This window comes from Diplotaxodon limnothrissa, linkage group LG12 (assembly GCF_057381915.1).
Source record: "Diplotaxodon limnothrissa isolate DT_005_m linkage group LG12, D_limnothrissa_male_GT1.1, whole genome shotgun sequence".
Lineage (NCBI taxonomy): Eukaryota > Metazoa > Chordata > Actinopteri > Cichliformes > Cichlidae > Diplotaxodon > Diplotaxodon limnothrissa.
This window is the reverse complement of record NC_140607.1, coordinates 19247507-19318523: the sequence shown is the minus strand read 5'-3', so window position 1 is coordinate 19318523 and position 71017 is coordinate 19247507. Positions and strand designations below refer to the sequence as shown.

Below are 71017 nucleotides of genomic sequence, written 5' to 3'. Positions count from 1 at the left end.
AGAAATGAGATGTCACCATGGACTTTGCAGGGATCAGTGGGCAGACAGCCTGTCATCTAAAGACGATGCATCTAAAATAAAAGAGGACAACTCCATGGCTTTACTTCTCAGAAATTAGCAGGGACAAGTGAGAAAGAGACAGAGGAGAAATGAGGGCAAGGTAGTGAGGAAGCAAAGAAAAATAATGTGTTTTTGCATGTGGGTGCAGGAGCGAGAGAGGGATAGAGAGAGAGTGTCTGAAGCAGTTCCGAAGCCTGGTCGTCACGCATGCTTAACCTTGCGCTAGTGCCTGTGCGATGCAGCTTGCATATCAATGATGGACGAATATCAGCAGAGAGGCCTCCAACCAACCTCCACTATACTCAGCAGGCTGAGGTTGGGGGGGGCAGGCAGAGCAGCATCTGCAGCTACACTACGGTGCTTACTACAGCAATGCGAGTTATATCGGGTAAGGGAAGAGTTTTTGTAAATGTAAGTGTGATATTTTAAATACACGCTGATTTAAAAAGAAATTAAAGAGTGCAATATGAAAATACTGCTTTAAACTGACAAACAAAAACACGCTTTAGATCATCTAAAAGCACTCTTGGCCCGAGTCTGTGTGTGTTTCCATTAATGGAGTTTACTTTTGCCTGGAGCTCTCCAGTCACAGAAATGCTTTCAGGGAGAGCATCCCTGACTGTGCTGTGGTTTGGAGCAAAGCTGTGCATGTTTGGTGTCACCAGAAAGAAACTTCCTGACATAAACCATGAGAGCTACGGCCGATATCACCTAACAAAGCCAGACAGTGCAGATTGTGGATCCCATTCAAGGTCATCAAGGTGGACTATGAAATCCCCAGCCTCCCTCATTTCTCTTTTGTGTCTCATCATACCTAGAGGTGGAAGATCTGGCCAAAACATGTTTTTTAAGTTAGTCTGGGTAATTTCATGACAAAACAACATCAAATGCCATGAGAAAAGACTGCCTGAGAGACAAAACACCTTTAAAACTGGGCATTTGTGCACAGCTTTAAAACCACGAGCGGCACAGCAGCTCTAACTTAAAGAGTCAAACGAGAGAAGAGAAGAGAAGAGAAGAGAAGAGAAGAGAAGAGAAGAGAAGAGAAGAGAAGAGAAGAGAAATGATGTGATAATGTGTTTCTAATTAAAACAAAAGCACTCAGGGACACCCATGGGGTCCTAAGGGACCAGCACAAGGTGATAAACTCTCTCATCCTTAGCCTATTTTTTGGGAAGCGATAAAAGAAATTCAGGATGCCATGCCCTCTTCTGTTCTTTTCTCCTTCTTTCCCACATGCTATCTGATGCCGACAGAGGCCTTTTGTCACGTCGATCCTTCCCAAGCACCCCAAGGCGTCCTGTGAGGGTGCCTTCTTCAGGGTCCTGTGTGTTGATTGACACCTCAGACCTTGTATTCCTCCCTGCGTCGATCAGAGGCCATTTCCCTTCTGCCTCATACAGCTCAATAAGAGGCCGCCGCTTTGATAGCAGTTCTGTGGCAAGTTACATCTCTGGCAGAAGGGATAAGAGAGAAACTAGGAGGGATGCCAGCAGATAAAAGAGGACTTTTACCAGCCTTCTATGTGTTCAGCAGGTTAAAAAGTGTTTTCTATCAAAGCCTTGTCAAACTGTCATTATCACTTTGATTTGAAGAGAGCTCTGTATACTCCAGAAAGAAAATACACCAGAGCTGCATTTCTCCTCTGGTTTTCTTGTAATCCCAGACTGATGCTAATCTAAAAACACTGTGGCGATTACACTAGAAGCAGTTTTAAGTTGCTATCTTTCACTGACAGTCAGTGTTGGCGAACGCAGACGACAGAGAGCGGTGACAGTTCTCCGTGTTCTAACAGTTGTTCTCGAGGCATCCCTTGAGAGCTGGCAAGGCTATTAGCTGTGTAATGATCACTGGATGTTGTAGTTCACATCCACAATGGCAGCGTGACAGACAGATGGAGGTTGATTTTGAGGGATGAAGCATATGGAGAAAAGTGCTGTGAGCAGACAGCTCAGATGGGATTGCAGGCTAACACATGTAGCATCCTCTCTATTGACCAGAACAGCAAAGATTAATACAGATACGCAGACACGTAATCACGCACATTTATATTGTTCTTTATCCACTTAAACAAAAGGAAAATCTCATGCTGAGGCCTACCACGTGGATCTTATGTATGGGGCTTATGCATGGGAGTTGAGCCAACAGAACCAGGTGTGGCCACTTACCAATGTAAGTGATCCATGGAGAGTGGGATGTGTGTATAGAGTGGGGAGGTTCGACACAGAGCCATTACAGAGCATTAGACCGTGCGGTCCTGTAGGACATCACCTGACCTCGTCTGACCTCAGTGAAAGAAAGAAAAACCTCTTTAATCTTTCTTTCATCCGTCCGTCCCTTTTCATTTTTTTACCGCTTAGCTGTGGAGTTTATTTCAAATTTTAAACTCTTCCAGCATTCATGTTTTCATGCTTATTTCCCATACTTAACCTCTCATTTTACCATCCAAGCTGACCAGCAACATATGTTTACCCTCGGGCTACATTCTTTTGCTCCTGCCATAACAAATAGGTTTCCTCTTTGTTCTAATGATTGCACCTATATCATTGCTCAAGGACGACGAAATGTAGTGAACAAAACATTCATCAGGTGGCAGCTGGCATGGGGAAAATGTGATTCCCTGCACAGTTTATCCAATGCATTGTGAGCTTGCGGTGCGTGAGTGCATCTGGGAGAGAGATACAGCTATTTTTATTGTAGTTCCACTGTAATGCGACTCACTGTCAGAGCCAGAGTGGCAGCCTGAATTGCTTCTGTCGGATAAACACTCCCAGCATGCACTGCTTTGCCTCAGTCTGCGCAATGCTGCATTGGCAGCCTCCTGGCAGGATTTTGAGGTGTCTCGGTTTAGAAGTAGCTGTGTGTGTGTGTGTGTGTGTGTGTGTGTGTGTGTGTGTGTGTGTGTGTGTGTGTGTGTGGAATGATGATCCTTACAAGAGCAGAAAATGCTTAAGTCTGCACCAAGACTGATGCTTGGTACCTGAACCAGACTGAATGAAATGGCACATACCTATACTAGTTACACATTCCTATGCTATAGGTTGTTTGTTTTGTTTTTTAAACCCTGACTTTACATGATCTTTAGGAAACACCTGAAAAGCAATTTATAGAGCTGTGAGCACTGGAAAAATGGACAAAACAAGCATCTGTGAGCATTTGAGGCAGAGTTTGTTCCATGACTCAATACTCACTCAGGAAAAAGGAGAAAAGGAATTTGTACTATGTGCTGCAATGCAACTCAGTCAGGACCACAATCCCAGAACTATGTGGAATGTGTCCTCTAACTGCCAGCGACTGAAACCTACACTCGTTGAACAACTGCAGTACACAGTCAGTGGTCGTGTACTGTCACTCTGAATCAAAATCAAGCGCAGACCATAACACAGGTAGCACACAGAGAGAGAAGAGAGACCAGAGCAGTGTTGCTGTCTTAAAAGCCAGACAAAGTGTTCATTACTGGTGCAAAGGCATAAAGACAGCCTATTCTCAGATATTCGCGGACGTAGGGTATAAATACGAGAAAACTCTCTTTAAAAATGCATGCGTCAGGATTATATTTTTAAGTTTTACTCAGCATCAGACATCCAGATACACCTTGCTGCAAGTGGTCTGCAACTTGGGCTACTGTTTTTGCACACCTGAATATTTCAAATGTCTTTCTTTTGGGGGCTTTGAGCCTCACAAACAAAATCTCAGCTATCCTTCCTAAGCCCATGTGTCTCTGCGCCTTTCTCAGAGGCAGATATGTTCCAGACACTGTGCGGCACATCCAACTTGAATAATCAGCATGCGGTGACACCATAATTGACGAGTATGACAATATGTTTTTGATTATTATTGTTATTTCTTATGATTGGGAAGAAGCTTCTCTTTATCTGCATATCCTCCAGCATGAAAGGTACAAATTATATAAAGGAAATTGATAAGTGATAACAGCTTTCCCCCTACCTTCAGCAAAATGTGCTTCAAATGTTTTGTGCAGTGGGTGTTTCTTAATGTTTGCCATGTAATATATGCAAATAAGAAAGAAAATAATAATTCCCACTACAATACTGTAAATGATCTTGCAGCTTAGTTACACTGTACAGAGAAAGTTGAATAAGATTTTAAATTCAAGCGTGACATCTGTGTTTGTAGTGAAATATAAACTTTTATGGATTGTTTCGCTCTCTCTTCAGCTCCTACCATTTACATCAAATACCTGCACACCCCTAAGCCTGGTCCTGCCATGGGTTTCTACCTGTTAAAAGGGAGTTTTTCTTCCCCACTGTAACCAAGTGTTTGTTAATGGGCAGGTGATCTGGCTGTTGGGGTTTTCTCTCTATTATTTTGGGGTCTTTATTTTGCAATATAAAGCACCTTCAAGTGACTTTTGCTGTGATTTAGCACTATATAAATAAAACTGAAATGAACTGAATTTTTATAGTGTGGACACATGAGATAGAAAAAAAAGCATATTCCCAAAATGCATCTCTAGCAAGGACAGACTACATGTTTCAGATGTTTATCACACACACACACACACACACACACACACACACAAAATCTTCAGAGGTCAGTTGTATTTAGAGTTTCTCTGTATCTACATGGGCGAGACGCCAGGGCCCCGTGTCTGCAGGGGTCCATTCTGAGGTCAATACTACAACACTGTAAACTAATGATCCAGCAAATTCCCTCAGTCCTACTCTCTCCCCTCCTCCTTCCTTTTCTCCTCAATCTGTTGTTGCCCTCTGTCTCTCCCACTCTCTGATCCCCTGCTGCGCTGCAGAAATGAGAAACAACTGAAGACTCGGCAGCGCCGGGCCTGCTCTGCTCCTCTGATACACACCACTGATAAACAAGGCTGCTTGTTAAGAGACAAATGAAACTTTTGGCTTCCTCGATTTTGTTGCCTTCCACTGCCTTTTCATCTAGCGTTTTCTTGACACGCGTTCCCTTCTTTTGTCGACATGGTCTTGGCTGTAATGCCCAGTGGAACATCAATCTTGCGTCGAAGTGTAAACACAGATAACAAAATGATCGGCAAAAGCAAAGAAGTCTGAATTAACCAGGAAAAGTAAGAAGTTCCCTTTGAGCTCACCTCTAACTCGTGTACGCAATTTAAACAATCCGCTAGGTAGATGGCTCAGTTCCATTAAATAAATCGACTTTGATGTAAACGTTTAGTCACATAAAGTTAGTGTGTCTCCTCATTATAGCTTTGCCTCTTTGTTGTTTGTGCTGATGAACACTCAATCACGCTGTTGACCAATGGAGGCGAACTGGATTTAAAAGACACAATAAACGAGTTGCAGTATCTGGCAGTCAAAGTGAGACGATAGAGACAATATCTGCACTAACTTTGCCCTACTCTCACAGGTGGCAATAAGCTGTCCCTGCAGACAGGGAGAGCACAGGCTACAACTGTGATCACCCTGTCTGCAGGAAGCCTGGCCAGTGAAGCTGAATCAAGACATGCTCCTGACCCAGTGCATCAGGTGTGGGAATATCCTGTTAGTTCCCATGCATCAAAAAAAAAGAGGCTATCAACCACAGTTTATATTAACACAGCCTCTATTTTATGTCACTAACATGTCCACCTTCACAACTGACCTTACAAGAAAGAAAGAAAGAAAGAAAGCTAATTTCGACTGCTCTCTTATTCACGTGGGGTCGCCACAGCGGGTAGCACCGCATATTTGATTTTTATGCCGGACGCCCTTCCTGAAGCAAGCCCCAAGAGATTTGTGTCTCCTCTTGGGATCGAACCAGGGATCATTTGCTGGTTAGATAAATGCGTAAAACACATGGAGCCATTGCAGCTGACCTTACTGTAGAATGTTTAAAAAAAAAAAAAAAAAAAAGCTGTTGTTTAATCAGGAGGGTAGAAAAAAAGCCCTCCACTCCCGTGTTAGTGGACAAGACACACAGGCAGTACAGCCATGACAAGCATTTCTATTATATATATATAAAAAAAACAAAAAAACAACAGCTGATATGTCAACACAAATTTGCTGGACACCCACAGTACGTGTCCAACTACTTTAAAATAACCGGATCGACAGTCTCCGTCTCCCCAAGCGCGACGACAGCGTGACTGTCCGTTTTCACAAGCCCCATCTGGGGCAGCTTGTAGCAGGACCGGACCCGCGGAACACGGCATCTGAAGCAAGGCAGCCTCTGTGCAAAGCAACACGCTCCAAACACAGCAGTTTTCGAGCGGTCAAATGCGCGGACTTTCCAGCTGCTGCCGCCGACACCAGACCTTGAACATCTAGTTTCTCTCTAAACTGTTCGATCCTGACCGCGTGTGTGAAAAGCATACACCAGCCAAAACTAGTAATGACTGAAGAAAAAAGAATGAACAAAATGAGAATGAAATCAAACAATCAACATGCTCAAGACGCCAAAACATTTACAGAAGAAAGGAAGGTGTTTGCTGGATTCGTAATTTATTTTTATTTTTAAAGCGCATTGGAAGTAAAATTCTGGCAAGGTGAAACAAGCTTGGTAAAACTGAACCTTTCCCGCTTAACAACATTTACAACCGGCAGATAAAATGTCTGTCTTTTCTCAAAGAAAACCCAAAGCAGTCAACTTTCTGAGCCGTGCACAGCGCTGAGCTGAGAGACCCACGCCGCTGAGTGTATCGCCTTGCGCCCTCCCCTCCCGCAGCTCTGTGTGTGACTGCCCCCGGCCGCTCGTGAACTTCCCTCACAGCCGCGGTTTCCTCCCCCATAAATAAAACTTACTTTTCTCTGGCTTGGCTGTCGGACGGCACGTTGCTACTCTTGCCTTTGGCGTACATGCTTGCAGAGAGCTCCGATTGTCACGCACCTGTCAACCCATCACAACCTCCCTGGGCACAGCCCCGTCACCATGGTGACACAAGCAGCGTCGTCTCCCATTGGATGTCCTGCTGTTCAGGACCGCCCGTTCTCCATGGCTACCGCCAGTGAGTGACAGCTGTGTGTCCACGCCCCCTTTCAGAGTAACTCCACCCACCTCCTCTTTCTCTCCATATAGCTCTTTTTCTTTCTGTGCTCTACCGTCTATCCTTCTGTCTCCCTGCCTGTCTGAAGTCTGTCTGTCTGTCAGCATCTATCCCCTTCCCATTCCCCTGATTGGAAAGGCTCTCCTGCCATGTAGTTTCGACACACACAAACACTCACACACACACATATCCTCTTGCTTAGTGCAAACTGAGAAGAGGAGGGGGGATTTGAAACAGTCCAACTAGGATTTTTAAACAACTGGCTTTGGATGCTCCTTTTATAGACAATCACACCCTCTACCGACGCACACGCAGCTCACTGCACAAACAGCTCCAGCAAATAACTGCTTTTCCATTGGTGTTTATTTACATAGGTGTGAAGACATCCAAACATGTGGGAAGCGGAGCATGTCGGGAACAGTCGGGCTCTACAGAGAGAGAGAAAACAACACATTCTTTTAGAAGATGCGGTTGCCTTATAAGCCTTCCTGTACATACATCATACGTAGTGCTGCTACAGTGCAGCTGCAACACCAAGAGGAAATGTTCGGGAAATCCGCTGAAACACTAATGTCACATCTGCTGAAAGACAGCGAGGGTGATGAGCATTAAACTTTGTAGGACCACCTGTAGGAATTCCTGCTACATAATGTATGTGAGTTTGATCAAAAGTGGAACCCCAGTCCTCACGTGGGCAACAGTAAAATGTTTGTTTGATGGTAATAGGAAACACAAGTTTGGATACATTTACTATCCAGTGTCTCAAAAGCACACTTTCATGCTTACATGTCATTCTCAGTGCATTTACTTCACATCAGGTATGTCCTCTTGCTCTGTGACAGCTTGGATAAGCTATAGCGCCCTTGTAACTTTAAGATGGTTAAACAGTTAAGAAATAAGGATGGATGGATGTTCACAGAAAGTAAGCGCCTTTCTGTGGTCAAAGCCTGCAACTCTCACTTCAGGTAAGTTAGTAGCTTGCTGGCTTGATTTTGCAACAACGTTCTCCTGCTGAAGCTCACACACAACACAAAGAAGCATGTAGTATATACAGTGCATGATAGTAGCTGAGTGAGAATCAGTGATAGAAACACTGTTTGTATGAGTGTGGCTGGAAAATGCAGCAGGGAAGAAGTGCTATGTCATGCTGCTATGACCGGCTTGGAAGCTAACAGAGTAGAAGGTTCAGTCCACTGTCACAATATACTTATCACAAATCCACTGAGTCAAAGCACTCTGGAGAAAAAAAAGACAGGCTACATCTCGGTATAAAAGGCACTATAGAAGGCTGATTCCCAGGCAGTAGTAAGCTCTGGAAAAACACAGACTGTGCATGCGTGTGTGTATGTGTGTGCGCACTGGGGGCGTAGCACAGGGGCAGCAGTGTTTATGCTTACGCAATGCTCCCGTGATGTGACCCAGTTGGAATGGATGCATGCTGCCTCACTCTCTCCGGTTCTCTCTATCTCACCCTCTTGTCCTCACGCTCTCATCTCTTAACTGAAATCTCACTCTCTCTTTCTCTCTCTTTCTTTCTCTCTCTCTCTCTCTCTCTCTCTATCTCTCTCTCTCTCTCCCTGTTTCCCCACTTCCCCCCTCCATGTGCCAAATAAACCCCGCTCCCCCTGGAGAGAGGCGGTTCTATTTCAGACAAGCAGAACTTTTGGTTTTGGGATGAGTCCCTTGGGGTCGATCACCATGACAACCACTCACAGGCGATAACCATGTGTTCCAGAGGATGGAGGAGCAGGAAGGAGTAGAGAAAGAACAAGGAAAATATAGAGGAAGCAGGAAATAGAGAGAGAGAGTAAAACAGATAATGGAAAGGTTAACAAAGGTTAACCCATTTGTTGTCATGTTTCTGTGTGAGAAGCAGGTAGGTATGTAGGTAGAGACTGACTGTATGCACTGAGCACAAAGTGCCAGTTCTCCTTTATCAGGTTTGTCTGGTACATTGTCTCTTTTCTATCTATGCCAGATTCCTGAATCTTTCAGAAAGCCCAAGGTGGGGTATGTTATGATATCCTTCATTGTACAAGAGGCAGCAGACTGATCAGCAAGTCAGCTCAAATTCAGCTCATTCCTATAAAGATGTGATAGGATAAAAAGTAAAAGGTGGGAATTACCCCATAATATGACATTATCACAATACCATACTATTTTGATTGCATTTTGCGATACAGTGAGATTTATTGCCTTTTTCAAATGCAAACTATATCCTCAAAGTTAAACTTTTTCTGTTTTATCCAGTAAGATACACTAATTGACCATCCATCCATCCATCCATCCATCCATCCATCCATCCATCCATCCATCCATCCATCCATTGGTTGAGGGGGCAGCAGTATGAGCAGAGAAGCCCATACTTTCCTCACCTCAGCTACCTTCTCCAGCTCATCTGGTAGAACACCACGTCATTCCTAAGCTAGCCAAGAGAGATGTATATAGAGAGTCTTCCTCAAGGCCTCCTCCTAGTAGAATTTGCCTTTGGAGGCATCCAGGAGGCATCCTAGTCAAATACCTGAACCACCTCAACTGGCCCCTTTTGATGAGGAGGAGCAGAGTGAGGAGCTCAGTCATCCCTCGGGAATGACCAAGCTCTAGTAATCCCAGGAACTATGTTGTCTGGATCAATCTGGTAGTGATTCAGAAAACCCCTATGTTGAGAAAAAAAATCATGGTTTCAGTGTACCCTGTCTGGGACAGGGTTACCTGGGTCCTACCAGGTCAGTGGCCAAACCTTAATCCACGAGACCTGGTTGGGCCGTAGGGGTTTGGTGTGATAGAGGTTCAATGCTTTGAGAATCCAGCAGCAGTTCTCGTATTTCAATTCCCAGCTTCCAAAACTGACTCACAGTTAATGCAGTTCATACAATAATTATTTGTGGAAAAATGGCTGAAAATCACATATCTGTTGTTGTCTATAGAAAAAACATAAACTCACATTTAATAGAAATTTACATTTAACAATTACATTTGCTCACCAACCTTTCTGTTCCACTGGAATATAACCAAAATACAACAGAATTTTTTTACTTCTTCTTCTATTTCTTTTTTTTTACAATATTGAAAAAGAACTACTAATTAGTTAAAGTTTGAGCTTTTAAAATGACACTATATGTACAATAGTCCTGGTTCACCTACACATTACACGTACAGGAGCTGTCTGGTCATGGAAACATACCACAAAGCTCCCAGCGCACAGTGTTTTTGCCGATGTTAATGCCAGAGGAAGTTTGGAGCTCTACAGTTACTGAGTGAGCAGAGCAAACTATGAGCCTCACCACTCAGTGATCCCTGCTTTGCAACTTTATTTGGTCTGACACTTTGTAACTGAGTTTTTGTAGTTTCTAGTTCATAAATACTTTGAAACAGAACTACTTACAGCTGATTGTAGAATTTCTGGATATGAAGAAATTCAATGAACTAACTTACTGCTACAGTAACATCCTACTACAGTACCATACGGCTTGAATTTAATAAGCCTTTTAGAGCAACCCAGATATTTTCAAAGATGTTTGTAAAGGCAGGCTGCATGGGTGCTGGATTTTATACACCTGTGGCACCCAGACTAAAAACATGTGAATTCAAAGATTAAAAGGTGTGACCCCCTATTTTTAACCATTTAGGGCAGGGGTGTCAAACTCAAATACACAGTGGGCCAAAATTCAAAACTGGAACAAAGTCGCCGGCTAACATTAATATTTATTGAAATATATTTATTCCTCCAGATATAAGAATGAATCTTTTCTCATGGACTCAAACACGTTTTGCTGAAAAACTGAATATGGAACAAGCAAAGCTTAATACTAAACAATATATATATTAGCTGTATAATACCAGTAGGCCAGCTCTAATAATAATTTGGTATGGCTTCGCGGGCCAAATGTAATTAGGCTGCGGGCCAAATTTGGCCCGCGGGCCAGAGTTTGACACCTATGATTTAGGGTATTTACATACAGTTAGGCAGTGAGGTCCAGTAGTTTCCAAATTGGTTGCACCTTCTTACAAAAGACCATAAGAAAAGTTGCTTGTGAAAGGACTGCTGGGATGGGAGAGAAGAAAAATTTTATTGGACAAATTAGTATTTAGTTGTTGAGACTTCTCACTGATGTTTGCTTTTTATGTGAAAACTGTGAGCTTCTTTTGGCCTTGAGCAGTTATTTTAAACAAAACCACCAGAGAAGTTTGGCGCCCACATTTTTCTAAAAGGTCATAAAGATTGTGACTCACTATAAAAAACTTCTCTCCTGTTTTTATCATCTGTTTTCTTCCTCTCTACTCCTCCTTAAATGATGTTTCTTATTCCACCTAATAGGCACTCTTTATTAGCTTTGCATCTTCAAGTCATTTATAAGCAAGTGAGCATATTCACTTAGTAAAATAGAAAATACAGTCAAAATCACCGTAATCTACGGGGTAAATCCAAAATCCGCCCATTTCTTTTTCTCTCTTGATACTCTGAGGCACACTTTGTTTGCCTCTTGTATGTCACATAAATAGTATTAACACACAGTAGGCAACACACACACGCGCAAGTAATATATTTTCCCTTTACACCAACTGCCTTGGTATTTTGGCAAACAGCCTTTGTTTACTGACCCTGTCGATGGGCTATGTAATCGTATATTTCCACTGAGAGTGTCTGTTAGCAAGGACGCTAATTAGCAAACGATTAAGCTCTCACACAAAAGAGGTTCTTCAGATTAATTGCTACTGAAGTTTACAGAAGCTTGTGTCTCAGTAAATAATTTAGCATGAACAATAGTATACCTTGTCACACTGTTTTGTTTTGTTTTTTCTTTTTTTGGGGGGGGGGCTCTCAACTAAATGCTGGTGTCAGAATTAGAGATGTAACGCTGTTTCAACAGTTGTTTACTAAAGCGGACAGCGGAGGATAGACTGAGCTAAATCAGTCTTCTTTCATTTGGATGCAGTCAGAAGCTCACCTGTTCACCTGCTAAAAATGCTTTCTCTTGCAAAAAGAAAAAAGAAACTAGGACACTGGGAAACATGGAAACACATAATACAAATGAGTAACATGCTAATGCACTAAATGCACACACATGTACAGATGTTTGCATGTAGATGCACATATGAATAAGGTGACATAAACGATTGTGTGATTGTGTGTGTGTTGGGGAGGGGGGGGGGGGGGTGTGACAAAACTCTCTCTATTACTGTGTAAAAAAACCATAAAAGTTGCATTCATAAGCACAGTGATACTTCTGATATTGCCCGTATAAACAATTTGCCTGTGGGTGTAATTTGATTAGCACTGTAAAGCGAGTCAACTTACAAACTGGTTACACAGTTTATCTAAAAGGAATCAACAAGGAAGCGCTGCAGCCCCAAGATCATCCAGACTGGGCTGTGAAATAAACTTGGCATTCAAGGAAAAAAAAAAGTGTTTGCTTCCTGCAGCTGATGCAACAGGGAAGCAAGAGTTGAAAACATCCTAATAAGCATGTCTAGTATCATTCTACGTCTCACCGACTTCAAGCAGTCGTGAAAATACAGGCCCCGCTGTGCCAACTCTTCTGTTCTGATGCTGGTTGACTCAACAAATTAATGCCTGGTTGTAAAATAGCCTGTCAGTTCTTTGCAGGGAATCAACCAACCAATATGTATTTAACTTGAAATAAGATTCCTCGCTAGCTCAAGTGCTGGCCTGTTTTTGTTTTAAAGGAGTTTGGACAGCCCGGCAAACATTTAATGGCGCCATCAAACAACCCCACCACCCCCCAAAAGAGAGATGCAGTGTATACAGTGGTGTTTAAAGTTCAGCGAAAGCATCATCTGTAGCATCATGTGGCGCTCATGCGGTCACATTCGTTTCTAATTTGTTCCCAAGAATTTTGCAACATGGAAACATAACTGTTGACGTGCTGTTCTCATTCAGCATTTAAGTTTCTCAGAGCTATAAAAATGTAAAAGTAATGGCAGAGCCAGAGTAAATGCAGATCTGAGTTGCTGATTCATACACCAATTAAGCAGCTGTTAAATGGCTTATTACTAAAAAAAAAAAGGGCCTTGGGCATTTCCACTCAACAGATGTTCAAACATTGTGCAGATGATATCACTTTATTATAATGAGTGACTTGCACACCGTGATGGCCACTGTACTGTATCTTAAATTAGAAATAGCCACTATAATGATTGGTAAATGAGTCTACTGAAGACTCAAATAGTCACGGTGATTGGAAGATAGTATAGGTGTTTTACTATGGGAGCAGGCAATGCAACAATCCTGATTCAGACATGCAAAACTGACTTTTTTCAGTTTAATTTCTTCAGTTAATTTGCTGAGATGAAAGAGCATTTCATCCTGTGACTAAGCAGAGAAAAAAAGAGCAGTTGAGCCAAGGTGGAAAACTCCATCACAATTAGATGTATGCACAGGCTTCTTCTGAATTCTGAGCAGGTTTTCCATCGGTGAAATTCCTGATGATCTGAGCTGAGCTGAGCGTGTGCTGGGTGCTGATGTGACTAACAGAACACTCCAGCAGCAGAGCAGCGATCGGGCTGCCGCAGAGGACTCTGGGTAATAAGGCTGCAGATGAGTGCGACCCAAAAAACAAAATGGGAGCGTGGGGATTGGATGAGTGTGTGTGTGTGAGCATAAATGTGTATGAGTGTGCAACAAAGACACAGCTTGCATGCTGCCAGCCAAAAGCACATTCTCAGATCTTCAACACTGAGAGCACAAGGAGCTTAAATAAAAGAACAGGCAGGACTATAGGCATTCTTCAGGTGGTACACACACAATTTCATGGCAGTGATCTCCTTTTCCTGGTATCCTAACTAAAGCCACTAAAACAAAACCAAACCAAAGTGAAGTAGGCTAAAGGATCTCAAGAAGCAAGGTGTCATGCCATGAGCTAAAGAAACTCAAGAATAGATGAGAAACAAAATCATTGACATCTATCAGTCTGGAGAGGGTTACAGGCCCGGAACGCCAGTGAACCACGGTGTGAGCCATTATCTGCAAAAGGAGAAAATTTGGAACCTGCCCAGGAGTGACCAGCTGACCAAAATGACTCCAAAAATGGCATCAATGGGAGAGTTCAAAGAAGAAAACCAGGACCTAAAAGGACCCAGAGCCTAGTCTCACATTTGTGAAAAAAATCTTGATGATCCCCAGGACTTGTTGGAAAATATTCTTGAAATTGATGCAACAAAAGTTGAACTTTTTGGAAGGTTTGACTCATCTGGTGGAAAATGAACTCAGCATTTCATAAAAAGAATATTATACCAGCAAAATGATGGTGGTAGTGTGATGGTCTGGGGCTGCTTTGCTGCTTCAGGAAGTCTTGCTGTAATTGATGGAACCATGAATTCTGCTCTCTACCAGAAAATCCCGACTGAGAGTGTCCGACCATCAGTTCGTTGCCTAAACCTCAAGGAACATCTGGCCCATGCAGCAGGACAGTCCACCTCTGAATGTCTCAAAAAAACCAAAAACAAAATGAAGGTTTAGCTGTCACCTAATCAATGCTTTGGTATGACCTTAGGCAGGGCATTCATGCTCAAAAGCCCTCCAATATGACTGAATTAAAGAAATGTGGGGCAAACTTTCTCCAGAGATGTTAAAGTCTCTTCTCTCAATAGGGTGACACAACCAGTTAGTTTTTAGGGCCAGGTATGTTTGGATAACGTTTTTCCCTTCATTGTCATTTAAAGCTCTATTTTGTATTTACACAAGTTGTCCTTGTCTATTATAAAATTTGTTTGATGATCTGAAACTTGTGTGACAAACATGCAAAAAGATAAAAGGAAGAGGGTAGTGTAGGTTTCAACACTTCTTACTTATAATCCATGTGAATAATTATCACTATAAGTCCTGTTACTACTAATAATAATGATAACCTTTATAATGAGAAGAATAACAATAATAATAATACAAAAAAATTGTTGTTTTAGGGCTAAAATAAGACAAGCTATTCTTTTTTTAATCCCAAACTTGGCAAATTTCTGAAATGGGATATTGGAATTAACTCTGCACTTCTCCTCAGCTCTGTGGAGATTTTCCACATCTTTAAGCTCTTTGGTTTTCTGACTCTGGTTCACTCTCTTTTCTCTCATGAGTGTTGTTTCCAGCCACAGCAGGCAAACGCTCTCATTAAACAACTTCTAAAAGTCTTCTGTACACTACAGAGCAGCACCGGGAGACAGACAAAGTCAGCTGCAGATATTTCCTCGAGTGTTGATAGGGACCAAAAAAAAGGAGAAAGTATTGTGCTTTTAAAACAATGTGAAATGAATGCTAATGTAGCTCCACTGCTAAGGGATTTTTAAATAGGCAACCAGTTGCTAGTACAACTTTAAGACTAGCCTGCTAAATACCTAAATAGATATGAACAGAGTGGCCGAAAGTAAATGTAAGATAGCTGTCTGTCTCATCTAGGCCCTCACATCTAAGAGTTCAGGCAACTTTGAACTCAATCCCATAATACCAATTAACAGTAAAATATTAACTTTTATTATCAGCACTACTTATCCGTCTGTATTTATCACTGCCACAGTATTTTTCTGAACAACCCCTTGCAAATCCCACACGTAGGGGCTTTAATATGAAATCAGAACAGAGGTTTTATACTACTGTTAAGAATGCGTGATAGGATTGAAAACTCTAACCTTGGTGGATACACCTCTCAACCTTATGTCTCCTCTAAGCTTAGATGATGGATGGTCCTGCATCAAGGTCAGGACAGAGGTTGTGTGGCCATATTAAAAACCCTCTTCCACTGATAGACTGTCAGAACCTTTGCGTCTGGAAGCCTCCCACCGGCCCCGATGTAAACAACTGCAGCAGCAGTGAGAGCACTACAGTGTGCTGGAAAGGGTCATTTTTTCATTCCAACTTGTCTTTTATGGCATTTTAGTGCCTGATAATGTGATCAAAGCTGCATTACACTTAAATGGGAAATGGGAAAAGCTTAATGAAGAGTCAAGGCAAAAGTGATTCGAGTGATGACATCTCTTTCTTCCCTGATTTATAAAATAAGAGTTTTGAGGGGAGACCGAGTGGATTTTTAAGCATTACCACTGTTGGCAAAAGATTTTCCATACCTTTCAAGGCAAATATTTGATTTAAACAAGCAGACGTGTGCAGAATTTTAGAAGTAGGCTTGTGTGTATCTTTTGTGTGTACATAGTTTAAAAATATAGGGATTGCCATGAAAACGTACAAGATATTGCTTCCCACAGTAGTAGTACCAGTGACTTTAGTGATCCCCTGCCATTCTCTCACTAGAAACGCCTTTTTCTTATGTGTGAAACAATGACAAACGGTCCTGCTGTGGAAACTAACAGAATCAGAAGATTTTATTTAAAGCTCCAGACACAGGCAGATGATGAAGAAGAACGGCGATCTGGCTTTGACTGTAGAGCGCCACTGTCTTCATGCTCCACTGCCTGCTTTAAAAGAAAGAGTGTTGCTCTGTTCCTCGCCGAGGTCTTAGGAAGGTGAACGGTAATTGCTGAGGGAGGATTTAGCCTGACGATGGAACAAAGCACCTCTTTTGTTTTACTGAGGTAACTCTTATACTCTGAGATGGAGCAGTACTTTAGACATTAACTTTAGACATGAATATAGCATGTGGGCTGACAATTGTGTGTGGGTTGTTTGTGTGTTAACCACAGGCAGTGAGACAGACACACTCTGACTGACTGATTTGTAGTCTACATTACAGAACCCTGCAGTTTCTGACTCACTAGCTGTAGCACTGGCTCTGTGGTAATGACATCATGGTGGCAATAGCTTTTAAAGTCCGACCACAAAGAAACACAGACCGCAATCTGTGATGTTCTTTTAAAATAGTATTTTTTCGTACCGTTACTTCATCTTGTGGTAAACTTCCCAGAGAGCAAGAAACAGGTCGTCTCTCATTGTGCAAATAGTGCAGAAACATCATTACAGGAACGAGGACTGAATTAGTTAACGTAAAGACAGACATGAATTTAGATATTTAAAAAGGTCTCTCACAAACAAACAACAGAAAGAGAATAATTAGTTTGTTTAAGAGGAAAAATAGTAGCCCGTGCTTTAGAAAAAACATTTTAAATGAAGCACGGAAATGAAATGATAAAAGCACACAAAAAGAAAAAAACAACAACAACAGAGGATATGAAGCATTAAGTGGCACGATTGTTCTGAGGTGATTTAGCTATATCTTCCTGCCACTAAATGAACGTGTCTGAGTGTTGAGCTGTCAGAGGCTGATAGAGAGCTTGGCTCTGCCTGGTTGTTGGGTCTTTCAGCACCCTTCTTGAGCCTTTCTAGTCTGGACCAGCATTGTTTGTGGAGAAGAAAGCTATCAGAGGATCTGCACAAGATTAGGTTTGCCAACTGTTCCCTTTGCGCTTTCCTGTTTTGCCGCAGGAATTCTATCAGCCAGTGCAAAATAGAAAAGAAAAGACATAACTGAAGAAAAACGTCTGACATAGTTAATCCTTTCCTCTCAGCATGAGCCTTATTAGAAATGTAAAAGTTCTCTTTTGAAGCTCTATGTTAAATGTTTCCATCAGACACTAAGGTTCCTCCACATCCTGGTTTAAGGAATAGTTATGAGATTTTAGAAACATGCTGACGTTAGATGAGGAGATTCTTATGTGTGCACAGAGCTCCTGCTTTTCAAATGAACAATTCATATTTTTACAGTTTGGTACTGAAAGCTGTGTTTTCAGTTCCTATTAATTTTTTGTCTTTATCCTGATCTAACTAAGCTGGAGACAAAATTTCCACATAACCATCAGGAAAACTGCGGATAAGCATATTTCCCCCAATTTTGAACTGTTTATTTTCATAGTATGTATTTGGATTTGGTGTCATTTGTCATACATTTGTAAGACATGATGTGCACAACTAAGCTGCCCCAACTCTTTCCACATTCTGACTTCCTGTCATTCAAATCCACCTGATGTATTTTCTGTCTTTGCCTTCCCAAAATCTTTTCCTGCAGTGCATGCATCCCTCCTGTCTTTCTCTTTCAGCTTACCGCAGTTCTCTGCCTCATCTTTTCCTTTTCTCCCCCGTCTTTCAGGTTCTCTCCTCATTTTCACCCTCATACACCTCCTCCTCCTCGTCTCCTTTCCCTCTATCTAAATTGCAAATGGCAGCAGTGCTGACTGCCAGAGGAGCTCCTCAATGTCATTAGAGCTGACCCTGTGGATTAACTAGAGGAGAGAGGCGGTGTGTAGAAACTACAGATCAATAACGCGGCTTATCCTCTGGGTTCTTTTACTTCACTTTGGATTTAGGTCTGAATTACTGAAATGTCTGCTCTCCTCTTGAACAACAAACAACGGGGTTACATGTAGCCAAAACAGAAATCATTTCAGAAATCAAGATTGTGAGGACATTAAAGTGGTGAAATGTAACAAGAAAAAAGAAGAATCACAAGCAAATCCACAATTCGAGCTCATGTAAAACAAAAGAAAACAGTCTGCAATACAGAAACTTTGATAATGATGGAAACATGTTGCACGAACCAGCTGACGAGATCAGAATACCAGCTGCTGTGTGGTTTAACCAACACTGTGATGTGATATCTCAGAGATAAAGATATGGATAGGCAGATGTGTGCGCAGCCATCATACTACGTGTGGTTGATTTACTGAGTTGGCAGGAAAAGTCAAGTCACCATGAGCTCAACTAAACCTGATAGGTGCCCTTATCAGAAACTGCTAAGCCTATTATGAATGGTCGTGTGTGCTAGTGCACTCAAGCAGTACACACACACACACACACGCGCATGTGAAGATCTGAATCAGCAGATCATGTTGCTACAACTCTCTAGCGTAATAGCAAAATGTGCCAAACACTCATTCACTTTAAATTTCCAGATTCACAACAACCAGGTAACTTTTACTACACTGCATCAACTCTGAGAAGACTCGTTGCAGGACTTCAGATCATTCACTCTGTCATTCAGGTCTTTTTGACTCAAAAATCTGCTTTGAAGATAAAACAGGTAAAGTGACTATATTCTCCCAAACATTTCAGTTTGTCTGTCAGCAATGTACCTGCGTAACGACACGATTTAAAACCAGTGTCTTGCTAATTTATCTGTTTTGTGTGGTTCAGTTTGTCAAGTTAGGTCTGAATGGTTCACTGTTTAGTGTTTAAGTATCTTAATAGACAAAAACCATCTTTCCAGAAATGATCAGGTACAAGGACGGGACTGAAAATGAGTGAAAAATAGAAAAAAGACCAAATCTAATGTTGTAAACAAGTTGCAACCTTGAAATAATAATTAACTGTAAACAGTAAAATAACTACTAGCTAAAGTTAATGAACTAATTTACAGTTTAAAATGGCTCCGTGAGATTTTATCTTTTATTTTGTCCAACAAAGGTAAACAAAAGCAGAGGAGAAATGGTTCCTGTGCTTTATATGTTATCTTATCCACTAGCTAGACTTGGTGCTAGTGTTAAAGGGATTGTAATTGTTAACAAAACCAAAGTTCTTCTGCAACAGCTGGGATCTTGAGCTTTCCACAAGTGGCGTCTCCCGCGCTATTGCAACAGTAAATTCTTTCCATTGTTTATAAGCCTGGAGTCTTTGAGTGGTTGAATAACAGACATCGTTAAAGTTTGTTGATTAAACCGACCTCTGCTTTTCAGCTCGTCCTGTTTTAAAATGCAGCTGAAGCGCTGTCTTGATATTATGATCTAAATATTGCAAACAGTCTTGTCAAACATTTACATTTATAAAGGCCCGCACACACACACACACACACACACACACACACACACACACACACACACACACACACACACACACACACACACACACACACACACACACACACACACACACACACACGCGCACACCTAAAACATATAACATAAACCATAAAATAAATGTTCAGGCCTTTATAATATTGGCACCAGACTGGAAGGTCGGTTTAATGAAAGATGTTCTTAGTAACTTCTCTAAACTCGATGGTAAAATGTGTTCTACTGGCAGCGTTGAACAGTTAATGTGAACGGTTATCTGTGTGGGGTAGTCTGTGATCGCTGTCAGTCACTTGTATATGTTTTAACATCCTGTATATATGCACTACAAAGCAGCAAGTCTCTTACACATAGTGATATTTGGCTGCCGAAATCACAAACTCCCGTAAGTCCTTTGCACTGCATGTTGTGGCTCACTATACTCTCCATTGAAATTAAAGAGGCTGCTGACTGGTCTATTCCCTTCTCAAAAGTGGCAAGCGAGCAGGTCTGAAAAGATATGTGTCCAGGTTAACTTGTGCCAGGAGTTTTTAAATGTCGTGAGCTGTCAGTTTTAATGGGTCATTATCTTCATTTTATGGCTGTATTGTGTACTATAAACCCATCAAAGGGGAGTTAAAACACTTCTTATTAAAGCATAACACAGTAAAATGCCACTGCAGCTTATTCAGTGAGTAGTTCTGAAATAATTGATTTCCACATAATGGAAACATGACATTTGGGTTTTGCAATGGCGAGTGATGTTGTCAGTATGTTTTTGTATAATAATGCATGGCTTTACAATATATGATAGAGTGCCTCAATAAAGTATGGAGTGCCATCTAGTGGTGTAACAATTACACATTGTTAAAAGGTCAGGCTAGTTCAACTACAGTCATGTCAAGGAAAGCCTGCTCTCTTTCAGTTCTCGATGCAAGACATTAAAAAAGCGAAGTACAAAACATGACATATCACACCATGTTATTATTTATTTAACAGAAACTGAGCCAAAATTCAGAAGCAGTGTGCAAAAAGCTAAGTACACCCTTACTGCTTTCATAGGAATTAAAAGGGTAAGTAGCAGACAGGTGGTGCTAATCAAATGCCAACTGATCATCAGCAAGTGTGAGCGCATCTAAAGCAGGGGTTTTAGCAGTTTGTGGGTCTGTGTTAACACAATGCCAAGCAGGAAAGACATTACATTGTTACTGCACATCAATCTGGGAAGTGTTGTAAAAACATTTCCAAACAATTTGAAGTTAATTATTCATAAGTGAAAAATATATATATAAAACATTCTTCAGTGTCAAACTTGCACTTCAAATTTTGATTAATGTTCATCATTAAGAAATATACTTGCTTTGAAATATGAAAGTGTAAGTCTCTTAACAACCTTGATGATGATAGTTTTTTCTAAATGTTTCATTGTGGATACAGTCTGTCTCCTCTTATAATAAGAGATCACATTTAGATTAGAAAAACACAGTTAATTAGACAGATGAGAAAAGCAGTACCTCGAGGCCAAAACGTTATTTTGAAGCATGGAAGAGGAAGAAAAGCAAAAGGGAAAAAAAGGGATTTGGTTGTGTAACCCAATAATACCTGTGTAGACAGATGATTTTATATTATATACAGTGCTCAGAAAATTCACAAAGCCTTCTGTCAGAAACACAGGAAAACATAAATATTTTACAAAAACTTTATATTGTTATTTACTTACTATTTTTTTTTCAGCTTTTGTAAAAATGTTAACTTAAACAACAAAACAAAACAATAATTGTAACACAATAATAATAATAAAAAAATAAAAATAGATTAAAAATATATAATTTTGATTAAACAGCTGGAGAATACTGGTGTAGTTATTTTGGATATTACCAGTACTGTTAATTTATGTCAGCTGTGGGGCATAAGCATTGGGTGGTGCTCTAATAAATTGGTTGTACTGTGTATTATAACTGTTTCTTACAGTCTCCAGTTTGTCAGAAGAATGCTATCAATGGAAACCAATCTAATTTAATTTTTAAAAAATAATCTACATAAGAAATAAACTATGTAATGTAAGGAAAGATCCATCAAATAAAATAAATTAAGTAATTGAATAATAATAAATTAAATAGTCGTAAATTACAATCAGTGATATTTCCATAAGAAAAAAGTTAATCACACATAAGTTAATACATTACAGCAACACGTCAGGGATGTTACAGCTTCATAAATATGAATATTTATCAAAACAGGCTCAACTCATATTTACTAAAAGTAGATTAGTTACTTTCATGTAAAAACAACAACAACAACAAAGGTGGTTGTGAATATCTCAAATGTAAAAGTAACGGGAGCTAAATGGAGAACGAAAAGCGACAACTTTAAAATGCTTTTTTTTTTTTCATTTCGACGGATCCACGGAGGTCACGGAATACTTGACCCGTGACCCCGCCCAATGTCAGGGCGATCCCCCCGGAGTAGCGTGTCGCCTACGCAGTTTTATTTTTGTTGATTAGAAAAAAGTTATTCGATTCGGCTGTTCTCACTTTCTGTCTGATTGCATTTATCAGACGTATTAAACTTTTTCTTTCCTGTAAGACTTGTCTTTAGTTTTGTTTCTCTGCGATGTTCGAGCAGACAATCCGAAATTTCAAAATCAATTTTATCAGGCACGATGGACGAAATAGTTTTTCCAGTGGCGACCAAATCATAGGTCACATCTCTTTTGATCTGACAAAAGAAACAAAGATCACTTCAATAACAACGAGGCTGAAGGGAAACGTGAATGTGCACTGGACCGCCGGAGGAGGTGGAGGGAAACAGGAAACGAGGAAACGTTACTCTGCAAGGCTGGACTTCTTCGACTTAAAAGGAGTTATTTTGCAAGAAGACAGGGGTATGCTGTTACTGGTGCTGTTTGGACGCAGTGATACATGGCAAACAAACAGTCACTGTCTTTGTCCTTTTCTTATAGCTACTCGTGGGACAAAACTTCAACTCGGGACGCATGTGTATCCGTTCACATGTCAGCTCCCACTAGGGTGTGTATGACCATTTAACTGTGAAACACCCACTAGCGTGTGAAGCGTTTTACTCAGGGAGGCATGCTGACAAAAGTCTTTACCCCCTTCCTGATTTCTTAGTTAGTTAGTTTTTTCATCAAACAAATTTTAATAGACAATGATAACCTTTAAAAAAATGCTAAATGCATTTCTATTTGTTAAATCATGAATGAACGGTGAATAGCCATGTTATTTTGGAAAGCTGAGTTTAAGTTCACAAAAAGCACCCAGACCTGATTACTCCCAGACGTGTTGAATGAAGATATCACTAAAACAGAACGTGTCTGACAAAGTCAAGCAGGCTAAAAGATTTAAAAACGAAGTCCAGTCCTCGAGGGCTGGTGTGTCCCCCCCCCCTTAGATCTTCATTAAAAGTGCATTTTGTATTTACTTGAGTTATATTTGTCTGCTATTAAATTTGATTGCCGATTTGAAAAATGCAAGTGTGACAATTATGCAAAAAGCTAAGAAATCAGGAACTGTAGATTTGACTTAAGTAAAGAGCCACTGTTAAAAATGAAGGGATTTTGGTAGATATAAGATAAGAATGGGCCCTTGGTTTTTAAAATCCAAAACCTACAACTTGTGTTGTAGTTCAACCTTTTGATTCATTAACATAATGCTTACTTTTATTGTTTATTGTAAAACTGTTGAATTTGTATGCGCCTGAATCACTTTTTTTTCTATCTTTTCTATTATTTTGCATCCCAGAAACTTCCCATCGTCCTTTCATGGGGTTCACGGAAAAATAGCATATACCTTGACAGTGGGCATTAATAGACCGTGGCGTATGTCCAAGGACTTTGTGACAGAGCTTAAGTTTGTAAACCACATTGATACCAACCAGCCAGGGTTGAATGTAAGTGGTGCATTTTCAGATGAATCAGCTGAGGAGTCCTTGTTTTTGTTGCAGTGTCTGCAGTTTCTCTGTAATCAAACTGATATTTCTCACAGGCCTCCCTAAGTACACCTTGTTCGACTAATTGTCCCAGGAATCCTTTTAAGTGAACCAAAATTTGAAATTACTTGCCACACCTATGTTTTTCCTGCATTCACAACTCAATATGTTGACTTTGAAAAAGCTCTGCAACCCCAGGTTTGCTTTGTTGTACTTTCATTCAACCCTATGGGAGCAATTATTGTACAAGAATGATTCAGAGTTGTCTAACTGCATTTAGAGACAATTTACATCTTTAAAATCTGATTATGTTCCAGTCGTAACCAACACAGACTGAATGACCACTATTATATTGAACCTTGTATTGTGCTTCAGTTGTTCATGTTCTCAGACGTATTTTTCGAATAAATGGACACAAACCAGACTGTACACAAGCTCTCACTTCTAATAAATGAATCCCACCGAGGCTCTGAGTAACTATGGGACCAAAAGTGATGAATTTAAGATTTTTGGGGGTTTTTTTTGTTACTGTAACTATAGCAAATGTTGGATATGTTTGGAGTTTTATACGGTTCCACCATGCAATGCCAAAGGAACCTGAGCTGCTACTGCAAATATGCAGTGAAACAGAGAATGATGGGATTGCTCCATTTCTTCATATTATTCTAAAGCCATTGTTTGATTGATTTGGTCCGCTGATGCTCATTTTGTGCAACTTTTTCTGCATAAGAGTAATAAATAGGTGTTGATTTCTCGTAATCCCAAAACCAAAACAGTGTAGTATTGGTATATTACACTTCTTTTTTCTTTTTTTTTATCTGTGGCACTATCAGTGTGTTGTTTTTCTGCAGGCGCCACTCTCAGGTTCAAACAGCGTGACACCGTGTAGCTTGTGGTGTAACTCCAGTCCCGTCACTCTGACAGTTAGTGTAGCGACGAAAGCTTTCACCCCTGGTATGGTTTCCATCCATCAGATAATCGTTTTATCTGTATAATCAATAATAATAGCTAAGTTTGAAGAATTTGATTGAAATAACTTGCCACTTTGTCTTTTCTTCCACTAGGCGAAACAGTGAAAATATTTTGTGAATTTAGTAACCCTTCATCTAAAACAGCTACTCCGAAGGTGAAGCTGCAACAGAAACAGACTTTCTACACCCACAGTAAGCGCAACAGGAAGATGGCTATCAAAACTTTGGCGTGTGTGTCAGGAGAACCTGTTGGTGCTCAGGTTTCTTATGTACGCACTGAGATCATGCTCGCTATTCCCTCGTCTGCATCTTTAACCATCTCAGAGTGCAGCATTCTGGTTGTTGATTACATTATTGAGGTTAGTACCTGTGATGGGTTGAGAAGTCATGGATGTATTGATAATCCAGTTTACCTCAGCTGTTCAGACAGCAAAAGCCTGTTTGGATCCATTTCTTTTTTTATTCATTAAAATCTAATGAGCTTCTGTTTTTTGTTTCCTGCAGGTTAAACTCCACGTAGGAGCATTGGATGAGGTCGTTGTGCTGTTTCCAATCATCCTGTGTGATACCCCCGTGCAAACTTATCCCCCAGTGTGATTGTAAGTAAAATTTGTTTCTACTATTACAAGATAATAATACATGATGCAGAATGGTATGATGTTGCATTGGGGGTGGCCTTTTTTCCACTTGTGAGTTTTAAATGTTCACAGCTTAATGTCGATTTAATATTGTATTAAAATGTCTCCCTTTTGGTCAAAATGCAAAACATCATCTGTGCACCGCAGTCTTGACGAATAAGGCAATAACAATAACTTGGGGAAGAAGAATTATGCATTGTCATGAAAAAAAAATCTGTGTTCACAGTACTCAGGGGTTAATCTGACAGAATTCATTGAGGCATTTAAACATTTACTCTTCAGTGTTGTCACAGTATGCTGTGTGTCGATTAGAGAGCGATAAGGACCCATAGTTTCAGACACAGATTGTAGAGCTTCATAGAAAAAGGTGAGCCATTTGTTTGAATTGGTACAAAGTTCAATAAACAAAATAACAAAGCCCAAAAATTAATAAAAACATAAATCTAGTAAGACCATGAAGATATTCAAAAAACAGAAATCAAAGGAGAACACAGATGACTCAACAATGATGAGACTGTATATACATACAGGGGCTTGGTTAGGAATTGAGGATGGCAATGAGGAGATAATTAAGACATTTAAACACAAAGCAAAGCTCACAACAAGACACAAGAGGAAGCGAGTTAAATAGTTCGAATAGCAACATAATGGTTTGATTCCATCCCTACAAACCTGTTAGTTGTTTTTTCTCAGTCTAACTGTAAATAAACTCTGGAATTAATTGCAAACCAAATTTTAATCTTAACTTTATAGACAATTTTTTTTTAACATATTTTTTTAAAGAAATTAGTGAATGTATTTTATTTCATAACATATAGCACATATACCATGAGAAAAATCTACTTTTACCTCAGCATTGACTTACAGCGAGCATGATATTTTCACAAGCTTTTCATTTTTCCTTTGTGCAGCAACACAAGGTGTTTTTGAGGATCCACATGGAGCATATCACCACTGCTCTTCCTACACGTGTTACTGTTCATATGCCATTCATATGTTGATGACATGCAGTTGTACATGTTAATTTCCTCTGATGACCTCGATGCATCTTTCATTTTATCTTAACCATTTTTTTTTACCTGTTTACCTTTTTACTTTAAATGACTTAGATACTGTTTGTGCTAGAGACAAATTGTAAACAGTTTACAGTTTCTTTTAGTCTGCTTCACAGCTTCCTGATATCTGGTGTATTGTAAACGATACACCAGATATCCCTGTAAACTGGGATATCTGGTGTATCATTGAAGCACAAAGCATTCACAAGCTACTGCTGTCTGATCACCGATAGAAAAATCAGAAAAATTGTTTGATGAATTGGTTAATGAAGATGATACAGCCTATCACCATTTGAGTAGGCATAAATAATTAAAATATTTTGCCAAATATGACTGGCTATACTAATTATGTGTTACCTTAACTTTACATTTTCATGTTGATAGTAGATTGAAGTAATACACTCAAAATCCTTTCAATAGTCAATAGAGCACCTTTATGCTTGTGTTCCTAGTACGGCGATGACTTACTCATTTATTAAATCCCACTAAGGCCTTTAAGGTCATCAGGCAGAGGTCTTGTAACAACACTCAGAATAAGATCCAAATCTGGTGCGGGTGGTTTCAGCACTCGCTCTTACAGAACTTCAAATATATTCCCACACCTGTGTCAGAAAACTGTGTATATTTGTATGCTTTTATGTGTCTGTATGTGTGTTTATGCTTGTTGTACAGTTTATTACATGTGTTATGTGTTTTGAGTGTTGTGTTTGATGTACATCAGGTTTATGCTTTATAATCTCATATATGCCACTTTTAAAAAAATCATCCCTACAGCCGTCTGTTACCAATTTTCACGTTATTGTGAATGTATTTGTATAAGGTGTGCTGTACTGCAAAGCTGCCATGGTGCGCATTGGCTAGACGCGACGTCACGAGTCACAGCGTATATCACTGCATTCGGGTGAAGGTCAATAAGTGTTGGTGTAAGTTTAATAAAATCCTTGACCTTTCCATCTCTGAGAAAATATGTGGTGGCTGTCAGAAGTTTAATAAATCATACTATGGAGTTTCTAACACTAAATTTTCATGGAGAGAGCCAGTATAGACTGCAAGACTGGAGGAGAATAGCCAGGTAAAGGATGTTAAAACTGGAAAGTCTTAGAATTGGAAATCTTTCTTTCCATCTACATGATGTGAATAGTCTGTGGCGAAGTTTTTCATCATAGTGACTGAAGAAAAAGGAGACTTGTGTAACAGTGTCATAGTCCAGTTTTGGACAAATTATCAAATTTATAAATTTATATGTACATATTCACAAACGCTGCATGTTATATTGTCATCATTTGCATTTCAACTGTTTATAAAAATAAAAACAATTAGTAGAACACGTGTGTGTGTGTGTGTGTGTGTGTGTGTGTGTGTGTGTGTGTGTGTGTGTGTGTGTGTGTGTGATGTATTTCTTACTCTTAAAGATGATGTGGTGTATCTTGATGGTAATATTTGGGCCAATGATTAGGTCAGTGTATCTACAAGTAATCACTGTAACATTTTGCCTCTTGGGTCTTTGTGATGCTGGCAAGAAGGGATACTCATAATGTGGTCATCCCAGGAGACATCCAATCAGAAGATAGCCTGCTTAAAGGGAGGGTTGTCTACACAGTAGAAATAATAGATTTTACTGCTTATAAAGATTATTTTTAACTTTGAATTAAGCAAAGGAACTCCAGTGCAAAGTTAGAATAAGGAGCTTGTTAAACAAAGATGGATGGGAAAACTACCAAAAGTGGCTTAAGAGTCGGGATAAAGTCTGGATGGATTTGATTCGAACGAGCAACTGTATTTCAAATATATGCTTAGAAAGTTTATTGTACCTGTAAATCAACATAATATTTAAACAAAGTGGACTCAGCAGAAAAGGTTTCACTTCTTTTTATTTTATTCTGTCTGATTTCACTCATTTTCTTTGTGCAACATTTTCATTTATTGTGACTAGAACAACATCAGTAAACAAAAAGCAATAATGAAGCCACTCAATTTAAATCGTGGGAATTCAAAACAAAAACAAGTTTGTCTCCAGAAAAAGAGGCACATGCAACGAAATGTTTAAGTTCAAAAAGAACAAGCCTGCGTGGTTCACAACTACTATTGTCAGCATCATGGAGCTGTTATTTTGCCTTTCTTAGGTTTTAGGTAAAAAGCTGACAGGCCACACTGCTTTTAAATGTAGTATTTAGCTCTTAGTGAATTTGCATAGCAGTGCTAGTCAAATTAACAACAACAGCAACAACAAAACTATGCATAAATCAGTACATTCTTAGGGAAGCATGATTTATTGGGGTCATATTGTTTAATTATTAATTAAACCCAAGTATCTATCAGCAAATTCCTTCCTCATCACCTGCTCATAAAACCTCCATCCTCTCCGTCTCACGTATCACTTTATTGTACCGGTAGTACTGAGTAGGATGTTATGCCAAATAATATTAAGACCTCCTCAGCGGGATATAAGCCCCAGAAATAAAAGCAATTCTTTCAACAATAGTGATTTTCTGACAGGATAAATTACAAATGGGCTGTCACAAGACTGCAAAATACACTCAAGACAAACTTTATCACTGAGGAAGGTCAGGATAAGTAAGTTTTTTTGTTTTTTTGATTGATTGATTTTATTTTGGTTTTTCTTGCATTGTTCATTAACTAGTACAGGACCATAGTATAGGGCCAATATTATTGCAGCTAGAAAAGTGATGTACTTATTCATATTGAGGAATAAAAAAAAATAGGGGTAGTACATTGTTTTTTTCATTTTCAAAAGTGACTGTACTTACTTTTTTGAACCCTTGCGTTTTCTATGCATTGTGGTGTGTCCACCTTCATATGCTATCAAACTTATCAAAGTATATTGAGGCAAACTGTAAAAATAAGCCAAAGCCCTGCTCCACTATAACAGTTTAGTCTTTTGCTAAATGGTTGCAAGGCAGTGTGATGGCATAATAATAATAAAGTAGGTGAAATGAAAATAACGTAATGCTTTTATAAGGTTTTATAGATATATTTTGGTCTTTCTTTGTCTTTCATTTTTTAAAATTTGTATTACAAAATCATTTTTCTTTTTCTTTTGCCTTTCTGGTATTTTGACAAAACTAGTCTACACGCTAAACATATTCTTACAGTTTACAAAATCAGACCCTGACTGTTGTAAGATGATCTTTTTTTCCCAAGACGTAAATGTAATCCTGTCCTATTCAAACTAGTAGCACAAATAATACAAGGAAGACTTACTAAATTTGTTTCCTAGTTTGTCCTCCTCATGGTGGAAACCGTCCTTCAGTAAAATTAGCAAACCACAGTGACAAGAGCAATCCAAGAGTCTGTTTATAAGCCTTTCTTTAATGAGAAATGAAACGCTCTTTAAATGACTGCTTTAGTTCCCAGTCAGGCTGCCATGTCTGCCCATTCACCTTTCAAGTCCCTTCACAGTGAGTTGTCTCTGAAATGTATCGGGAAAAACTATTATTACCACAGACTTTAAGGATTAACACTTTCAAGTGTGTTCTCTCTTTTCTGAAAGATGTCCTGTCACTCACCCAGTTTGATTTGTACAGTTTGTGGTCACATCTCACAAAGAGCTGATGTCCTCCTTCAAGGGGAAAGGCTTTGTATGAAGTGGAGGCAAATCTGAGCTGCTTGATGAGAAAAGACAGCAAAGCAAAGGCAGTTCACTCTCATCCATGGTACCCTTACAAACTGCCAGACAATGCACCCCCACTGAGTTTGCTCAGTGGGGGTGCATTGTACATGCAATATTAATACTGCATGTAACCAGTTTGTGATTTTCCTGTAAGACTCCACAGCCAAGATAAGATTTCAATTCAGTTCAGTTTTATTTATACAGTGCCAAATCACAATAACAGTTGCCTCAAGGTGCCTCAAGGTGCTTTATATTGTACAATAATAAAAGATCAAATTTATTTATTTAGTGCATTTAAAACAAAAACTGTTGAGCAAGGTGCTGTACATTTAAGATAATCAAAAGAGATAAAAAGATACAAGGAAAACAGAAAACCCCAACAATTGTATGACCCCCTGAGCAAGCGCTTTGGTGACAGTGGGGAGGAAAAACAGGAAGAACCCTCTAGCAGAACCAGGCTCAGGGAGGGACAGCCACTGGGGCTGCGACTGATTGAGGTGATTGGAGGAAGACTGCACAAAAGACATGCTGTGGAAAAGAGTCAGCGAATAATAATAAGTAATGATTAATGCAGAGAGGTGTAGAGACGCACTGGGATCGAGAAAGACGACTGAGGAAGATATGAAGATGAAGCGCTTCACATCAGGATCAGTGACCATGGATGTTGCATGTTGTCCATGCACAATCTGTTATCTCCGTGTTGGTGTTCTTCCTGCATCATCATCAACATTGCAAATGGCCAGTGATGTTGTCTGAGCTTTCAATTAGCATTAGCCGAGAAGTTAGCTAGTGCATTTGAAAATTATCACTGGCAAACCCGCTAGGAACACAAGTAACTTAAATTTTGCTAACAGCAAACCTAACTTGATAATATACTTATTATATTGTATAAATTATTAAAGAAAACACTTAAACTGCTTATCGCTTGCTCCAGAAGTGAGGCTTTTCTATTGCAGAGCTGTGGCATCACAACAGGTAACTTTACAAATCCCTTTGTACATGTTTGAGCCTGAATCTGATCCCACATATGCGAGTGAACACAACAGAAGTATCCTGCAGCAACAAAGATTACAGCCAAAAATCTCAGCTTAGTAAACGATTCACTCATTACCTGCTTACTGTGGGACATGTGCCTTTTAGAAAATCTGTTAATAACACACATGAAAATTTTATGTAGGAGGCTTTCTTTACATTAAATACTTGCTTCAGGCCATTCAGCTATTTTTGTGTTGGATTGATTTTAGTACTTTTTAGTGCCAAAACAGTCATAATGTCAGTAAATATGGACTTCAATGCAGGACTCACTAACAGTTTAACAGGTGAGTGCACTCTTTAAAGGGGTGACGCAGTGATTTCTGCTGAAGAGGAGAGATCAAGCTAGAGATGGGTGAGGGTTACTTTGATTGCATGAAGTCATGTAGTCTTGGATTGATTACTACAGCAAGTTGAGGGGAGAGAAGGCTAGAGAGGCAGGTGGGTGACAGGGAAGTGTTTCTCTTTTAGCATAAGTAAACTAGCTCAGGGATTCAGATGAGTAGGATTTGTAGGAGTCAGCTTGAGTTTTTTCCAGCGACTATAACACCAAACGACTAGTCGGCAAGAGGAGAGAGAATAAATTGGTAGCCTTGTGTTGCAGCACCACCACTGAGCAGGCAATGATCTGGCAGAGAGTGCAGGTTCTTTAAATACTGCAGATTAAACGAGCTGATGGCAAGGATGATCCCAGGAAAAAGCTGAGGAGCCAGCTCACTCCAAACCTGAGAGGAAAAAGAAGCAAAGACAGAGAATCTTCTATTGTCCAATTTTACTGAGCCCATGCAAATTATGGTTTTAGTTTCCTGTTTTCTCTGATTTCGAGAAAAGTAAGACTTACATTTAATCTTTTTTCCACCACAGGTCTATCTGTATGTGAAGTATGCCTCAGGGCCAGAGATCAAATTCACCATATTTAAATTTCACTTTAAAAAAATGATCAAAGCTTTCCTTGTTTTCTGTTTAAACTCATGTTAAAATAGAAAATACCTAATCTCAGTACACTCTTTCAGAGCATCTTTCAGAGATTGTCTCAGATAATGTAAAGATTGTGATACCAATAGACTGCACTGTAAATAGTAAACAAAAGAACTATGAGTTGAAACAGCATGACCCGCATTATTTTCAGGCTTTGAGTGTCTGTTTATGTTTTTGTGTATGTGTTCCTGGAGATATGTAGCTGGAATGATTGTAGCTCAAATAGATTATTCGCTAATGGGAGATCAGTGGTTTGAACTTCCTTCAGTCCAGTATACTAATTACAATTTATGCCAAATAAATGACTTCACTGGAAGGAAACTTCTCTAAGTGGTCTGGAGTTCAACAACTCCCACGTTATCTGGGACTAGCTGCCATGGTGAATTAAGCTCATGAGCAGCGCCAGAGTGCTGCTCTCAGTTGAACAAATAAAGAATTTTACACCATATGTATATATATTTTGAAAAACTGCTTTAAGACAAAATGAGGTCAAAGGTTGATGCTGAATCAACCTAAGGAAACATAAAGAAAAATTTCTGGTCAACATTTTCTCCAAGCCAACGTTAGAGGCTGGTGGTGAGTTGGGATTTGCTCCTACAGTAGGTAGGTTGCGTCTTTTTGTTCCAGATAAAAAATGAGAACAGAAACATTCTTTTATTATTATCTCAATGATGTCACCCCCTTACAGTCCATCATATGCAGACTTTTAGAACCATTTTAATTAGTGCTAGCATTAAGGTGATCTAATGTAGTATTTGCATAAATTAAATAACACACACGAACTTCAACTAAAATTTGATGCCTGTGTTTGTTATCAGACTAGTTGAGCTTGCTGTTGTGCTACTGTGCCCTGGTTGTAAATATGCTGCAGTCCATCTTATTTCCCATAGAGGGCAGCAGCGTGCAGGTTTAAGGATGAAAAGGTGCAATTTAGCAGTTTACCTCTTACCCAAAGACACAGAACTCAGGGCGCTGTACATGAGCAGTCTCTGTTTGCCACTTTCCCTTCATGATCCATAACTAACAACTAACATAACAAATAATTAAGATGAAAAGTGTGTAACAATCTGCAGTGGTCATTAGGGTAGACAGAAATGACATCTCCTATATTACATGTAATGAAAAATATATATTGGTATGTTGGTGTGGTTTTAAAGTTCCCTCACTTTTTGGTTTCTCAGCATCCTGTAGTCTGCAATTACTTGCTGAAATCAAATATACAGGATCAATATTAGTCTCTTTACAAGTTTAATACAGGATTAATATTAATATTCACAACCTGCTGACATCCTTATAGTATTTTCAAACTGTCAGAGGACAAACCAGATCATCAAGGCACACCACAATAATTGAAAATAATATAGTTATATTGATGTGAAAGTTCAATGATGTTTGCATCAAATCAGGTGTATGATATGTGCAATGAAATGGCATGCAGTATAATAAGTAGTACACTCAATTGTCATGTGCTACGATGAGTCGAGTTTAGTCCAGAAAGCATTAGAAGAAAACACAGTTGAAATATATTATTCATCTCTTTTGTAAAAAGACAAGACCTTAAAAAATCTCAAATAAGAAGAATAAAGATTTCATTTTGGCTACACTCTGTAACACTACCTTTAAATACTTCATATTTCCCTGGAGTATTTCCACTGTGTTTAGTCACATGACCCATGCTTGGGACTGTAAAGTTTAACACACCCACAACAGGTGATTTAGGAATATCACGTGCTACCACGTGCTGTGTGAGTAATGCTGTTTACATGTACACGTGGTAACAGTGACCTCATTGAGGAAACTGCATTATTTCAATTTCATCATTCATTCACTTACAGAAACAGCATGCTCATATTTCATACATCATACATATCATTTCTTTCCTAAAACATTTCTATAGCGGCCTGCTTCGGAAGGTCTTCATATGCATGTCTCGGGACAGATTTTGTCAACCTGGTAGAACAGCGTTTTTGCCATATCCGCTCACACAGCTTTTCAGATTTTTAGTTGAGATTAACTCCAGGCCAAGTTTGAATGTGTTAGGTGAGGTCCTACATACAGCTCAGACTAGACAGATTACAGTTCACGTAAAAAATAAACAAATAAACAAACAAGCAAACAAACATAGCTCAAGAGTAGAGGGCTTGGGTGTGGCTTTCCCAAAGAAGACAATTTGTGTAGCTGGAGTGGCTGATGAATAGAAACAAACGGGTAAACATTAAAACATGCGTGAGACCAGATTTGTCCATAGGGCTTGACCATAGACTAATTAATGAGGATTTTATATTTATTTATTTTTAATAGCCTTACCTAGATGCACTTTCCTTTTAGTAAATATTTAATATTTCCCCAGTTCAATCACATGATCATATATATTGCTCAAAGTTTTCCAACAATCCCACAACAGGTGGCCCGGGAGAACCACGTGCTAGCACTTATTTAGGTCCCTGTGGTTTAATTATTACCAAAGTTCTTTGTAAGATGACTCTCGTCATGAGATAGAAAACCTCGCTGCTCACACTTAGCTGGCACTTGCTGTTTTTGTAGCACTGTGCAGCGTTTGATAGCGTTATGCCAAATATTATTAAGAGCTTTTTAGTGGGATATGATCCCATTAACAAAAGCAATACTTTTGCTAGTGGTGATTATATTACAGGACAAAATACACTGGAGTTGTCACAGGAATGCAAAATACAGTCACTCTTTGTAAAGCTGAAGGGAAAGGCGGAAAAACCGTCATAACCTTTTACAGCAAAGACAAATACTTCACCATCAAGCAGTTTGTCATTCAGGAATCTCAGGGTAAGTACGCTTATGTCTTTCAATGAACCCCCAAAATGAATCAAAGCACCCCCAAAGATTTCTTACTTTTTTGACAATATTTGCTGTTTGTGTGACACACTACTAAAAATATAAAAAGCATACAGTGCTTAATTGAGACGGAACATTTTAACAACAAAAGTATAGATACCCTCCCCAAATGGTTTGTTCCAGCTCGGCTCTCCCCTGCTCTGGCTCTAGCGTCCTTTCTGCCAGAGCGATGGTGGCTGAGATGCAGCGGAGCTGAGGTGTGAGTGCCTGGCTTAAAACAGGACATATTAGCTGCATTTAACCTTCAGTTACTCTTTATATAGTTGGGTAGGAGTCAGACCATGTTTCTTTTTAGCTGAAAAACTTTACACCCAGGTAACCTACAGTGTTGAAAACGTGTTTTCCGACATGTTCGCTACAATCCGTCCTACTGTGTAATAAAATCAGCGACATTTGACCGCCCGGTTGCTCCCATTAAAATTTATACAGCCAATTTAAAATCTAAAACTTTAAATTGCTTGAAAGTACACTGAGAGAGGACTTTTTTATTAGTGATCGTAATAATATATTTTTTTCATCTAATTGAATACAGTCTATTTGTGATTATCATTCCAAAGAGGGAGAGAGGATAGATGGGAACGTGAGGAGAAAGTACAAGGTCAGGAAGAACCAGGTAAGAAAACAGACAGGGAACAGTGACAGGCAAAACAGAAACTGTTAAACTGCTTGAGAGACTTGACCACCAAAAAGTGATAGACAGATTTTCCAACCTCAGGGTGAGGCGACATAGGTTAAAATAAAATAAAAAATCTGCAGAGCCATAGTAGTATCTGCAGTAAAGATCTTTTCATACATTGTATACATTGTTGCCTCCATTTTTATAATTTTTCTATCAATATTTTGTACATTTCAAGGACTCTATTTTTGGAGTGTATTTTTATGTATCTGTATTATACATACACATTAAAAGTGAATCTCTGTCCAAAAAATGCCCTCAGTTTACTTCTTACTCACTATGATCATCATTCATAATTTTCCCCCAGTAATTAAGGTTAGGATATGTATTTTTTTATTCCAATCCCTTCTTCTTTTGCAGCATTTAAATAACCTTTATCAGATTTGATGGTTTTGTTACAGACTTTTGCTTTTCTTTCACAATTGTGGGAATTAACTTGTGTTAAAATTTACAAAACAGTGATGTCGTGTTTTTTTGACAAGGACCCAAGCACAGAGAGACTTGATGAATTTAAGAATCTTATGATTTAATAAAGAAATTTGCAGACTTGCACAGAGATGGTAAAATTATGATGACTGATAACGGAGATGAAGACAACAGATGATGAGGACAGGAAGGAACAGGGGTTTAAATGCACCAAAGAGACATCCAGAGGGAACTCTGTACAACTGGAGACATTTAAGGATGCAGGGACTGACAGAGACAGGGTCTCAGCGTGACGAGTAAAGATTATCTTGCCTGGCTGAGCAGCTCTCTGGGTGCTCAGCACCCCCCAAAGCTCTGATCCTAGAATCGCCCCTGCCTGCAATCATATTTTTTTTCTTGCAACTTTAATTACCGTGCAAGTCAACCCCCAATAATTACTTATTAAAAAACTATTATTATAAGGATAAGCACTCTTGAGTGTTTTCAATTTTTCCTTAAATGATATCCTGCCACTCACCCACTTTGATTTGTTAATAGTATTGTCCTGTCTTACAGAGAGCTGCCCTCCTCCTTCAGGGGCTCACATGGAAAGATTGTGTATAGATTGGAGGCAAATCTGAGCCACTCAGTGAGAAAAGACAGCAAAGCAAAGGCAGAGTTCACTCTCATCCACAAAGGAAACCTTGATGGAGAGCTTATGGTACCCTTACAAACTGCTATATGTTACACTCCTGAATTAACACTGCATGTACATAAATTGTGATTTTCTTCTCAGACTCTGCAGCAAAATATGACTGATAAGAAGATGAACCTCTTCACATCAGGATCAGTGGCCATGGATGTAAGCATTCCAAAAACAGCCTTCCTCCAAGGTAATTATGACTTGCTCGCAATCTCACATTACTGAAATATACATTCACTCCACAGGGAATCTTTTTATGACTGAAGATAGACTATGATGACAGATAAGGCATGTAGTGCACATGTTGGTTAAATGTGAAATGTGTTATATTTTTGCAGAAATATAGAAAATCTTAAAACCTTTGCGAACTCATTCCTGCAAAGATCAAACAGATGATGACACAGCTTAAACTCTTAAAAGTTTGCAGTACTGAAATCCACAGCTCCACAGCTTTGTATGCAGCATAACATCAATGTAATTATATTGTAGGACAGAACTTTAACCTGATGTTGTTGTTTTTCCAGGAGAAGACATAAAGGTCATGGCTTCAGTTCAGAACAAATCCTCTCGTGACATTAAACTCAAGTACTGTCTCTACAGAAAGAACAGCTACTTTGCAAATAAGAAAAGGAAACTTGAAACAAAAGACATCCTGAAAGAGGAGGGTGAAGCCATCCCACAGTCAGTCACCAAGATCATCACCGTCCCTTCCACCGAGACCGCCTCAGTCCTAAACTGCAACATCATCAAATTAGAGAACAGACTCCGGGTGAATAGGCCTATTTCATCTTCCTGAAAGTATTTCCCAGGCCTTGTTAATATCTTTATTTAATCAAGTATGCATTACGAGTCTAATAAGCACTGACTCTTTCTAGGTCCATCTGGATGTGAAGTATGCTTCAGACCCAGAGATCAAGTTCCCCATAATCATCCTGCCTGCTTTAGAGGGGTCTGATAAGCAGCAGTCATCTGACTATTCAGCCAGTGGATTTGAAGCATCTCCAAACTCTGACTTTCCAGAAGGGACAAGCTTTCTACAAAATCCAGCTGCCCCTGGAGTTGATGGCTTACCACCTTCCTGTGAGACATATGACATGTACCCCTCCCTGAACAGTTCAGACAGAAAGTCCTAGAAGCTCGGCTACAGATTTGGAGGGTACTGGGCTCTTTTTATTTTTGATTCTGATTTAAATATTCTGAATAGCTCAAGGAAGTAACACGATGTGTTACAGAGATGATATGAAATCTATAAAAAATCACTGTATATAGCCACTTATAAAAACATTTATTCCAGACATTACTTAGTGCCTCAGAGAAAATGTATATTTTCATTTATTTTATCAGTGTGATGATAGAAGATTTCCATGACCGAGGCGTATTTTGATACATTTTTAACAGATGGATTTTTAAATATCAAATCTTTGCCACTCAGTGCATAAATATCTTTATTGCTGTAGAGTAGAACAGGGCCAGCAGGAGCAGATTCTGTGAATCCATAAAATACACTCATTGAATATATTTAATTATAATTATAATATTTTTAATATTAGTTCGTTTTAAGTTTTAAAAAAGATGTAGTCAGGCTTATTTGAGCTTTTTTTTTGTGATCTAATGTTTTGTTGGGAAGCACTGTGTGATGTTTATCTTGAAAGGTACTATTGAAGTAATCCTTTTATTTGGTCTACAGCATTAATACACAGAGCTAATTTGTTCTAAATATATGGATTTATAAATTTCACTTTATATGCTGCGGTATATTGATGCTGATGGGTATTGAGGTTTAAGAAAAAATGTGTTTGTACTGTTCTTCAAGTACTGTTTATGGGAAACTGATAAATAGCCCATAACAATAATCCTAATGCTGAGATTGTTTCTGAGACATCCACATGTCCACAGCAAATATACTGAGCCCCACAAATGGGCCCTAGTGTATTACCAGTGTGGAATAAAAAAAATGTGCATGTAAAAGGAATGTGTATGTAAACAGGTATATGTATTATGAAATCCTTTGAGTGATGGATAAGACTAAAAAAGGCTTTTACAAATGCACTCCTTTAACCAAACACTTTGAAGCTCTGCTCTGGGATGTCTTCATACGACTGTGTCCGGACAGACTTTGCTAACAGCAGCACCACATCTGTGCCAGATACAAACTCAGACCTGGTGTATAACACTTCAATAAAAAAACAAAACAAACGAATGTGTCAAAACTTGAGATATGAGCTGTGCGGGGCTTCCAAAAAAAGGCTGCCCCGCCCTCTCGCTCAGTCGCTTAGTGCCTGAGCTCGGATCATACCAATATCAGGGGGGATTCACGCACAGTCGTAAATTCCCACAGTGTGCACTATGTGCTTCGAAAATTGTGTGTACTTTTTGTTTTATACAGTTGTCAGCCAGGCATCTAACTATGAAAAAATTACACTCCAAAAGACCCCGGGCTTCTGACAAAACAACCCGGGCTTAAGCCCAGTAAGCCACCCTCACGCTCCGCCCCTGCATATATATATATATATAATATATATTCTCCAATATAAGAAAAAAATGCAAACAATAGCAAACTTATTCATTGCAGGTCTGGATAGGCTCCTCCTGACCCATTGGACCCCTGGGCAGTCAGTCCCACTTTCCCCCACACTGCTACTACGCCCCTGCATGTCACTGTGTGTCACCATATAAGTGACTAATTGGGTGCACGCATTATTGGATAAATGAAATCAGAGATACAGCGGAAGGCGAAGCCGCGGTAATGTGAGACCTCCTTCAGGATCGGGACACACCTACCGCATATCTCAGTCTGTCGGTTGTTACTCTGGTGTCCTTGGAACGTTTCCTAGTGCGCTACTACAAATTATGCTGTCCACAATCAAGAGATTAGAAGTAATCTATAACTCTATCAATGACAGCAACACTTTTACTAATGGTGATGTCATTTATGGGGAAGTCAGGCTGGAAGCGGAGAAAGACTTCCAGATAGAGTCCCTGCTCATTAAATTCAAAGGGAAAGCTGAGGTTTTGTGGACCGAGAGGCACGGACAAACCACGCATGTATACCACGCCAAAGACAAATACTTCAGCGTTAGAAGTTACTTCATCCGAGACAAAAACAGCAAAAGTAAGTTTGCTTTTCATTCTGCGCTGCGTGCACGGAGGAGCCTGCTTAAGTTAGAAAAAAAACAAACAAAAAACTAAAAAGAACAACCAAAAACTAAATTATGTGTTCAGTTTATAGTTTTAAAGAATTTAGCAAACAAATAAATTCAGCTTAAGGACTAAAGTCAACGCAGTGGAAGGAAATGTTAGCATCAGGCGTTGTTTATGTTGGGTGAGCGGAGGGGGAGACTAATTCCTGCTGCACAACAACTGCTCAACCGCCGATCTCTTATGCTGCTGCTCTGTGGCTTCAGCCTAATCTAAATCTGCTTGAACTACTGAACATTTTGAAAGTTATTTTCTGTGTAATGCTGGGCTTACACTTAGGGTTGCCAACTCCCTGAAAAATAAATAAGGGACACCTCGTGGCCAGGGCCGGGCGACCCAGTTGTCTTCACCCTTCCCAGTGTGGTGAATTTTCTAGCTCTTTTTTTTTGTGTGAAATTATTTTTTTAACCATTTGACTTGAATTTGATTTAAGTAGATGTTTATTCTTTGTGATATGAACACATGTGAAACAAATGATCATTTAGCCATTTATTTTTAGCTCAAAATGACAACATTAACACAATAAAACAGGTCTCCTTCTTAAACAGAAGCCTGTCATGCTTAACTTTTGAGAATATAAGTAAATCTTTCTTTAAAAGAACTCTGTCCTGCTTAACTTAAAATAATAGAAAACAATAGAAAGAAAAACATTCTTGTAACAGTGCACATTTAGTGCATTTAGTACAATTGGCTTCAGTTGAGGTATTATTTCAGCTTTTCTAATGCTAATCAGCTGCTCCTGTTTGTAAACCCGCTTGTTCCCATGATTACGCATCTTAACTCATCATCATTATTCATCTATGTATTACTTTTATGTATTAGTCATCTATTTGTAATCATCTATCCTTGCAGTTGTTTATTACACAAAATAAATTATATTATCACACTTCTGGCCACATAGCGCTGATATTCACTGCACATGCCCATATTAACTTTTTCCAGCCAGGTGTTTTCCTTTTCCCATTCTTCCCTTTCTCTGAGGGGAACAAACATTGCTGCTCTAATGCTGGGCTTACACTGTGCGGTTTTAGGCCCATTTTGAGCCGATTTTTGAGTGATCTTCATCGTGCATCGTGTAGTATACGTGGGGTAACGAGAAGCGATTAACACCTCACGACCAGCTCCCGATCATCAATCGCTCGTGAGGGTCTCATCACAGCCGCTCACACTGCTCGCGCGCAAACACGTAAACGTTGGTGTAAAAGATGGAGCAGCACAGCAGTGCAGCGTGTGATCTGGACACAAGCGATGGAGGCACAACTTGTAGAACTTTGGAAAGCTCATCCGAGCCTTTTCGATGTGGCCTCACAAAATTATCACGACCACAACAACCATGAAAATAGTTGGATTTACATTGCTGCTCAATCACAGCTGCCTGATCAATGTTTTTCATTAGCAATTTAGCAAAGTTGATGGTGGTGGTGTGTGTCTGTGTGAGTGAAAGACAGAGGGAGAGCGCGACAGATTTTCTGTTATAACCTTCATGTTATGGAGGCACAGTGTGAGTACTCAGGTCGCATCAGAGCATCGGGCGGTATAGTGTGAGACCTGCATCGTGACCTACCAACTTTTAACCCCTGCGAGTCAATTGTGCAGTTTGAGCAGGAGCTGATAACGCGACTGAAAAAAATCGCACAGTGTCTGCCCAGCTTTAGGTGTACTGTCGTCCGAGACTTGCACCGCAGTGTCGGCGTTTGTTTCCCTGTTGGCCATGCTTCTTGTTGTGGTCATCTGTTGTCTTCCGGTATTTTCTCCGTAAGCGACCTTTCCTCGACCAATGAGATGAGCGGTAATCTGAATTGTCATAAGTGTGCTGTCAGCTCATTGGTCACAAAGCAGGAGAGGGGCTGGGAATTATGTTTTCAAACAAAGCGTTAATTCCATTAACATTTATAGACTACTTTTGATTCTCACTGTATTACGGGACAAAGTGCGTCCCTTATTAGCTCAATACGGGACGTGTACTTTTGTTTCGAAATACGGGACGATTCCGTTTTTTAAGGGACGGTTGGCAACCCTACTTACACTCACTCAAAAAAATGAAACGTTGACTTAAATTAAAATTATTTTGTCAACAGGTTCCACGAAATTGAATTATGTTAGTTTAAAACAAAAATCTTTAGTTCATCTAATTTAAAAAAAACTACTTAAGATTAACAAGACATATTTAAGACTAACTAAATCAAGTTATGTTGTATGAACATAGATGATATATTTTCAGGTTAGATAGTTTAGATTAGTTACTTCAACACATTTCTTATTTGTGGCAGTAAAATGTTAAATTTAAGTTAGATTAATTCAAATATTATATTTTCAGCCACCTTGTGCTTTATTAATTAGTTTTACATAAATCTATTTTGTCAACAGGTTCCACACAAATGAATTAAGTACATCCAACTTATTTTTTTAAATTTATTTTATTGCCAACACATTCAGTGAGCATTTGTGTAAACCCAGTCCAAAATAAAACACAACAGCTCATTAGGGTTAGTAATTAACAGTATGTAGACAGATGCAACATCAAGACTTTAAATTAAATGTCTGTATCTACCAGAAATAGAAGAAAAAAAACCGCATTGAAGATCACATAACACATTGATAAGATGACACTTGAGTTATGCACATGTGATGCTAGTAAGGTCTGTGAGTGTTTTTTTTCTTTTAGTGTCTAAAATGGATAGCAAAGTTGCTATTTGCAATGATTGCTTAGGGTCAGTCCAGTAACACAATGCCAATGAAGTGCTTTCCTTTAACAATGCAAAGTGAAGTGTCCACCTCAACAGCCACAATTTAAAAAAAAAAAAAAAAAAAAAAAAAAAAAAAAGCAACAACAACAACTCCACTGATATTAGCAATCAAAGACAATTACATCACCATCCCAAATAAAACTTTAACAAAACATGCCAACATTATGGTCTAACAATAAAACAGCTTGTCAGCGTTCAGTTTTTTTGCAACAGCACAGCAGTAACCATTTAACACTCGCCACTGTCAACATTTATTTTACCAGTGTTTGGGCAAAAAACTTCAGATGGAAACATTTTAACATGGAAACAATTGTTCGTCTTTAAAAGTCCACAAAATATACATTCATCCTGCATTCCCAACTTGGATGATCTGATATCCTCGTGTTGGTGTTGTTCCCAGACCATCATGAAAATGTTGTTCCAGGTTCAACATTGCAAGTGACCAATCACATTGTTGTGACGTTATTCTATTCCAAGCCATTCGTGCATTTATGAAATTCCAATGTTGCAAGGACAATATCAATTCTGCTTACTGTTTATTAAAGGGTTACGGTTAGGGTTAGGGTCAGTTGATCGGCGGACAGAGGCGGTTTCACGCAGCTTAAGTACAGTTTTTTGTTTTACGCCGGTTTTTCCCGAAGTCGCAAAAGTATGACGTCACAACATTCTGATTGGTCACTTGCAATGTTGATCCTGGAACAACATTTAGTATGATGATCTGGGAACAACACCAACACGAGGATATCAGATCAACCTCCTAACTTACCCTTAATTTTAGTATGTATTGCAATTACCTTTACAATGCACACAATGTAACACAAACTGAATATGAACATATTTCCACCTCATAACAATATGCCTTGAACGCTAATATACACACCACCCTTCAACATTTCTGGTGCAATATCATCTCTCAATTAAATCCTTTAAATCTCAATACTTTTGATTGTCTCTTAGCTTTCAGTCTTGAGGTTAACTGAGATTCAGTGCATATATCCCACCCATTAAGAGTGCACATGCAGAGGCCAGGTCTTCCAGGTCATGCAGGACACACTAGATGGTTATACCCACTGTAGGGTAATTTCCAATAAACCAAGTTCAAAAAAGAAGAGTCTATGGCTGACGCGTGTTCCTGGTTTCCAAAAGAAATGCTTCCAGTTGCATTATGATTTGAAGACTGTTTATTTATTACAAACGGAAGATGTAACAATGAACTCCTTCCTAAAAAGCATGAAAGTTCCAAAAAATAGCAGTTATCCAGAACTAGCTGTGCACACGGTCAGAAAACCGTGAGACTCCTAACCTCTCTGTCCATGCTCCTCCCCTTCCCTCTCACACAGGGTTTCATGCTACTATTGCACTTACATAATTAAAGTGAGAGGTACCCCCTTTTAGGTTCCAATCCCAAAACAGTGACTTAAAATTACTTTATGTAAACACATATATTTTCACATTTATTAATCCTGAAAAGATGACTTATGTAATGAATCTATGAATTATAAAACAAACATGAACTCAATCGTAAATAAAAATATAAAGCAGACGTCTGGCACTTACACCCACATCGGCTGGAGGAGTGCTGGCATCAGCTCTTTCGATGGTAAAGATAGCAAGGGTAATTTGTTCCAGCTCCCTCTGAACAGCTGTAGCTTAGACACAAAAACATAGAAAAATGGCATCCAGTTTTAAAAAAAGAAAGAAAAAGGGCCAAAGCTACCCTTTAATGACGTAAACACAATATTAGGAACATGCACCCCAGTGTGCCACTATTTTAGACTACAGATTCAACGATAAATATAAATAGTTTGGGTATACAAGAAGATTTCCCAAAACATTTAAACAGGTTCCATGCAAATTACAACAACATTACAACATGCAACAACATTAGTTATTCAAAATTTGGTTTAATACAGATAAAAAACTAAACTAAAATTACCAACCAATTATTCTTTGAAGAGGATGCTTGGGTCTTCATTCAGGTAAAAAGGTAGTCCCCTGAGGACACACTCCCTCCCCTTTTCAATGGTTTCCTTCTGTAGAGAGTGGCAGAGATACAGGAAGAGAAAACAGATATACTTTAGGATGACAGAAACTCACATTATACGCAAAATGAATGACATATCCACTGCACAGATAGACATGTACACAAGACCAACTAATCATCACATGGACATGAATAGTTAACCTGTTGGGCAGGGTTTCCACCACATTATATATGTCCATAATGGAGGTAAAGACAAACTAATACATCATCTTTTTTGCATTCAAAACATAACATAAAAACATTCACTTCTGGTTTAACCTAAATCAAGGGATCAGATTTTACATATGTTTAGGTAATTTAAATTTTCCAACGTTTTGAGTACCAAACTTTGTCTTGCTTAATATAAATGTAAGTGCACTGTGCAGCTACCATACACTAGCTGTTTAAATTTGAAAATGATCTTATTAGCCATAATATTTTGCTACCAACAGAATAACGCACCTGTGTGGCTGGGGCCAAAGTTTGTCTAATTTTCTTCCCTGCAACGCCTCCTTTTTTCTTGAAGACTTTTATGAGCTGGTCAGTGTATTGGTCAAGTTGTGTAAAAAGCCTTGGAACATGTGCAGCAGTAGTAATCCTCACATATTCTGCTTCCACCTGAAAATATGTCAACAAACACAACATACTGTACTGTAAATATACATACTATATGTACACATATACAAACTAAAACTAATGTAGTAAGACCTCATTAAAGCTATAATTTTAACACAAACATTTACACAAAATGCTAATGGAGCCATTACAGCTTTTATTGTTATTTATCAAGTTCCAAAAAATATTGATCACAGCTGATCTGAAAAGAATTTCATGCCTCAGGCCCTTGAACTGCAACCTTTACCATGGTTCAGATGTGGAGAAGAAATAACAGGGGCATGGGATGGGTCACAAAAGAAAACTTAACTTATAAAACAGTTTTGTTTTTTAAAAGTATAACAGTTCACATACCACATACAAGCTCAGCAATACCACATACACCACATCAGTATAGGAGGGAGCAGGTAAAGGCAGGATCTGAGATTTATAAAGAAAAAAAATAATTAATTCCTTAATTTCAAGAAGCAAATTATTGTTTGAATTACAACTAAATAAAATACTACTCAGAAGAAAAGCAAGAGATTGACACTGCCATGTGCTAACTTTCTATAGAAGCAATTATCACCAGGTCTGTCGACCTCCATTGTCTGTCCACTCATATGTCTTGAATAATTTTATTAAAAAAATTAAGTGTGTACTTTCACAAACTGTAATTTATAACTACATTGATATGTATAACTCCGCTAGGAAACATGCTGTATTTACAGACCATTTTTACATAATACAGATTACTGATAGAGCAGAGCAATGGTGTCACAGTGGCTTTCGCCCTTGACTTTTTGGATTTTAAATGTCACTTTATGCTATCCTTGCTATCCTATTCGATATTTCCGACTCTCGGATTACAGAAAAGGAATCCCAAGAAAGCAAATGGAAAAATAACCCCTTGAAAGAATAACCCCATGAACCCCTGTAGCTAATCCCTTAATAAAACAAAAAACAATAAAAATGTTTCTTACACAGTCCACAAAATAAGCATGTCCAGGACCCAGTAAAACTAATGTAAAACAAGCACACGCAAACGATATAACATGTCTTGTAAGACAAACGCAAAATATAACCATGCTGGACATATAGATACTACACAACATAGTCAAAGAAAAAAGTGGTTTTACCTCTCAAAGAAACAGCAGCTTGGCGCCAAAACAGCCTTTTTCAGTTAAATTTGAAGTCTTGCGCATGAGCAGGCACAAGCCGTGAAACCTTCTTGTTCTGCGCGGTTTCATTACAACTGTTTTTGCATTACTGCCACCTTGTGGATATACAAGGTATATCGATCCTAATTGACTTAACTTAAATGTTATGCGATCAAGTAACACATTAGTATTATGTACGTTGAATAATAGACACAATTACGTAGACTTGATTAGAAAAACATATGTTAACTTAACAAAAACATATATTTTAAGTAAAATGAAAATAAATAATTAATATACACTGAACAATCCACCTCATTCATTTTTTTGAGTGCTGTGCGATTTTTGGCCCATTTTGAGCCGATTTTTGAGTCGTGCGACCGTTTTGGCGATCGGCCCGATTTTGGCCTTCGTCGTGCATCGTGTAGTATACGTGGGGTAACGAGACGCGATTAACACCTCACGACCAGCTCCCGATCATCAATCGCTTGGTCGTGAGGGTGTCACCGCAGTTTGTCACACTGCGCACGCGCAAACACAAATGTCAGCGAAAAAGACGGCGCAGCACGGCAGTGCAGCGTGTGATCTGGACACAAGCGATGGAGGCACAACTTGTAGAACTATGGAAAGCTCATCCGAGCCTTTTCGATGCGGCCTCACAAAATTATCACGACCACAACAACCATGAAAATAGTTGGATCTACACTGCTGCTCAATCACAGCTGCCTGATCAATGTTTTTCATTTGCAATTTAGCAAAGTTGATGGCGGTGGTGTGCGTGTCTGTGTGAGTGAAAGACGGAGAGGGAGAGCGAGCGACAGAATTTCTGTTATAACCTTCATTTTATGGAGGCACAGTGTGAGCACTCAGGTCGCATCAGAGCATCGGGCGGTATAGTGTGAGACCCTGCATCGTGATCTATGAACTTCTAACCCCTGCGAGTCAATCGTACAGTTTGAGCAGGAGCTGAATCGCGCGACTGAAAAAATCGCACAGTGTAAGCCCAGCATAACATGCAGCAAAGTTTCTTCCTGTAGAAATGAATTTTCAGCCCATCGCTGCTGTTCGTCAGTGATTATACCAGTCAGAACACATATACAACTAAAGCACCAGATCACCAGTTTTTACATGGATTCTGTACTAACAGTGAAAATATGATTAATCAAATCGAAGTAAAAGATTAGAGTTAAAATGATGATTCAGAGCATGATTTGCCTGCATTTCTCAGTGTAAACTTCTAAATTGAGAGTTTTAGTTTTAGACATTTTAATCCATCTCTTACTATATAACTCAAGAAATTAACAGACACTCAGAGATTACAATCATGATTTTCAGGTTTTTGCCCAGCCTAAAATAACACAGTAAGGTTGACAGATTGCGTTGCTTTCTGCTTGATTTTTCTCTTCAGAGGGCGACAGACAGACACTAGTGACCGACAACTTACAAACATGTGAGTATTTGACCGTCCTCTCTCAGCCTGTAGTGGTGCTTGATTGTGTTTTTACTGAAATATATTTGTGTGCTGTCTGTGTTTGAGCTTTTATTTCATTCAGCTATAGCTTGAGTCACTTGTTGAATGCTGAGACTGCACGTCCGGTGTTGTGTTCACGCTGTCAGTCTGTCACTTTTACACCTTCTGTTGTGTCATCTTCTGCAAAGCTGGATTAAATAACTCTGGCAGATGTCAGGCTGTCTGTTCATTGAAACATGGGCAAACTCTTTGTGCTAAATAAACTCCAGTTAATATGAAAAATAAATGGCCATATCTTTATCTGGTATATAATTGTAATATTTTCAACACACTGAAACTTCATGTCTTGTCATTGTGGCTCGTAAATGCAATCCTGCTGCAGGATTACACTTAGAGTCGCAGTGTAGTGAGAGCCAGAGTGCTTTTTAATCACTGATGTCTAATTACAAGCATAAAAAACCCTAAACACATTAGCTAAGTGATGCAAACATGCGTTTTTGTTCCCTCAGACATCCGTTGAGCTTGAGGAGTTTTTTGTTCTTTTCCAGCTCTTGTGTTTGTAATCCCTAAATATTTGACTTAAACAGGAAGCCAAATCAAACTCACCCCAGCATCCCTTTACAACGGCCTGCTTCGTAATTGTAGGAGTTGTAACTTAAACACACATCTGAACAATTCTTCTTAAATTTGTATTTATCTTTTACATTTTTTTTTACTATTTGTTTTTTTTTTCTTTTTTTTTAGACAGCAGCGTTGTTGCCCCAGGAATCCATGTCTACCCATTCAGCTTTCAGTTCCCCTTCCAGTAAGAAACATTTCTTTAAATGGTTGCAGTGTTAGTAAGAACAAACAGACAACCTCGTGTTTTGTTACTGCTGTGGTTCCAGAAAAGTAAGTGAACACACTGAGGTTGTGTATACATTAAAGCAACATTGTCAAAGGAGCTTGCAAAGAAAAGCGTCTGGACTTCTTTAAGTTGCTTGAAGACGTTTCACCTCTCATCCGAGAAGCTTCTTCAGTTCTAAGGTCAAATGGTGGAGAGTCCCAGATATAAACCTAGTGGGAGTGACCCCCCACAGAGGGACAAAAGGACCCCCTGATGATCCTCTAATCGCCTGGGCCAAGGTGGGAAACTGGGCGTGGGTCCCAATCAGCCAGAGTTTTGGGTGTGTTCATTTTGAAACCTGGCCCCACCTTATCATGTGAATTCCTGAGGTCAGATGGCCCAGGATGTGAGTGGGCGTTAAGGCGTCTGGGAAGGGATCTCAAAACTGGATTATAGATGGCAGAGAGTTGGTGTCGTAAACCCCCGCCTCTGTTCAAAGATGGTCGCTCACAGTGGACATAGATGGCTTCTTTCACTCCTCTTTCAAACCATCTGTCCTCTCTGTCCAAAATGTGAACATTGGCATCCTCGAAAGAGTGTCCTTTATCCTTAAGATGCAGATGGACTGCTGAGTCTTGTCCTGTGGAGGTGGCTCTTCTGTGTTGTGCCATGCGCTTGTGAAGTGGCTGTTTGGTCTCTCCAATGTAGAGGTCTGAGCATTCCTCGCTGCACTGTACAGCATACACCACATTGTTAAGTTTGTGTTTTGGCGTTTTGTCTTTCGGGTGAACCAGTTTCTGTCTGAGCGTGTTGCTGGGTCTGAAATGCACCGGGATGTCATGCTTGGAGAAAACTCTCCTGAGTTTCTCTGATACACCGGCTACATAGGGGATGACAATGTTGTTGCGTCTGTCCTTCTTATCCTCCCTCGCTGGTGTCTGGTCTTCTTTTCTGTGCCTCTTTGCTGACTTTAGGGGGTCCAGGGGGTCCTTTTGTCCCTCTGTGGGGGGTCACTCCCACTAGGTTTATATCTGGGACTCTCCACCATTTGACCTTAGAACTGAAGAAGCTTCTCGGATGAGAGGTGAAACGTCTTCAAGCAACTTAAAGAAGTCCAGACGCTTTTCTTTGCAAGCTCCTTTGACTACGATGACCTGGATGACTGAGAACCTTCACAGACATTAAAGCAACATTAATATACTGAAGTTTTAGATACGTACATGTATGAATGTGGGCAGATAACCACCAGTAATTTTATCATTAATTGATTCGTGACTTGGTGAATGTATCAAGTCTGAATTCTGAGCTTGAGTTGATTCAGATATTTGAACACTCATGGGTCCATAACTCCCTAAACATTCACGGCACAGCTGTAAATCCAAGGATTCGCCTGATTTCACCGCCAGCTGGAATGTCGCTGGCAGTGCATAAAGGGAGTGTTCTAAAACATGTAAAAAGTGTCAGCATAGCATTAGCTTGAGCCAGTTGTGTTTGCAAACTGGAAGAACATCAGAACATTTTATTTATTTAGTGCTGAAAAACCGTTAATCCCAAAGGGCTTCACTCGTAATTGTTCTGTTTATGGCTGCTGTATTGTTTATTTTGATATAAAACATTTTATTAAGTCATTTAGAAAATGTGAAAAGCTGTGTGTATTTTACAAGAAAGTGATCAACTCATCGCAGTTCTGTGGGCTTTGGTGTTTGTTCAATAGGGATTTACCCTCCTCCTTCAAAGGTGCTGATGGTAAAATTGTGTACTCGCTGGAAGCCGTGCTGAGCAGATCAATGAGGATGAACACGAAACGTTCAACTATGGTCAACTTTGTGTCAACGACAAATGTGAACAGTATATCTTGGTTACAGGTATGTGTGTTATCTCATTTGCAGTCATTCCAACAAAGTTGGCACAACCACAGAACAAACAAACAAAAAACAAGGGGTGAGTGGGCGGCAATAACCTGTTTAGACCTGCTTGGACATGTATTGAGCAACTTGTTTCAGTATTTGCATTCAGAGTGCTCACCTTGTGAAAACACTGGTTTTAAAGGCACCAAACATAGTCTTACTGGAAAGGGCCACTGGCTTAGCTTTGAGATCAATGTGGCTGAAGTCTATTAAAGTTAATATATCTCTGCTTTTGGGAGAATTTAAGTGCATTTGTGCTAGAGCAGGGCGATATGACCAAAAATATTTATCACGATATACATTTGAAAATTTGCAATAACGATAAAACTGACGATATAATTGACACTAGACAAAATACTTTACAACTCCACAACTTTATTAGTGCAAAATAAACAAACAAACATCAATTTATTCTCACTTGAACAAGCAACTGTTTGTTATGTGTTTTAAAGTTATATAAAAATTTAACAGTGCAAATACAAATTCCTTGCTGACAGTTTAACCAAAAGGCATTTCCAGTGGAAACTGGCCGACATATCCTCAGCATAACCATGTATAATATCCACAAAACCTAAAAAGAGATTATACACAATACAGTAATATTATGTTGAAGCGCAGTACGTATCACTCCGCGAGGCTCCTGCCTACGATAGCCGTAATGCTCCGACAATCCATCAAGCGATGCGGGTTCGTAGCTTAGCAAAGTCGTACTAAAACATTTGACAGATTTTCGAGCGCCGTGTACGACATAAAATCGTTTCGAGGTCAGTAAACACAACCAGAATTCATACATAAGACCCACTGGATTATAAGGGGTACTGTCGATTTTCAGAAAAATCAAAGAATTGATTTTAAGTGTGCCGTATTTTCCAAAAAACACGGTAATAACGACGGCCCGCTAGCATGCCCTACCAAAAATAGTGTTTTGTTGAGTATCTGACGGACGAAAGCTAAACCAGTTCCACACCACTGAAGTTGCAGCATTTTTACAAACCAATTCTGGTTCATCCGTTTCATTCAACGATCCGCTTTCACCCTTCTCATTCTGCGTCGGCGCCGTATGCGTATGAAAACAAAGGCACTGCGCATGCGTCTTTTACCCATATTTTATCGCGATATTTAATTTTCTTATCGTTGCCCAACATTATACCGGTATTACCGTGAACAGTATGATATGGCCCAGCCCTAATTTGTGCTACATTCTTGTTTTTCTTTCAGACACCGCTGCATGACTCTAAGGATAAGAAAATGAACATTTTTACCTCAGGAAGTGTAGCCATGGATGTTAATCTTGAAAAAATGGGCTTCCGACAAGGTGAGAGGCCTGCAGGTGATACTGACATGTAGAGCTGGGCGATATGAGATTTTTTCATATCACGATATGTTTTTTTCATTTCAGGCGATAACGATATCTATCACGATATAAGCCAAATAACTATATTTGTAAGATTTAAATGTGCCGTTGCTCACAAGTAAAATGTGAAATAATCAGCAGCTTGTTTTTATTTAAATATTTATTTCCCATAATAAGTTCAACAGGGTAGATGTACTTAAGGAACATGAGACTTTTTCAGATAAATAAAGGCAAATATTGCAAACTACACAAAAGGCAGCCGCTAAAGCGTTTAAGTTTCAAAATAGGACAAACGAAACAGACTAAATTGTCAATTCCACTTAGAAACAAAATATTAATTCTAAAAATAAATCTTAGTTTGTTTTACAGAAGAACAGACAAAACTGACTAACTTTTGTCAATATCAAATAAACTGAGAACTAAAAGGAAATTCTCAATCTCTCCTTGTTGTATAGCTGAGCTTTTCAAACAGTTTTAACAGTTACTTTAGTCTGACAAAAGCCGAATGACGAATTAGCGCTTCCAGTCAGAGACTGAGGCTACGTCCACACGTACATGGGTATTTTTGAAAACGGAGATTTTCCATTTTCGTTTTAAAAAATAATCCCGTCCACACATAAAGGCAGAAATGAAGGAAAACGCTGCTATGAACATGCCAAAGCAGCAGGTGGCGCTAGATTCCTAACCGTGCCTAAATGTTGGCCAATCAGAAGTCTAGAAGCCTCGGTGGGAAAAAGTAAACAAAGCTGGGGCATAGAAGCAGAACCGAGTCGTAAGTGTGGAGGGACAGTAACTGTGTGTATATGTAAGCATTTAAACACTGCAGAGAGTAGAATTAACAGTAACAGTATTGTAGAAATTCATTTCACCGAAACAATAACGTGGCGCAGTGTGACGCATGCACCAGTTTATTGTATTTCCAGACTTGCTTTCGGCACAATTTACAGTGCACGCTACTCTATTTTTGTCAGACTTGAAATAGCCGAAATACCTTCACACTACGGAACTTCTATGGCTCTTCCGTTTGACAATCTCTCCGGCATTGGAACCATCATCTGTTTTCTCTTAGGTCACGCTCGGTTGATTTTTCTAGTCGGCACACTCATTTCCTCCATTACGCGCTGGCTCCATTACCCGCTGGCTGCTTCCCAAACAAACACACGTGCGGCTTGGCACTTGTGCTGTACGTAACAAGTCACGCGACGTGACGCTGCGGCCGTGACGCTGCGGCTCTGCGCTACTTAATTTGGATTGGCTGACCTTTTTTTTTTTTTTTTTGAGGACAAGAGCGGCGAGGTCTATCGCGATAGCTTAATTTCTCTATCGAGTAAAAGTTATATCGCGATACATATCGTTATCGTTCTATCGCCCAGCTCTACTGACATGTATTTGTTTAAAGAAAAGGTCAGGTTTGACTTTTCCGCTCGGTATTGCAGGAGAAGGATTAAAAGTTGTGGCCTTCATTAAGAACAGTTCATCTCGTGAGATCAAGCCCAAGTACTGTTTGTACAGAAAGCACAGTTTCTTTGCAAGAGGGAAGAGAAGGGTCCATACTAAAGACCTCTTGAAAGAGGTGGGAGACGCCATCCCTCCATCTGCAGAAGAAGCCGTCACAAGGGTCATCACCATTCCCCGTGACGTGGAGCCCTCGATCCTCAACTGCAACATCATCAAAGCTGAGCACAGACTCAGGGTAAGCAGGTTGAAAAATGTTTGCTGGAAACACCAGTAAATCTTAAAACTGTATTAATCGTTTCAATACAAGTTAGTTATTCCACAATACTGTCCAAAATTATTGATCCACAAAAGGATTTCTTTAAGTAGTCTTCAGAAATAGCTTTTTTTTTTTATTTTAATTTTTTTTTTTTTTTAAGCTCTTCTTTGGAGGTCGGCTTCCTTTTCTTCTGTTCTCCATTAACATGATTCCACACTGCTTTTGTAATGTTGAGGTTCAGGCTCCAGGTAGGCCAATCCATACTAATGGCGTTGTTTGTGATCAAATGAAAAATGAAGCAATCCAATCAGGAAGCCAAGGAGGTACAGGACTTTTTCCTCTTTCTGTCTTTGTTTGCATCAATATAATCTTGCTTCCCTGTTTAGTTGTGCCTCTCTTCCCGTTTTATTTTGGTTATTATTTCTCTCTGTGTCCTCTGTGGGTTTTACTTCCTTTGTCTCATTATTTGGTTTCAGCTGTACTTCTGCCCTCATCACATTCTGTCTGCCAGTCTGTAACTTGAACTGCTTTATTGTCACACTGGAGATCAGTCACCAGATCAGCTAACAGCCCAGATCTAAGTTGTGCTAACTTAAAATGGTTCAAGAAGGAATGCTCTGTTCCTCGAAAGAAAATGCATTTCATTTTACTTTGGTGAGAACTTGTTAACTTGTTTTTTGAAATTCGGTAGTAGAAATGCACACATTAAACAAAAAGGAAAAAAGATACTTTCTAGATAGAATGTAAATTTAAATGGAAAACTGGTTCTTTGCTACGCTCTTTTTTTTTTTTTCTTTTTTTTTTTCTTTTCCCTGGTGTGAGTAGGCACTGGTTCATTCCTTGAGTTACCTAGCTTTCCTTTTCATGCATTAATTATTCATAGCTCAGTGTTAAGCATTTCAGCAAACAAAAAACATTCATCCTTTATTCCTCTTAAAAGGATTCAACTAAAAATGAATGGGGGGGGGGGGGAAAGACAGCCAGCATCAAAAAAAGGAAACTGAAAGACTTTAAGAAAACCTGACAAACTATTTCTCAAGACCACTTTAGAAATTACAAGAAAGGAACCGGTGGGTGGTTCAAGACTTTTGCACATTATTGCATGTAAACTCCAAACCAAAAGTTCATTTGAGGGGCTTTACTGCTAAAATCCTAGCAAAGAATATAGAAAAGATCTGTAATGTAACTGATCACATCAATGTTGTGATCAGAAAAAATAAGCAAGATGGTATGAATGTTGTGAGCAATAGCGCAGCAGAGCGCTATTTGAAGCTCTCTGTCGGTTCTTTATTTTATGCAATGAAAGACTTTTGTGTAAAGCTGCTGAAAGCGTTTGAACACAATTGTCACGCTTTGTTCATTTGTTTGAGGAAAGTGTTTGCTTTGCACGCATGTGAACACAGTATTGTATAGAGCATAGTGGAAAACTGTCGGCACATAGGTTGTCTTTATAGAGCAAAGCTCCAGTGTCTGCCATGGTTTATTGACTCATTTTACTGAAAAGCAATAATGTAAACAAAAGACTTATGTGACATAAGAACCTACTAGTAGTAACTGAGGACAGCAGTTATATTTGTGTTAATGGGTAACATCTGCAGCTCAAAACCAACATAACCTGTGTGAAAGGGTTGAGCTACAAAATGATCAAACTTTTAATTAATACTAAAATAAGCATAAGCTGAGATACATGAAGTCCGTAACCAAAGAAAAGGCTGATAGATTTTACCTGTTGAACATGTTCTTAAAAACAGAGGATTGGTTCAATTCTGCAAATATTGAGTAACTTTAAACAATCTAACGTGTTTTACAGGTGTACCTTGACGTAAAATATGCTTCAGATCCAGAGATCAAGTTTCCTGTAGCCATCCTGCCAGCCTTCCAGGCCTATCCTGCAGTGCCACCACACTATCCCGCTGCTGCTGCTACCCCCTTTGGATTCAACCCGAACCCGAACCCAAACCCTCCAGTGTGGGGTTTTGAGCCACAACAACCAATAGCAGCTCCCCAACCGTCAGATCCCCCTCCTCCTTATGGAGCATATGCAATGTACCCTCCATTGCCAGATTTTGAGAATAAATCCTAGCAACAGGTCTGACCAGATGCTTTGCCAGGAAATGGTGTGAAAACACCGAGAAGCATACTGTGGTCATTAAGAGCCACTCTAGTGTTCACCAAGCACTTCTGTGGCTATAGACTATACCAAATCCCTATAGTGTGTGTTTTACTGCCTCATATAGGAGTATCCACTCCTGATTGTTTCTTTTTTATTTAACACTTGATATCTTAAGTGCCTGCGTGTTACAGACAGACGACTGAATAAAAGGGACAAAATGTAAAACATTGCATTTATCACAGGAACAAGTAATGCTGTTTGACTGGTTTGTTTTACACCTAAAAGCCTTTCTGAAAAGTAAAGAGAAAAATATTTTCCATTCACTGGTTAACAACATTACAACATCAAGTTGGTGTTGGGTGGATTAAATCTTTGAAATGAAGTTTTGTATGATAATAAACTTTTTTTAAGGCAATAAACCTCTTTGGTTTTTGGATTTATTTACTTATTTTTGGTTTGTTTTTTGTGGCGTAACACAAAACATGAAGCTGACATAACTAGACATCTTTTACTTTGAGTTAATTGCTTTCAATTTATGGGGCCATCAAAATATTGACTGCAACATTTTTCTTCCTGGTATTTTTTTAGGTTTTGCCAGTGTTTCCAGATTAATTTTGACTATTTAGACAGTTGACAATTTCTGGTAAGATGGGTCATTAACACTAACTTACCTAGCATGTGTTTCCTCAGGAAAAGTTGATACCTTTCTTTTTGTATTATTTCTTAACCTACTGTGAATATTATAGTGATGTTAGTGACAATAACAAAGAAGAATTTTTTTTAATGTTCTTTGTGGAACTTCCCCTAAATTTATGCTATCAAAATATATGAAAAGATGTCTCCTAAGCCTTGGTAATCTCCCCCCCCCAAAAGGCCCTTTTGTCATCTCTCTGAAAAAGGGGGTCTATTGTTAAGGTTACTTCTCATCACTTCTGCTTAGGATTTCAAAGGGTTAAACATGGCATGTAATCTGCATCAAGTGGAAGATTTACTGTAGGTGTGGTGAAATATATCATGTGATGCAGCCAGCATGTGGCAGTCACACCTACAATAAAAAATAAATAAAGAGAAACAAGGTGGTATTTTTCACTGCCCCAATATGTGGTTGTGAAGAGACCATGCTGGTTATCCAGAGAGTGTGTGTGTCTTGACTGTCTCAAATCATTCATAATGTAATCTCATGTTAAACTCCGTCGAGTTTCCATAGCTGAAAATCTTTTAGTGGTACTGCTTTGAGAGGGTGTGTGATACAAGAAAAACTGGTTTCACAACATTTGCATACTTGAAAGCAGATATAACCGGCAGAGAGTGGCTGCGCTGGGCACAACTGGCTTGAGTTTTCTCTTGGTTTTTGCAACAGATTTTTGTTTTCCCCCACTTTTTGTCATCAATTGAAAATGACCATTAAAAAATTCTCAATCGAATACGATGCCATCAACAGCAAAAACACCTTCACGAATGGAGATATCATTAATGGAAGAATTATTGTGGAGGTGTCTGGTGAAACCAAAATCCAATCGCTGATTTTTAGAGGACAAGGGAGAGCGAAGGTATGCTGGAGTGAGCATTACGGACAAGATCAAACCCACGTTTACTGGGCTACTGAGAAATATTATGACATCAAACAAGATATCTTGAGAGAATCAAGACGCGATGGTGATGTATTGAATTAACACAGTTGCTGACATGTGATACACTGTTCCTTGTTTAACAGACTGTTCAAAACAACACCTACTTCTTTTCCAGGCACTGAAGTCATTGGAAAAGGAAGACACGTGTATCCTTTTTCGTTCAGGATTCCTGATGGGTACCTCTTCTTGTCTTAATCAGAGGTTTAGATTCCCATTCTGCTTCTTTGTGGGTCATTTGAATGTTTTTGTATTGTATTTTACAGAATACTGCCATCAACCTATAAAGGAGCCCATGGAAAAATTGTTCATAAGGTGAAAGCAGAGCTGAAACAATCAATGAAGATTACAAAAAAAACTAAGGCCCACTTCACTTTTGTGTCCAAGACACACATGGGTATTCCTGGACTTCTGGTAAGAAATCATTAATCCTAAAAAGCAACGATTAAATTTCATAACTGATAGTGTTCAGGCAGACGAGATCATTACCTTAAAGCACATTTATAATGTGGGGGTCTGCTTTTTAGGAACCTCAGTATACTTGTAAGGATAAATCTGTTTTGGGCTCTGGAAAGGTTTCAGTAGATGTTCATACCACTCAGATGGGATACATGCAAGGTAATTATCTTTACTTGGCTTACTGCCTTTCAGTATTCAGTTTCTGCCCTCTCCCTTATTTTAATTTTTTATTTTTTGGAAAGTGACTATAAGTTTGGTTGAGTCAAGAGCTTTTTACTCCTTAGACTCCTTCCCTAATGAAGCATCATTTAAAAATACTGCTTTATTTCATCCCAGCTCCCAGCTACTTAAAGTGCTTGTAAACAGGAAACCAGTGTGCATGATTCAGTGAGGGGTGTTTCTGTGGAACTGATCCTTTGATTATTGAAAGGAAGTTATAGCTGATTGAGTACTAAGCTAAAAGTTGTTGTTGTAGTTTTGTTTTTATGAGTACGAACCGAGCTGTATGATGCTGACGTGCTGTTTTTGGCAACATCTAGGGGGGTACATTTGGCAAGCTAAATTATCAACCACTGTACACTAGACTTACAAGGAAGGTAAAGACAAAAAGTTGAAAAGTCCAATAATCATTTAAGATAGAAAAAAGGTTGCATTTGGCGCCTTTTGTGCCAGGAACATTAAGTCATGTAAGAATAAAACTCTCCAGACTCTTTTGTGCCTTATTTTGTGTCATATGAATTTGGAGGAAAATGGCATAATGGCTGTGTTACACTGAGATGGATTTTGTTTTATATAGTTTCATGTTGTTGCTTTTTTGGGAGGATGACTCTTGATGGTATATGCCCAGATAATTTGGCCTCTGGATCACCCGACTTTAGCCAACTGCATAAAAGCATCCTGAACTCCTGTAGAGAGATATTATGTAGATGTCAGGAAATGTCTTTCTATGCTTGGCAGTGATTTATACAGGATAACTTTCTGTACTTTACAGGCGAAGCTCTCGTGGTCACAGTTGAAATCAACAACAACTCGAGTCGCACAGTGAAGCCCAAATTCATACTGTATCAGAAACACAGTTTCTTTGCCCAGGGCCACAGGAAAGTTTACACACACGACATCCTTAAGGATAAGGCTGAGGCTGTTGAAGCATCTTCTGGCAGAAAAACCGTGACCAAGGTGATCACCATCCCTGGAGACCTACCCCCCTCCATCTTGAACAGCCACATCATCAACCTGGAGTACAGGCTGAAGGTAAACAACTTGTAGAGCTGTCCTTTTGTTTGTGTACTTGAGTACTGTTTAAGTAATATAACTAATGGTAGGAAGCTTGTCTTTGTTTCTGTATATGCCATTTAAAAGGTTTTATTTGGGCTGCTAGTTGGTTAGTGGCACCTCTTTTCTGTCACAGGTGACTGTAACAAATCATTTTTATGGAAAACTGTTAAACTGCTTTTCTCCTTCCTCATTTTAACGTTCACAAAAGGAAATAAAATAAAGGATGTAAGTACTCAGAGGAACTAATGGAAGAAAACAAAGATTGAGAAGCTTGGATTAAAACGTGAGAGCCCTCTAGTGACAAAACATGGCAACAACAAAGCCCTGCTGAAATCAATAATTCCTGAACAAAAAAATCTTAAACAATTCTGTTTGTGTGTTATTTTGTTTGCACAGGTCCAACTGAATATCAAATGTTCTATTGATCCAAAGCTCAAACTTCCTATAGTTATCATGCCTGCGGTGGTGAAACAACCACATCCTTCTGCTGGCATTGGATTTGACACTTTTAGGAACCCAGAAAAAACATCCTGGGGAACTACACCCCAGCAAACACCACCCCAACTTGCAGATCTTCCACCTCCCTACGGAGCACATGCGATGTACCCCACTACCACTCTTGATGATTATAAGACTGCACTTTGAAAATCTCCCTTGAGAGAGAACATTTAAGCCTTAAACACAGACTTGACACAAATGATTGAATACATTCAGAAAAGCAGACTGGTGTGCTGTTAAAGCTACCAAGCACCTATTGTTTGTTCCTTCATACCCCAAACTGTGAAGATGACATCAATTGAGGCAATAAATCAGAAAATGCTGGTTTTCATATTAGCAGTTGTTATCTTCTAACTCCTAACAGATTTTAATTTACTTTCCTATTTAAACTGTAAGATTGTATACATTTAATATCTGTGTAAATAATATATTTACAAGAGTTTGTCAGATTTGTATTGTTGATTGTCATTTATGCTTAGAAATATCTACTCATATATGCTTAGAGTTTTATAATCAATGTCATGTTGGTAGAGGTTTGATCCTTAGTAGTCTGTGGAGACTCTGTGTGCCTCCCAGAGCACTCTGTAGCACAAAGAACTTTGCCTACTTGTGTCTTGCTTTTGCTGTGTAGTAAATTGTCTTGAACGTTCCAGCAAATAGGTTTAAGCTGTGTTACTATATTTTTCTAATAAAACATCATATTTGAAATGCAAAACTAACATCTTGTGTTTGTGGCTGGTGATTCCAGTTTAATGTGAACCCTTATATTCTACTCATCATATGACACATCCTAATGTAATGCTTCTTCTAAAACCTTAGAGTCCATTTGGGCAATTTGGACACGACAACCATTAACTGATGTATAAAAGTATGTGCTCCAAGGTTCACGTTGGGGCCTATGGGGTCAGGAGTAAATTTGATATAGTCACTGTCTTTGGCAAATAAATTCAATTTAACACCATTTACCATTTACTGTTTGTACAGAAAGCACAGTTTCTTTGCAAGAAGAGAAGGGTCCATACTAAAGACCTCTTGAAAGAGGTGGGAGACGCCATCCCTCCATCTGCAGAAGAAACTGTCACAAGGGTCATCACCATTCCCCGTGATGTGGAGCCCTCAATCTTCAACTGCAACATCATCAAAGCTGAGCACAGACTCAGGGTAAGCAGCTTGAAAAATGTTTGCTAGAAACTGCAGTGAGTCTTAAAACTGTATTAGTTGGTTATTCCACCTTACTGTCCAAAATTATAGACTAGGGCTGGGTATCGTCACTGATTTCTAGAATCTATTCGATTCCAATTCACAAGGTCGTGATTCGATTCAATCCACAATTCGATCGATTCAGCATGAATCAGGGAAATTTTGCCTCAGACAGTCAGAAATATTATAATTCTGATCATTTATCAGTACATATCCATATTTTTATATCTATAAAAAGAAATCTGACACTTGTGAAACTTTATCAGAGGTGCAAGCAACAGTAGACTTGTGCGTAAGCGAACGAATAATGCAGAAAACAAACCTTTTTATCGTCCATCCATCCATCCATCCATCCATCCATCCATTTTCTTCCGCTTATCCAGGGCCGGGTCGTGGGGGCAGCAGCCCAAATAGAGAAGCCCAGACCTACCTCTCCCCCAGCCACCTCCTCCAGTTTATCTGGGGGAAGACCAAGGCGTTCCCAGGCCAGCCGAGAGATATAATCTCTCCAGTGTGTCCTGGGTCTGCCCCGGGGGCTCCTCCCGGTGGGACATGCCCGGAAAACCTCGTGCAGGAGGCGCCCAGGGGGCATCCTTGTCATATGCCTGAACCACCTCAACTGGCTCCTTTCGATGTGGAGGAGCAGCGGCTCTACTCTGAGCCCCTCCCGAATGGCCGAACTTCTCACCCTATCTCTAAGGGAGAGGCCAGCCACCCTTCGGAGGAAGCCCATTTCTACCGCTTGTATTCGCGATCTCGTTCTTTCGGTCACTACCCACAGCTCGTGGCCATAGGTGAGGGTAGGGGCGTAGATCGACCAGTAAATTGAGAGCTTTGCTTTTACACTCAGCTCTCTCTTCACCACAACAGACCGGTGCAGCGTCTGCATCACTGCAGCTGCTGCACAAATCGTCTGTCGATCTCCCGCTCCCTTCTCCCATCACTCGTGAACAAGACCCCGAGATACTTAAACGCCACTTGGGGCAGGGTCTCGTCCCTGACCCGGAGTGGGCACTCCACCCTTTCCCGGCTGAGGACCATGGTCTCAGATTTGGAGGTGCTGATTCTCATTCCCACCGCTTCACACTCGGCTCCGAACCATTCCAGGGTGAGCTGGAGGCCATCACCTGATGAAGCCAACAGGACCACATCATCTGCAAAAAGCAGAGATGAGATCCTTTGACCACCGAAGTGAAAGCCTTCCGCCACTTAGCTACGCCTAGAAATTTTGTCCATAAAAATTATGAACAGAATCAGTGACAAAGGGCAGCCCTGGCGGAGCCCATCACCCACCAGGAACAAGTCTGACTTATTGCCGGCTATGCGGTCCAAGCTCTTGCAACGGTCGTATAAGGACTGAATGGCCCTTAGCAATGGGCCAGACACCCCATACTCCCAGAGCACCCTCCACAGGACCCTTCGAGGGACACGGTGGAATGCCTTCTACAAGTCCACAAAACACATGTAGACTGGTTGGGCAAACTCCCATGTGCCCTCGAGTATCCTTGAGAGGATAAAGAGCTAGTCCAGTGTTCCACGACCAGGACGGAAACCGCATTGTTCCTCCTGTATCCGAGGTTTGACTAACAGACGGACTCTCCTCTTGAGCACCCTGGCATAGACTTTCCCAGGGAGGCTGAGGAGTGTGATTCCCCTGTAGTTGGAACACACCCTCCAGTACCCTTTCTTAAAGATGGGGACCACCATCCCGGTCTGCCAGTCCAGGGGTACTGCCCCTGATCTCCACGCAACATTGCAGAGACGTGTCAACCAAGACAACCCTACAACATCCAGAGCCTTCAGGAACTCGGGGCAGAGCTCATCCACCCCAGGGGCTCTGCCACCAAGGAGTTGTTTAACTGCCTCAGTGACCTCGCCCCCAGAGATTGGCGGGTCATTCCCCTTCATCCCCAGACTCTGCCTCCGCCACGGAAGACGTGCCAGTGGGATTGAGGAGGTCCTCAAAGTATTCCTTCGACCGCCGGACAATTTTCTCAGCACTCCACCCGCACTATACACAGTGCAGGTATAGCATCACTTTCCCCTCCTGAGTCGCCTGACGGTTTGCCAAAATCTCTTTGAGGCAGTCCGAAAGTCTTTTTCCATGGCCTCTCCGAACTCCTCCCACACCCGAGTTTTTGCTTCTGCCACCACCCGTGCCGCATTCCGCTTGGCCTGTCGGTACCTATCAGCTGCCTCCGGAGTCACACAGGCTAACCAAGCCCGGTAGGACTCCTTCTTCAGCTTGGTGGCACCGCTTACCTCTGGTGTCCTCCATTTGGTTCGCGGATTACCACCATGACAGGCACCAACTACCTTGCGGCTGCAGCTCAGTGCAGCGGCTTCGGCAATGGAAGTGCTGAACATGGTCCATTTGGACTTAATACAGTGGCTTGCAAAAGTATTCGCCCCCCCTTGAACTTTCCCACACTTTCCCACTTTCTTCTTGCCACTCAGTGCACAACTAATAGTTGTCCTATGGTCAGATTCCCCCACCTGAGCTGTAGATCTCTGCAGCTCGTCCAGAGTCACCATGGGCCTCTTGGCTGCATTTCTGATCAGCGCTGTCCTTGTTCGGCCTGTTAGTTTAGGTGGACGGCCTTGTCTTGGTAGGTTTACAGTTGTGCCATACTCCTTCCATTTCTGAATGATCGCTTGAACAATGCTCCGTGGGATGTTCAAGGCTTGGGAAATCTTTTTGTAGCCTAAGCCTGCTTTCAGTTTCTCAATAACTTTATCCCTGACCTGTCTGGTGTGTTCTTTGGACTTCATGGTGTTGTTGCTCCCAATATTCTCTTAGACAACCTCTGAAGCCATCACAGAGCAGCTGTATTTGTACTGGCATTAGATTACACACAGGTGCACTCTATTTAGTCATTAGCACTCATCAGGCAATGTCTATGGGCAACTGACTGCACTCAGAGCAAAGGGGCTGAATAATTACGCACACCCCACTTTTCAGTTATTTATTTGTAAAAAATGTTTGGAATCATGTATGATTTTCGTTCCACTTCTCACGTGTACACCACTTTGTATTGGTCTTTCATGTGGAATTCCAAAAAAATAGATTCATGTTTGTGGCTGTAATGTGACAAAATGTGGGAAAGTTCAAGGGGGCCGAATACTTTTGCAAGCCACTGCATCCCCAGTCTCCCTCGGAATGCTGTTGAAGCTCTGCCGGATTAATATAATTTTGCTTCCCTGTTTAGCTGTGCCTCTCTTCCTGTTTTATTTTGGTTATTATTTCTACACTCATCACATCCTGTCTGCCAGGCAGCTATACTGTAACACTTACAGTCGTTATAGCACTTAATCCAAAGCAACGGTCGGATGCTATTCCCTTCTTATGGTCAGATGAAAGTTAAGGGATGTTTGCTGTTTTTTGTTATTTGAAAGAGTTGCTTAAAGTAGATTTTTGACTTTTAATTGTGTCTAAATACTAAAAAAGCTTTCACCAATATGTCCATTAAAAATCTTGATTTGATAAAAAAGGTGCCTAAAGTAGTTCTATGTTGCCCTCAAAAATATTCCCTTAGTAATTATACTGCGTCACATTGCTTTCACACAATACAATATGACTGGATTGTATTGCCTATAGTCAAGACTGTTTCCAGTCAGTAACTTAATACCCATTGTCACACTGGAGATCAGTCACCAGATCAGCTAACAGCCCAGATCTATGCTGTGCTAACCTAAAATGGTCCAAGAAGGAATGCTCTGTTCCTCGAAAGAAAATGAATTTCATTTTACTTTGTTATCGCAGCAGAGCGATATTTAAAGCTCTCTGTCGGTTCTTTATTTTACACAGTGAAAGACTTTTGTGTAAAGCTGCTGAAAGCGTTTGAACACAATTGTCACGCTTTGTTCATTTGTTTGCAAAAGTGTTTTTTCTGCAGAGATTACATTTCCTGTAGCCATCCTGCCAGCCTTCCAGGCCTATCCTGCAGTGCCACCACACTATCCCGCTGCTGCTGCTACCCCCTTTGGATTCAACCCGAACCCGAACCCAAACCCTCCAGTGTGGGGTTTTGAGCCACAACAACCAATAGCAGCTCCCCAACCGTCAGATCCCCCTCCTCCTTATGGAGCATATGCAATGTACCCTCCATTGCCAGATTTTGAGAATAAATCCTAGCAACAGGTCTGACCAGATGCTTTGCCAGGAAATGGTGTGAAAACACCGAGAAGCATACTGTGGTCATTAAGAGCCACTCTAGTGTTCACCAAGCACTTCTGTGGCTATAGACTATACCAAATCCCTATAGTGTGTGTTTAACTGCCTCATATAGGAGTATCCACTCCTGATTGTTTCTTTTTGTTGTTGTTTTTTTTAATTAAACACTTCATATCTTAAGTGTCTACGTGTTCCAGAAAGCAGAAAATGTATAACAGTACTTATAATGGAACTGTGGTCAGTATTAGGACCCTACATTCTGTTTCTTTTAAATACTTCATTGATGACCGGAGTCTTCCCTGAATGTTTTAAATCTGCTGTGGTAGTGCCAATCTTGAAAAAGCCTGGACTGGATGTTGACTTAGTTGCAAACTATAGACCCATCTCACATTTTTCTTTTTTGTCTAAGGTCTTTGAAAAAGTTGTTTTTAAGCAGCTCACTGATCATCTTTCAACAAACAATCTGTTTGAACCATTTCAGTCTGCTTTTAGACCAAATCACTCCACAGAAACAGCTTTAATCAAAGTGGCAAACAGTCTGTTGGTAAATGCAGACAGTGATCGCACTTCAGTTTTAGTACTACTAGATCTAAGTGCTGCATTTGACACTGTGGATCACTGTATTTTATCGGATAGGCTTGAACATTTTATTGGAGTTACAGGAAATGTTTTATCATGGCTGAGATCTTATCTGTCTGGGAGATCTCAGACTGTTAGTTTTAAAAATGATCTCTCCGAGACCTGTGCAGTGGGGCATGGGGTCCCTCAGGGCTCTGTACTTGGCCCATTGCTGTTTTCCCTGTATCTGCTGCCTCTTGGTGTTCTTTTACGTTCTTTTAATGTAACTTTTCATTGTTACGCTGACAACCTGCACCTTTATGTTCCTTTAACCATTGGAAATTGTGCTGACATGTCTAAATTAGAATCGTGTCTATCTGCAATTAGGGGCTGGTAATCGGATAACTTCCTGCTTCTTAATACTGATAAGATAGAGTTGATGGTCACTGGACCACAAAAATTTCAATACATGTCCCAAAATTTAATCTTGAAAATTGAAGGTAAAAAACTTGGGCGTGTGGTTTGACACAGTGCTCTCCTTTGAGTCTCATGTAAGAGAGACAACAAAGACCACCTTTTATTATTTAAGGAACATAGCCAAAATCAGACAAGTTTTATCAAGCAAGACTGCAGAGGTTCTTCTCCATGCATTTGTGTCTTCACGTATTGATCATTGTAACGATCTCTTTTCTGGGCTACCAAAGAAAAGTTTTAGAGGTTTACAGATGGTGCAAAATACAGCGCCTCGCATTTGAACTAAAACTGGAAAATTTGAGTGCATTACGCTGTACTGAAATCCCTTCATTGGCTATCTTGTCAGGTTTGAGCAGATTTTAAGGTCCTGCTGCTCACCTACAAAGCTTTAAATGGATTGCCACCTTCATACCTCTCTGATCTTTTGCACCTTTATGTTCCATCCCGTGCTCTCCGATCCCAGGATCCCTTTCTGAAAAGTAAAGAGTAAAATATTTTCCATTCACTGGTTAACAGCATTACAATATCAAGCCTGCAGGTGACATATAATGCACTTTTTTGTTTTGTTTTTTTGGTATCTTTGAAATAAAGCTCTGTATGATAATAAACTTTTTTAACGAAATAAACGTCTTTGGGGTGGTCTTTGGATTTTAGTAATTTTTCAAGATATACCACAAAACATGAAGCTGACATAACTAGACATCTTTTACTTTGAGTTAATTGCTTTCAGTTCATGGGGCCATCAAAATATTGACCGCAACATTTTTTTCCTGGTATGTTTTAGGTTTTGCCAGTGTTTCCAGATTAATTTTGACTATTAAGACAAAATTAATCTGGTAAGAGGGGTCATTAACACTTATTAACACTAACTTACTTAGAACGTGTTTCCCCAGGAAAAGTTGATACCGTTCATATAATATTATTTCTAAACCTACTGTGAATATTATAGTGTTGTTAGTGATACTTTTACTGTTTTATTTAATAGTAATGTCCTCCAAACAAGAATTTGTTAATCCTTTTTGGGGAACTTCCCCCAAATTTTTGCTATCAAAATATGTGGAAACTTATCTCCCAAGCCTTGGGAATCAGGGGCCGTGAGAACAGCAGCATGCTCCCCCCCCCCAAAAGGCCCTTTTGTCATCTCTCTGAAAAACGGGGTCTATTGTTAAGGTTACTTCTCATCACCTCTGCTTAGGATTTCAAAGAGTTTTAACATCATGGCATGTAATCTGCATCAAGTGGAAAATTTACTGTAGGTGTGGTGAAATATATCATGTGATGCAGCCAGCATGTGGCAGTCACACCTACAATAAAAAATAAATAAAGAGAAACAAGGTGGTATTTTTCGCTGCCCCAATATGTGGTTGTGAAGAGACCATGCTGGTTATCCAGAGAGTGTGTCTCAAATCATTCATAATGTAATCTCATGTTAAACCCCGTTAAGTTTCCATAGCTGAAAATCTTTTAGTGGCACTGCTTTGGGAGGGTGTATGATACAAGAAAAACTGGTTTCACATTATTTGTATACTTGAAAGCAGATATAACCGGCAGAGAGTGGCTGTGCTGGGCACAACTGGCCTGAGTTTTCTCTTGGTTTTTGCAACAGAATTTTTTTATCCCACTTTTTGCCATCTGAAAATGACCATTACAAGATTCTCAATCGAATACGATGCCATCAACAGCAAAAACACCTTCACGAATGGAGATATGATTAATGGAAGAATTATTGTGGAGGTGTCTGGTGAAACCAAGATCCAATCGCTGATTTTTAGAGGACAAGGGAGAGCGAAGGTACGCTGGACTGAGAATTACGGAGAGAATGATTACCGCGATTACTGGGCTACTGAGACATATTATGACATCAAACAAGATATCTTGAGAGAATCAAGACACGATGGTGATGTATTGAATTAACACAGTTGCTGACACGTGATACACTGTTCCTTGTTTAACAGACTGTTCAAAACAACACCTACTTCTTTTCCAGGCACTGAAGTCATTGGAAAAGGAAGACACGTGTATCCTTTTTCGTTCAGGATTCCTGATGGGTACCTCTTCTTGTCTTAATCAGAGGTTTAGATTTCCATTATGCTTCTTAGTGGGTCATTTGAATGTTTTTGTATTGTATTTTACAGAATACTGCCATCAACCTATAAAAGAGCCCGTGGAAAAATTGTTCATAAGGTGAAAGCAGAGCTGACACAATCAATTACAAGAAAAACCAAGGCTCACTTCACTTTTGTGTCCAAGGCAGACATGGGCATTCCTGGACTTCTGGTAAGAAATCATTAATCCTAAAAAAAAAAGCAATCATTTAATTTCATAACTGATAGTGTTCAGGCAGACGAGATCATTACCTTAAAGCACATTTATAATGTGGGGGTCTGCTTTTTAGGAACCTCAGTATACTCATAAGGATAAATCTGTTTTGGGCTCTGGAAAGGTTTCAGTAGATGTTCATACCACTCAGATGGGATACATGCAAGGTAATTATCTTTACTTGGCTTACTGCCTTTCAGTATTCAGTTTCTGCCCTCTCCCTTATTTTTATTTTTTGGAAAGTGACTATAAGTTTGGTTGAGTCAAGCGCTTTCACTCTTCAGATAAAGCAGTATTTTTAAATGATACTTCCCATCATTTAAAAATACTGCTTTATTTCATCCCAGCTCTCAGCTACTTAAAGTGCTTGTAAACAGGAAACCAGTGTGCATGATTCAGTGAGGGGTGTTTCTGTGGCACTGATCCTTTGATTAGTGAAAGGAAGTTAGATATTATGTAGATGTAAGGAAATGTCTTTCTGTGCTTGGCAGTGATTTATACAGGATAACTTTCTGTACTTTACAGGCGAAGCTCTCGTGGTCACAGTTGAAATCAACAACAACTCGAGTCGCACAGTGAAGCCCAAATTCAAACTGTATCAGAAACACAGTTTCTTTGCCCAGGGCCACAGGACAGTTTACACACACGACATCCTTAAGGATAAGGCTGAGGCTGTTGAAGCATCTTCTGGCAGAAAAACTGTGACCAAGGTGATCACCATCCCTGGAGACCTACCCCCCTCCATCTTGAACAGCCACATCATCAACCTGGAGTACATGCTGAAGGTAAACAACTTGTAGAGCTGTCCTTTTGTTTGTGTACTTGAGTACTGCTTAAGTAATATAACTAATGGTAGGAAGCTTGGATGGCTTGTCTTTGTTTTATTTTGGTTGTTTTATTTGGGCTGCTAGTTGGTTAGTGGCACCTCTTTTCTGTCACAGGTAACTGTAACAAATCATTTTTTTGGAAAACTGCTTTTCTTCTTTTTAACGTTCACAAAAGGAAATACAACAAAGGATCTAAGTACTCAAAGGAACTAAAGTACTTCCATATAAAGGAAGAAAAGCACTCATTAAGAGGCAAGTGCAAACACTAATAGGGAAAAAGACAAAGAGTGAGAAACTTGGATTAAAGCACGGGAGCCCTCTAGTGACAAAACAGGGCAAAAACAAAGGCCTGCTGATATAAATACTTCCTAATCATGCGAATCAACATCTACATTCATTGAAACAAACAAACAAAGCTAAACAATACTGTTTGTGTGTTATTTTGTTTTCACAGGTCCAAATGAAAATCAAATGTTCCATTGATCCAAAGCTCAAACTTCCTATAGTTATCATGCCTGCGGTTGTGAAACAACCACATCCTTCTGCTGGCATTGGATTTGACACTTTTAGGAACCCAGAAAATCCAGCCTGGGGAACTACACCCCAGCAAACACCACCCCAGTGTGGAGATCTTCCACCTCCCTACGGAGCACATGCGACGTACCCCACTACCACTCTCGATGATGATGGCATTGAGATGTTAACTTTTTGAACTGTGTGGATCAAAGTGTACCTTCTAACAGACCCATAATGATATATTGTATTTCCAGTGAGGAGCTTGTTTCAACAGCAGGAAAGACCCCATTATTTGAGAGAGTCCTTGGGACCCTCATGGTTCAAAAAGTATTTTGACCAGAGTTACAGTCTTGGAAAATTATGTATGATTAGAAGTGAAACCATTTACCTGTCTGTGGAGAATTCTTCCACATTTCAACTGATCTAATGTAATCTACTGTCTCTGTGTTTAGTCTGTGTAGATTATCTCCCCACTAAAATGCAGTTAGTATTAAAATAAAACCCACAAAACACTTAAAGATTTAAAACTCTTTTACCTGGTCATTTGATGCCAGTTTGGCTCTTTCTCACACACACACACACACACACACACACACACACACACACACACACACACACACACACACACACACACACACACACACACACCAAGCTCACAGGACATTATGTTGACTTATACTAATTTCATGCAGACTTATGCCGAACCAAGCCATAATAACACTTACTGTAAACTGTAAAACTACAAACTGAAAATATTCCGTTTTTTCATTTGAGATTCTTGAGTTTAGACATTTAAGATAGATATTCCAAGTCTTCCTGTGATTTAAAGAATATGAGCATTCAATATTAATTCAGATGTTGAGGTAGTTTTCAAGTTCTTCTGTGTGAATTTCAGTTCTGCACTTTGGCTGTCAGGTGAATGATTCAGTGTATTTCAGCACTTTTTAACTAAACTGAGTCACACAAAGTTGTGCTAAAACCTTTAATTATTAATTTTTTAAGTTTTATTGCTTAAACACTGTATATCAAATGCAGTATGACACACTGAACAAGTTGGATTGGTCTCTGTTTTCAGACTTTCACTCTCTAACACTTAATTCAAAACAAAGTTTCCATCTTATGTACCTTTTATGGTTAGAATAAGGTTAAATTAATTTTATTGTGACTCAGTATTCAAACACATTAAAAATCTTTCACCTTTAACGTCATATTAGAACATTAAAAAAACAGTCATTTGATAAAAATCAACACAAAAGTGACATCATGTTGCCCTCAGAAATCTGTTGTTTGAATTTTCTACACCAATTTTTCATCACTTAGCTTG

General features: G+C 39.7%; 6 protein-coding genes and 1 long non-coding RNA gene across 8 annotated transcripts in view; 5 read left to right on the top strand and 2 right to left on the bottom strand.

Annotated features, from left to right (window-relative positions):
* ssbp2a (single stranded DNA binding protein 2a) overlaps positions 1-6847 on the bottom strand; it is a 56427-nt gene extending 49580 nt beyond the window's left edge. The window contains exon 1 of the mRNA XM_085368160.1: positions 6792-6847. Within this exon, the coding sequence (XP_085224286.1) occupies positions 6792-6847 (56 nt within the window). The remainder of the gene's footprint in view (positions 1-6791) is intronic.
* Positions 6848-22273: 15426 nt separating this feature from the next.
* Positions 22274-26292, top strand: LOC146621152 (arrestin domain-containing protein 3-like). The gene is made up of 6 exons (XM_085368159.1): positions 22274-22782; positions 23515-23662; positions 24553-24655; positions 24766-25031; positions 25177-25271; positions 26222-26292. The coding sequence occupies exons 1-5, from the start codon at positions 22367-22369 to the stop codon at positions 25267-25269; spliced, it is 1026 nt and encodes a 341-aa protein (XP_085224285.1). The 5' UTR covers positions 22274-22366; the 3' UTR covers positions 25270-25271; positions 26222-26292.
* A 3412-nt stretch (positions 26293-29704) lies between these two features.
* On the top strand, positions 29705-37791 carry LOC146621151 (arrestin domain-containing protein 3-like). The gene is made up of 5 exons (XM_085368534.1): positions 29705-29784; positions 36532-36676; positions 36752-36848; positions 37183-37427; positions 37534-37791. The coding sequence occupies exons 1-5, from the start codon at positions 29705-29707 to the stop codon at positions 37789-37791; spliced, it is 825 nt and encodes a 274-aa protein (XP_085224660.1).
* A 1717-nt stretch (positions 37792-39508) lies between these two features.
* On the top strand, positions 39509-55735 carry LOC146621149 (arrestin domain-containing protein 3-like). Of its 2 annotated transcripts, XM_085367257.1 has the most exons (7): positions 39509-39770; positions 47789-47830; positions 48596-48656; positions 50392-50542; positions 51803-51899; positions 53375-53631; positions 55463-55735. In XM_085367257.1, exons 1-7 carry the CDS (start codon positions 39509-39511, stop codon positions 55733-55735), a joined length of 1143 nt encoding a protein of 380 aa, XP_085223383.1. The 2 variants fall into 2 exon arrangements, with proteins under 2 accessions (XP_085223383.1, XP_085223384.1); XM_085367258.1 differs by lacking the exon at positions 47789-47830 and having other exon boundaries at positions 39509-39774; positions 48603-48656.
* On the bottom strand, positions 44612-45843 carry LOC146621150 (uncharacterized). Its single transcript, XR_014906615.1, has 3 exons — positions 45596-45843; positions 45089-45244; positions 44612-44636 (listed from the first exon to the last, which is right to left on the bottom strand). It is a non-coding gene; the product is annotated as an uncharacterized LOC146621150 (long non-coding RNA).
* Positions 55736-57162: 1427 nt separating the features above from the next.
* LOC146621148 (arrestin domain-containing protein 3-like) lies at positions 57163-59772 on the top strand. The gene is made up of 6 exons (XM_085368158.1): positions 57163-57421; positions 57512-57572; positions 57660-57807; positions 57921-58011; positions 58844-59103; positions 59524-59772. The coding sequence occupies exons 1-6, from the start codon at positions 57163-57165 to the stop codon at positions 59770-59772; spliced, it is 1068 nt and encodes a 355-aa protein (XP_085224284.1).
* Positions 59773-67669: 7897 nt separating this feature from the next.
* LOC146621147 (arrestin domain-containing protein 3-like) lies at positions 67670-69889 on the top strand. The gene is made up of 6 exons (XM_085368157.1): positions 67670-67928; positions 68019-68079; positions 68167-68308; positions 68427-68517; positions 68876-69135; positions 69632-69889. The coding sequence occupies exons 1-6, from the start codon at positions 67670-67672 to the stop codon at positions 69887-69889; spliced, it is 1071 nt and encodes a 356-aa protein (XP_085224283.1).
* Positions 69890-71017: the final 1128 nt, after the last annotated feature.

Bases quoted from the DNA above. Each gene is read 5' to 3' on its own strand.
- LOC146621147 (XM_085368157.1), top strand. From the start codon at position 67,670: ATGACCATTACAAGATTCTCAATCGAATACGATGCCATCAACAGCAAA. The intron at 68,080-68,166 runs GTACCTCTTCTT...TGTATTTTACAG, and splicing joins TCGTTCAGGATTCCTGATGG to AATACTGCCATCAACCTATA. The intron at 68,309-68,426 runs GTAAGAAATCAT...TCTGCTTTTTAG, and splicing joins TGGGCATTCCTGGACTTCTG to GAACCTCAGTATACTCATAA.
- LOC146621149 (XM_085367257.1), top strand. From the start codon at position 39,509: ATGCTGTCCACAATCAAGAGATTAGAAGTAATCTATAACTCTATCAAT. The intron at 47,831-48,595 runs GTGAGTATTTGA...CTTTTTTTTTAG, and splicing joins GACCGACAACTTACAAACAT to ACAGCAGCGTTGTTGCCCCA. The intron at 53,632-55,462 runs GTAAGCAGGTTG...CGTGTTTTACAG, and splicing joins AAGCTGAGCACAGACTCAGG to GTGTACCTTGACGTAAAATA.
- LOC146621151 (XM_085368534.1), top strand. From the start codon at position 29,705: ATGAAACGCTCTTTAAATGACTGCTTTAGTTCCCAGTCAGGCTGCCAT. The intron at 36,677-36,751 runs GTACCCTTACAA...TTTTCTTCTCAG, and splicing joins ACCTTGATGGAGAGCTTATG to ACTCTGCAGCAAAATATGAC. The intron at 37,428-37,533 runs GTGAATAGGCCT...GACTCTTTCTAG, and splicing joins AATTAGAGAACAGACTCCGG to GTCCATCTGGATGTGAAGTA.
- LOC146621148 (XM_085368158.1), top strand. From the start codon at position 57,163: ATGACCATTAAAAAATTCTCAATCGAATACGATGCCATCAACAGCAAA. The intron at 58,012-58,843 runs GTAATTATCTTT...TGTACTTTACAG, and splicing joins TCAGATGGGATACATGCAAG to GCGAAGCTCTCGTGGTCACA. The intron at 59,104-59,523 runs GTAAACAACTTG...TTGTTTGCACAG, and splicing joins ACCTGGAGTACAGGCTGAAG to GTCCAACTGAATATCAAATG.
- LOC146621152 (XM_085368159.1), top strand. From the start codon at position 22,367: ATGTTCGAGCAGACAATCCGAAATTTCAAAATCAATTTTATCAGGCAC. The intron at 23,663-24,552 runs GTAAGTGGTGCA...GTTTTTCTGCAG, and splicing joins CCAACCAGCCAGGGTTGAAT to GCGCCACTCTCAGGTTCAAA. The intron at 25,032-25,176 runs GTTAGTACCTGT...TGTTTCCTGCAG, and splicing joins TTGTTGATTACATTATTGAG to GTTAAACTCCACGTAGGAGC.